At 40.9% G+C, this 72,089-nt stretch overlaps 1 long non-coding RNA gene across 3 annotated transcripts; it reads left to right on the top strand.

The window, feature by feature from the left end:
• Positions 1–5,000: 5,000 nt before the first annotated feature.
• Positions 5,001–49,175, top strand: LOC117352620. Of its 3 annotated transcripts, XR_004537738.1 has the most exons (4): positions 5,001–5,262; positions 17,760–17,802; positions 48,428–48,542; positions 48,632–49,175. It is a non-coding gene; the product is annotated as an uncharacterized LOC117352620 (long non-coding RNA). The 3 variants fall into 3 exon arrangements; XR_004537737.1 differs by lacking the exon at positions 17,760–17,802; XR_004537736.1 differs by lacking the exon at positions 17,760–17,802 and having other exon boundaries at positions 5,006–5,219.
• The last annotated feature ends 22,914 nt before the right edge of the window (positions 49,176–72,089 follow it).

A 72,089-nucleotide genomic window follows, 5' to 3' on the forward strand; every position in this document is an offset into this window, starting at 1 on the left:
TAAAAAAAACTCAAGTCAGTGCAATCGCAAAAGATCTCAAAGACACAAATGTTAGAAAAATAAACAAATAAATAAGTTGAGTGTGAATCAAAGTCACTGCCCATTATTATCAATCCGATCCTTCTTCCACTTTTAACAGGATTTTCTTTTAGCTCTAATAGCTTCCTTTACCTCATTTGTTAATCATACTGGCTGCCATTTGGCCTTCCTTCCTCCTTTTTTAATAAATGGAATATATCTGATCCAGGCTTCCAGGATAGTATTTTTGAATAATATCCATGCCAGATGTAAATTTTTGACCTTTGCAGGTTCTCCTCTAAGTTTCTTTTTTTTATCATTCTCCTCTTTTTAAAGTTAAATCCTACTATATTGGATTTCCTTTGTGTACTTACTCTAGAGACTATATCAAAGCTGATCATATTATGGCCATTGTTATCAAATGGTCCCAGCACCATTACCAATGGACTTTCCTGCCTCATTCACCATAAGCCCCAGCCACTCAAATTTGAGGACATGGGAGTGTGTGGTGCAGTGGTTAGAGCTACAGCCTCGGCACCCTGAGGTTGTGGGTTTGAATCCTGCACTGCTCTTTGTGAACCTTAGCAAGTCACTTAATCCCCATTGCCCCAGGTACATTAGATAGAGTGGGAGCCCACCAGGACAGTTAGGGAAAAATGCTTGAGTACCTGAATAATTTGTAATCCACATAGAATTGTAGGATACGCAGAATATAAATTATTTAATAAAAAGACAAACTGCAGACCTCACAGCATACCCTGAAGAAAGCCACAGTATGATGGCTGAAACGTTGGTTCTATCTGACCAGATTAGGCAAGACATGGAAAACTGCAACAAACATGATGCCAGCTGTGGAAGCTTAAGAGAGCGTATTTGACTGATAAACTCAGTCAAATACGTACATGTCCAACCAACCGTCAGGATAATTGATAAGACTCTGCTTTCTATCCAACTACTGTCTCACAACAAAATGTCTTCTGTTAATCAACACTTAATACTATTTCTCATGCTTTACTGGTCCTGCTACATATACAGGTCAGCCAATGCTCTTTACTCCACACCAATCCCGATCCTCACATGACCTCGTCTCACCCCCTTGGAACCCCAGAGACCTGCCCCCCGATTCATCCTCAACTGCTCTGAAAAAGGCCCTTTTCAAATCCCGGTCTTACCCCCCTCCCATAAACCTACCAGACCTCACCGTAATCACCAGCGCAAGCTGAGGAAAGTCTCCTTCTCAACAATAACTGACTCCCCCCACTTTCAAAAGGTCCAAGGCTTCTACCTTAACATCAGATCCATTAGGAATTAGTCCCAACTGGTCAAAGACTGGCTCGAGGAGACCAACCCTGACTTCGTCCTTCTAACGGAAACGTGGCTGATCTCTGACAACGACATCATCATACGTGAGTGCCTCCCACCCGGATTCAAAATCACTTCCCTACCCAGAAGCTGGGGAAGAGGGGGAGGACTAGCCATCATTCTAAAAGATATGTAGAAATCCACCATCATAGCTACGAATTCCTCAGTGGACATGGAAATCCTCTCCTGCAAACTCTTGTCAGACAAATTAGAAGAGGCCTTAATCATCACGCTATTTTACATTCCTCCCAAGAAATGGCCCACAGCCAAGGACACCCTCTTCGAATTCCTTTTCACAAACTCAACTGCTAGCCCCTACAACCTACTGGCTGGAGACCTGAACATCCACCTAGAGCAGGCAGGGCAGGCTGACACCAAAGAATTACTCTCTTTTATCACTTCTCTCGACTTCCTTGTGCCACCCCCTGAAAGAACTCACCAAAAAGGACACCAACTAGATCTAGTTACCTTTTCTCCTAAAACCCAAGCCCATCCCAAAATGCTCTGGCACCAAACCACTTGGACCGACTCCCTATGGTCGGATCACTGTCTGTGCAATTTCCAATTCAACTGGCAAACCAAATGCTCCCCAGCCAAACCTCTGGAGGAAAAAAGGATTAGGAAAATGGTTGCCACCAGAGGCCTGGTAAACCCAACTGAATTCTGGACACATTACGATATCTCACCAGACTCACACTCCCCCTCTATAGACACCTGGACCAACACAAGCACGCAGATTCTTACCAAGATGGCCCCCATCAAACTAAGAAGAACAAGAAACCAAAACCTAGATGGCTGGTTCGACGCCAAGCTAGGAGCAGTGAAACGAGAATTACGAAAACTGGAAAGACAATGGCTGAAATCTGGCGACAACATAGAAAGAACAAACTGGAGACTAAAACTGAAAGAATACAAAAATCTCATAACTACAAAACGCACAAACTTCTACGCAAAAAAAATAGACTACCCCATCACCAACACCAGGAACCTATTTAAACTAGTTAACAATCTATATGATATAAAGGCCTTTTCACGCCACACCACAGACTCCCCTCCCTCAGCAGACACTCTGGCTGAATTCTTTAACAACAAAATCAATGTCTTATGATCCAACCTACCACCCTCCACATCCAACCATCTGAACTACCCTGTCACCCAACACACAAGTGATCCCAGAGTAGACATGTACTGGAACAACTTCTCTATCCCTACCTGGAATCGCTTCAGCAAACTCTTCTCAAAATACGTCGATTCATCCTGCAGACTAGACAGCTGCCACCAAATGTCATGAAAGCTGCTCCAGTCCCCTTCAAAGCCTTGCTATACGATTGGCTCTCCTCCCTATTACTGTCGGGTACATTTCCCGAGGAGTTAGGTCACATACTGATCACACCTATTGTAAAAAAAAACCAAGGAATCCATCAAGCTGACATCCAACTACAGGCCCATCGCAAACATTTCCTTCTTTGTAAAGCTGATGGAAGGCCTGGTAAACCAGGACTTAGTATCTTACCTGGACAAATTCAACATTCTTCATGACAACCAATCAGGCTTTCAATCCGGGTTCAGCACGGAAACGGTTATTGCCTCATTACTGGACTCCCTCCTGAGCCTATTCAGCCAAGGCTCCAATGCACTAATCCTTCAACTAGACTTAAGCAGCGCCTTTGACCTAGTCGATCACACCATCCTAATTGACTGCTTGGAGACTATTGTCTCTCAGGCAAAGTACTAAAATGGTTCAGAGGCTTCTTGACTAAACGAACGTACCGAGTCTATAGCGACAATATCCAATCCTCCAGCTGGGTTAACCCATGCGGTGTCCCACAGGGTTCCCTCCTATCCCCCACTCTGTTCAACATTTACCTCGCCCCACTGGCAAATCTATTGCAAAAAGCAAAAATCAAATTCTACATCTACGCCGACGATATCATCATACTCCTGCCTCTAACAAGCCTGAACCCAGAGACGAAGGTTCATCTAGCACTAATTCTAAAACAAATCGAAACATGGATGACAGAGTTCAAACTGAAGCTCAACCCCCAAAAAACCAAATTCTTCCTGGCTAGCCCAAATGACAAAATCAAAGATACTACAATAATCCTCAATGGACAGAACTTCCCCATTGTCGATACTATAAAAATCCTAGGAGTGACACTGGACCGCTATCTCACCCTAGATACGCATTCAGAGCTTTTAATCAGAAAGGGCTTCTTGACACTATGGAAACTTAGAACCATCAGAAAATACTTCGACTCAACATCTTTCCGCTTACTGGTGCAATCCTCCATCCTAAACCTACTTGACTATTGCAATATTATTTATCTGGGGTCGCTCAAGAAAACCATTCAAAAATTCAGAATCATACAAAACTCAGCTGTGCGACTGATTTTCGGCCTAAAGAAATGGGACCACATAACCCTCTACTACCAAAACCTCCACTGATTGCCCCTGGAGGCAAGAGTATTGTTCAAATTTGCTTGTCTCTGTTTCAAATCCACTCTCGCCCCCTCTGTACTTGGTCTCCCACTTCAAACTAGACTGCTCCACCAGGCCTACACGCAGAATACGCATGTTCAGCCACCCTACAATAAAAACCTGCCAATACAAAAGATTCCTTGACAGAATGCTGGCCTTCCAAGCAAGCCTACAGAACGACTGGCTAAGCAGCACCATCATGCACTCCTCATCCTACCTCAACTTCAGAAAACTAATCAAAACCAACCTGTTCAACCGATTCTTGACCAGGAATGCCTAAAGTCTTCACTGCTTTCCCACACTATATGACCTACCCTTCTTTGTAAATCTCCTCGACCTACATCCTTTTGACCAAAATCTCCCAAAGCCTTCACTACTTACCCCATACTGTACGACCTGCTCCCTATTGACTCACTCTTATTGCAAACCGTCCCTACAATGTTAACTTACTCTATACAAACAGTCATGCACTCAAAGCCTTCTTGTTTCTGTTTTTTCGCTGTATGTTCCAGCTCTTCTATTTTGCACTGCACTGAATTGTACTAAAAGACTTCATTGTTTTTTTTCGCTGTATGTCCAGCTCTTCTTTATTGTAAACCGCCTCGAACTAACTTGGCTTTGGCGGTATATAAACAATAAATTATTATTATTATTATTATTATTATTATATAAGCCATCTTCATGAAAGAACATCTTTAAACTCACCAGAAAATGTCCATTCTATGGGAAAAAAAGACCAATGGATGTTCCTACCAAATTCAAATTGGTGACCAACAGGCTTTCCTGCCTCATTCAACTCAAGCCCCAATCAATCATGGTTTGAAGATTTACTATATATATATTGTGACCAGTCAGACTCTGTGCCTGATGTGTTCCCAGCTAGAAACCTCAGAAGAGGCAGAGACAGGGTGTTCTCAAGCCTCGCAAAGCCCACCAGCCTAGGTTCCAGGAGTACACTAGGGAGGAATCCGCTGAGGATGATGTTCTATCTGATTATTCAGAAGCTGAGGACATGGTAACTCAGCCCAGCTTTGTTAGGTTTGCTCCTAAGCCTGTGAATATTAGGTTTAGACAGGGATACTGCTGTAAGAAAACCTTGCAGTTACCACAACATCCACAGGGGGAACCAAAGAAAGCCTCAGAACAGCACAGGCACACTGAGAGCAGGGTGTGGCTTTCACTCTGAAAAGCCAGCTGCTTGCCCGTCAGAATCAGAAAGGCCAAGGAAGGGAAAAGGTCCTCTCTCCCAGGCTCAGCAGTCAGACAGACCAGAGCAACTGAATGGCTTGGAACCCATGGAAGTGGATAATTTAGCTACATGCCAAGAAGCTGAGGCCATACCTCAAGTGGAAGAAATGGAGGTTTGTGAACATGTATTTCCAGGACCTGAAGCAATGGAAATAGGTATTGCCTGCAAGGCTATTAACTGAAAAACTGTGCTTTCTTTTGTGGAGAAGTTTTCCAAGCCAGCCACTGCTTTAAAGTGAACTGTTGGGTTTTTAAAATTATGTTTTGTAGTTTTGCATGGGCAATTACCAGGGTTTGTGTTGCAGCACTAGTGAGGCCCAATGCAAAGCCCCAGGTGGGGGCAGGGCTCTTTAGCTGCAATGTTATAAAGGACTGTTGCTGGTGCTTTCACTGTTTGTTCTACTGGAGAAATGTTTTGGGGTTTTTTTTGGATTGCATTGCTTTTGGTTTGAGTGCAGTAATATACAGGGACTAAGAACTGTTCTGATGGAGGGAGACGTTTGTCAAGATATCGGGTAGGAATATTTGAATGTTTGAACATTTATGTGAAGACAAACTTGGCATTTTTTCTGCCCCAGCTCAGGAGCAGTGAGCTGAGGGCCTCCTGGACTTTTTCTTTTTTGTTGAATTTGTGTGTTTGGTAGAAATTATTACACCGTGCTTGGTGAGATTAACTCTCTCCATAGTACAGCCTAGGCCCAGGTGAGGCCTAGCTTTAGAAAGCTGTGCTGCACTTGTTATAGCAAAGGGACTGTGTATATCCTGATTTGCAGACCAGGATTGTTGCTTTGAGGTTTTTCCTTTTTTGTTTTGGTGGAATAAAGAACCCTGGATAAGATTTGACTAATTACCTGGTTTACTCTTGACTGTTTCATCTGATATTTTGCCTGTGGGGACTGTCTCCTTATTGAGCAGCATGCCAGCACAGTTTTCCTGTGGTCCACTTGGGGCACTATCAGCCTAGTCCAGGGCCCGGTGGAATATATATATATACATACACAGTATATAAAGACAAACAGCAGACCTCACAGCATACCCTGAAGAAATTCACAATATGATGGCTGAAACCTCGGTTCTACTTGACCAGACACAATGAGACCCAGAAAACTACAACAAGCGTGATGCCAACCATGGAAGCTTAAGAGAACGTTTCAAACAATGTTTGTTATTCCTATTTATAACTGCCTCAGCAGTTGACCTGGATAATTTGCAGTCTCTAAAATCTGTCTGCTCTGTATTTAAGGATACGTGGAGGGGCATAATCAAACTTCCATGGACATCAAAATAATATCATGCAGCCATAACTGATAGTATGTCTATAAGAAATGCAGCAATTGATTATGGCATAGCTATACATCTAAAAGATTGCTGCCAGTATTTAGGTCAATAAAACCCTGGTATAAATAGGATATGCCTAAGATTAGTGCACCTAAGTCAATTTTAGGCACCGCTAGAGACTACTCTATAAACAGTGCCTAACTTAAGATTGACATGTGCTATGTGCCACATTCCTCAGAGCCTGTTTTAGGCACCATTTATAGAACTGGAGCCTAAGTGCTCATGCACTAAGCACATGCTGAACAGTTAGTGCACAGCAGCGTGGCCATGCTAACTCTCCACTCCAAACCCCACCCCTATGAGCGTCAGGAGCAGCACGGGGCCATTCAAAGTGGCGCTCTGAGCTAACTGCTAGCGCAGTTTGATGGAAGAGGCCCTTTATTATTTAGTGCATGGGCAGCACTTGCACATGACAAAATTACTTCAGGTTGCCGAAGCGTGCCCTGCGGTGTGCCATTTTTTTTTTTTTTTTGCTACAGTAAGCACTTATTACACTGTGCTGCAGCTTTGAAAAAGAGCCCATAAATCTTTTTTAAAAAATCATGCTAACAAGCCAAGGGTCCCTTTTATCAACCTGTGCTAGAGATTTTTAGCACAAGCTGGCACAGTAATGCTCTGACGCTCATAGAATTCCTAAGAGCATCGAAGCACTTACCTCGCCAGCCTGTGCTAAATACCTCTAGCACAGCTTGACAAAAGGGGTGGGGGTGGGTATAAATTCTTGTTAGCTAATGTAAGGTCCCTTTTATCAAACAGTAGAGTATTTTAGTGCAGGCTGGTGAAGTAAATACTCTGAGGCTTATTCCAGGGGTGTCCAATGTCGGTCCTCGAGGGCCGCAGTCCAGTCGGGTTTTCAGGATTTCCCCAATGAATATGCATGAGATCTATTTGCATGCACTGCTTTCAATGCATATTCATTGGGGAAATCCTGAAAACCTGACTGGACTGCGGCCCTCGAGGACCGACATTGGACACCCCTGGCTTATTCAATTCCCATAAGCATCGACCTACATAAAAATGTTCTACCGTAGCTTGATAAAATAGGGATATCCTTACCATACAGTGCTATACAAATCTTGTGTTTTGATATACTATAAATCACTAGTGTTTAAGCCTGTTACATTAACGGGTGCTAGAATAGATTAGTTTGATCCAGTATGGTTATTTTTCTTAAGTCTCACCCCCCATATTCAGGCTCCCATTTCCCTTTTTACCTTCCCTATTGCCACGTTTTTTCACCAATTTAAAAATCTGTCCCCTTTCTTTGTTCTTCACCTCCTTAGAACTCCCTCTCCATTCCCCTTTCCCCATCAACCTTTGATTCTGCATCTTCACTTATTCTTTCAGTTTCTGTCTTCAGCCCCTTTCTCTCGCATGCCTCCATTTTAGCCCCCAAATTCAGTCCCAGCCCAAGCTCCAAACCACTTTTTTAACCCCCCCCAGCCCCCTTCTCCCATCTTTTCCCTTTCAGCCTCCAGCCCCAGCTCCCTTTTTTCACATGCCCCTTTTGCAGCCTTCTTCTCACACATATCCCCTTTTCTAGCCCTAGCCACCTTCTTTTACACATCCCCATTGTCGGCTCCCAGCTCCTTTCTCTAACTTGTTCCCTTTTTACAATACCGACCCCAGTTCCAGTCCCCCCCTTCTCCTACCTAACCCTTTTTTTCAGCCCCTAGTTCTCTTCTCCTATTTGAGCCTTTTTCTTATGTCTTACCCCATTACCTTCCCTATTTTCACCTCCATAGAACTCCCTCTCCATCCCCCCTGACAGCATATCGTGTGCTAAGACACTTCCCTGCTCGGCATTTTTATTGTACTGCACATGTGTTTGAGGCACGGTGGCACGGAGTTTCAATCACGCATGTGCTACTTAGGCAGTGGTTTTTAACCTGGGTTCGACCGAACCCCAGGGGTTCAGTGAGTCAGTCTCGTGGGTTCGGCGGAGGTCAAAACACACCTCCGACTCATATAGCGCTTCGGTCACGTTCAATCATCTATCAGTTATTCAGTGATTTTGATCAAGGCTGATCATGTACTCGGTTTCTTGATCTATCAATCTGTAACTAACGCCTTATATACATCAATCAATTCCTGATCATAATTTGCGATTTAACTGATAGATGATTGAACGTGACCGGAGTGCTTATGATTCGTGATGATACACCCCACTTGTCCATAATTGGCTGCAGGTGATCACGCAACATCACTTGGCTTATCTGTGCTGCAGGGGATTTGAAGCGCACAGTAGTCAAATTGTAACTGTTGTGATGGTACGTCGTGTGATACCTATCTTAATATTTTAATCCCTTACTAACTATGTCGAGCAAAATACGAAAGTGGTCGGACGAATATGTACAATATGGATTCACATGTATAACGGAACGTGATGGGAGTCAGCGTCCTAATTGCATGATTTGCAATGCCAAGTTGAGTAATTCTAGTCTAGCTCCGGCAAAACTAAGGGAATAAAGAAAGATTCGGTGAACACGCATATAAAACTGGTGGGGTTCAGTACCTCCAACAAGGTTAAGAACCACTGTACTAAGGGTTTTATTATTATTGATATGTATAGAACATGATAATAATAATGGTGGTTCCTGTTTTAACTACTTCCTAAATTTTCTTTACTGTACTAATAGAAATAAAGCAAAAACTGTGTCTGAGGTATAAGCAGAACTGATTTTCACAGTGAAAATGTAAAAAAAAAAAAAAAAAAAATGCAAGCAGAGCATACTAAATGCAAATATAATGAGATAGTTATAATACCCTACTCAGTATGACTCCTGTTGGGGGATGTACTTGGAATATTTAAATGAAAGTACTTCTCTTTTCTAATAACCTCCACTTTCAAGATTATAATTGCAGTCAGTGCTTCCCTGTGAATTATAGGGCAAGTTGCAGAACCTAGTAGAAAACATGTCACTTAAATGTTAAGAACAGATCCATGTAAGCATTCCTTAACAATATGCACTTTAGGTGAACAGAGAACTACATTCTGAATGTTTTCCTTTCTTTTTCTCTCTAATTTTATGTCACTTCTATTCATATATAACTTGTGAATATCCAAGTTTATTGGTAGTGATTGCATTTTGAGGTAGTTAGATCACTTGTAATATGAAAGCTAAGTAAATACAGTGCTGGGTCAGATTTTAATGAAAAATCAAAAATTCATTATGTTATCTCAAGCCGAGAACATGTAATGTGAGTTTTGAGAACTGTTTGTGAGGTACTTAAACATGTGTTCGCTGACCTAATGATGAATGAGATAGAGATCATTTAATACTTTTTACTGAAAGGTAAGGCGATATCTTTTTTTTATAGTATCTTAAGAGACCACACCTTCACCTTTACACCTCAATCTATGAACCATTGGGGTTCTATCCTAACGACCACACTTTCTGAAATAGACTGGGAACTCTTCTGGTCATCTACAAACCGTCCTCTATTATCTGCAAGAGTTTCACAATCAATGTTCTTTGTTATGTGGAATGCTATATGGACTCCATTTCGAATGTAGAAAGCGAAACTGAAACAAGATCCTACTTGCTGGAACTGTTTGAAAGAGCCTGGAACTCTTGATCACATGCTTCTTCACTGCACTATGGTTCATTCCTTTTGGATTCGTATATGGGACACTATAAAATCTATTACCAAATGTTCAGAAGATATTTCCATGGACATTATAATCCTTCGTTCTCAACACCCTTGTTTTGCACTATCAAACTGTCCTCCTAAACTCATTGACACCATGTTTGTGACAGCTCTTATGCACATTTTGAAAAATTGGAAGTCATCCACACTACTAGACTACACCTTTTGGTGGAACTCTTTGAGCATGTACCACAAATTCGAATCATATGCATATGAAAAGAATATGATATCCCGTTTCTCTACAAATTTGGTGCGAAATAAATCACCTTGGTCATTCTTAGATTCATATGTTCACTCTGCCTCGTAGACACTTCTGCCACTCTCTCACTCTCTCTCTCTCTCTCTCTTTCTCTATCTCTCTTTTTTTTTTTTTTTTTTTCTTTTCCTTTCTTTTATTTCATCATCTTTGCTTCATCTATCCTTTCTATTTCTTTTCTTAGCAGTTTCAAATACATTGAATTCTTCTTACTAGTCTGTTATATGCAAATGAATGCAATTATGGTTTCTCTTGTTTATACATCACTATTTTTTTTTATTCAATCTTTATGTACTTGAACTGCTTTTTGTATATTATTTATAAATATTCAATAAAATTATTGAAATAAAAAAAAAAAAATACTTTTTTCATTAGTAAATTAAAGGCTTTTTTTTTTTTTTTTTTTTGCAAAAGAAATTAAAAACAGACATAAACATGATATATTTATTATATTCCAGTAAAGTACCATTTTATTGCTCAAGAGTTTACCACTATGGTCTCCTTTTACTAAGGTGTGCTAGCGTTTTTAGCATATGCAGGAAATTACCGCACACTATGCTTCTAGAACTAACGCCAGTTCAATACTGGCATTAAGGTCTAGCGCACGCGGCAATGTAGCGCGCGCTATTCTGCGCGTTAAAGCCCTAGCGCACCTTGGTGAAAAGAGCCCTATGTTCACTAATTTGCAGTGAAACTTTCAGTGAATTTACTACTGCATCCAGGAATATCAGACATGGTTCCTGCAAGAGCCCTATGTAGGGTCCATCCTCTCATATATTTGGAATCAAACTGCAAATGTTAGAAGTTCACAGCAGGGTTCCTCTATCAATCACTGGGATGTACCCTACCAGTATGGTGTTTTGATCTAAATGAGCACAGCTGTGATAGATGAATTTGCATGCCCCCCCCAATAAACAATGAGGATAACACTTCCAAACAGAGGCAATGTGGGTATTCCAAAACCTGGAATGGTGAAGCACATGTAGTACCGAAGTCCCCACAGAAACACAAGTCTGACCTCTATGGGTGTTCTGCCCACATATTTATCTCGCAAGGGTATATAGAAGTCACCTCCACCAAAGCTCTACTTTATTACATACACATCAAATAATACATCAGATAATACCAAGCAATGCAGATAGACATCAGATAATATACAAGAAATAGACACTAAACAAAATACTTCACCATGTTTGGCACGCCCCCTTCCAACACTGATTGGGAATCTGTTCGATGAAGGGAAGAGACCCAACCCACAGTTCCTGAGGCTGCAGCAAGATTCAAAGTCCAGTCTGTGACTCTCAGTCTTTTATAGCACAGAAAGTGCTGAATTTCTTACACATACACAGACACTGCTGTTTCTGCAGTAACAACAAGTGTCTCCCTTATCTCCTAACTTTCACAGATGGAATGTTAAACCGCTGCTCAAACCCTCCCTTATCCCTGTAGCCTGACAGCCCTTCCTCGGCAAGACATGAAACAATATAAGATATATAACGCAAGTTGATAACGACTTATGGAAGTAACCGGCACAGATGTAAAGCAAGACTTGCTTCACAGCTGTAAAGCAAGAAGGGTCAGCTAAAAAGCAAGCAGACATGAAGATTCACATCTAATAGCCAAAGTGACTACTTGCCATGCCCTGGCCAGCCATGGGCATAACAATGGGTGGTAGATTGTGGAGGGAGAAAGGACAAAAAGGTCAAAGGCTAGGTCAGTAGTGTATGGAACATACCCTTTCCAAAAGATGAACCTGAGTTGTTTCCTCCACAGCTGATGCCTAAAGGATGACAGAAGATGAGACAGAGGAGGAGAAAGAACACACTGCAGATAACTGTAGCTCCTTGGATGAGGGGAAGGAAGAAGAAGATGACAAGAAGAGAGCCATGGATCAGGCAGCAGCCCCATCCCAACAACCAGCCCCAGAAGGGGGTTATAAGGGGTCGTATCTGGTGGTTATCAGACAGGACTTAACAAAAACTTTGGCTCCTTTACGCTCTACAAAGTAGAAATTTAAACTGATTTGCCATCTCTCTGCCTCCTACATACCCACCCTTCTCTGTGAAACTATTGCTGGAATGTGATGCAGTGGTTAAAGCTACAGCCTCAGCACCCTGAGGTTGTGGGGTCAAACCCACGCTGCTCCTTGTGACCCTGGGCAAGTCACTTAATCCCCCCCATTGTCCCAGGTACGTTAGATAGATTGTGAGCCCACCGGGACAGAGAGGGAAAAACTGCTTGAGTACCTGAATAAATTCAGGTAAACCGTTCTGAGCTCCCCTGGGAGGACAGTATAGAAAATTGAATAAATAAACAAATAAATAAATACTGATATTTGACAACATTTGCTTTTGTCTGATCTGAAGGAGGGGTTGCCTTTGAAAGCTAACCATAAAATGTGGTGTTTGTCAAATAAAAAAAGGTATTACCTTATTTCCTTGTTTTATTTCTGAATATTACCTTAAAAAGTGGACTAACATGGTCACCACACCACTTCTCAATTACATGAAGTCATAATTTTCTTAAAACCCTGAAATATTATATATATATTTATATTTTATTGATTTTAAGATTTGACAATTTTCAAATTCCAAATTAAAATAAAAAAATACAGTATAACCACAATCAAACATAGACTTAAGATTTAGGGATTTAAAAAAGATATTACAAAGTATAGTTAGTCCACCATTAAATGGAGGTGGAGCTGGTGATTAGCTGAAATTTTTAACAAATAAGCAAATAAAACAAAAGGAAAATGAAGATGTGGTCTAATTGCTCTTGAACTATTCTTTCTGAGCTAAGAGCCAGCCGTACCCATAATTACTCAAGAATTACTCTTAGGGGAAATAAATTTAGAAAGCTGCTGTGGCTCATAGAAGACATACCTGTCCTCCTTATAAACCAATACACATTTACAGGGGACACGTAGAACAAAAGTAGCCCCTAACTGAGTAACCTGTGGTTTCAAAATAAGAAACGTCTTTTCTGGGTAGAGCGAGATACATCAGGAAACATTCTGATAGTATCAGTCAAAAATGGAACATCTTTATATTAAAAAAAAAAACAATTTTAACATCCATTCTCTATCAGAATCAATGGCAAACTGTACCATCAATGTAGAGGCAACCTGAACCTCAGTCTACGACTTCTCAAGGAAATTAGTTAAATCCAAACTATCAGCAGATAAATTCTACTGGTTTGGATTTTGAGACTTAACTCTCTTTGGAAGGTAATAAATCTTTGAGAGAGGTGGATAAGAGGTTTCTGGCACCTTCAGAATCTCATTCATATATCTTTTAAACATAACTGAAGCAGTTATTGGAAAATCTTTGAGGAAGTTAATGATCCGCAGATTACATCTCCTGATGAAATTTTCCAGCATTCCTTGCTTGAAATGTAAATTTGCACTATCTTTAATGCAAGTTAAAGCTTGTGCTTCCAAAGTTTTCATCCAAATTTCCAAATCTTCAGATTTATTTTCCAAAGTTGTTACTTTATTTTTAAATTCCAGATTTTCTGAAAGTACCTTAGTACAATGAGTAGAAAGTTGCTGTAATTGGTTCCCCAGTGAGGCTTGCAAATTAACAATAGCATTCCAAATTGATTCTAAGTTGATTACCTCAGGTCTCTGTAGGGGAAACAGCTCTGTTCTAGGAGTCCCTGTTGCAAGCAAAGTACCTGTATCCACAGCAGCTACCGTAAAAACTTCATGGGTCAGCCGAACTCCCCCCACCGATCGCTGCGATGGCATCTCAAAAAGCTCCTCCTGCCTCAAACCAGAGCCGGATCACCCGCTCTCCACAACCAGCAGGATCATGTCCCGACCTGGGAGTATTAATCAATAGGACATTGAAGCCGTCAGCACAATGCGCGGCGGCAGCGAAGAACGCGAATAGAATGCTAGGCGTGATAAAGAAGGGACTCACGAGTAGATCGGAGAAAGTTATAATGCCGCTTTATAGAGTGATGGTCAGACCACACTTGGAATACTGCGTCCAGCATTGATCTCCATACCTAAAGAAGGATATAAAACTGCTAGAGAGGCTGCAGAGATGAGCAACAAAGATGGTGAAAAGTATGGAGAACCTGGATTACGAGGAAAGACTTAAGAGACTGGGGTTGTTCTCCCTAGAGAAAAGGAGACTGCGAGGGGATATGATCGAGACTTTCAAAATACTGAAAGGAATCAACAAAATAAAGCAGGAAAAAAACATTATTTATAATGTCCATTATGGCATGGACAAGAGGACATGGGCTGAAGCTAAGGGGGGACAAGTTCAGGACAAATATCAGGAAGTTCTGCTTCATGCAATGAGTGGTGGACACCTGGAATGCTCTCCCAGAAGAGGTAATTGCGGAATCCGCCATTCTAGGATTTAAGGGTAAGTTAGATGTACATCTCCTTATGAGTGGCATGAAGTGACATGGGTAAGGGTAAGCTAGATGCACTTCTCTTTACGAGAAGCTTAAAGCGATATGGGGACTAAAACTATGCCAGGGTACACCGCGTGTGTGGATCGTCAGACTTGATAGACCTAGGGTCTGTTCCGGAGATGGCGCTTCTTATGTTCTTATGATGGCTCTTCCACTGCCTCGGGACGGGTCGGTGGTGTGCGCTCATCCAGGGACAGAATAGCGCCCTCAAAGGAAAACTCCTGAACCTCAGCCTGCGCTCGTTCTCCAACCGAGGAAGTTCCCGGTTGTGGTGTTCATGAGCCATGCTCGACAAAAACGTCCATCGGGCCAGACTGCAGCACAGTTTCGTTCGGGAACACCCGGAGCTTCGACTTCCTCTTTACAATTAGGTAAGTGGGGAAAAATTCTAAAGTCCAACGGGACGGCATCTCCTCGAGAACCTCAGATCGCCATCTTGGTCAAGCTCCTCCTCCCTCCGAAAGATTTGTAGTATAATCAGAAGAATGTAAGGAAATATGGGTGCTAAACAAAACCATTTGCTGCTGCTAAACAATTAACAGAACTCTTGAAATAAGTGGACAAGAAATTAATATTATCAAAACTTTCTCTCTGAAATGAAAATCATAAATTATAGAGCATCTTGAGATATGTTTGCTAACAGATTGCTTAGGGAACTCTCATTACTATGCTGAACTGGAAGCAAAGCTTCATAGAGACAGAATCTTATCTCTGTGGAAAGGAAGATACATTTTTACATGCTTATAATAAAATGTTACAGAAAGATTACAAATTATGGAAAAAAATGTTTGACTATTAGAAAGAAGTAACAAGAAAAGGGACATCAGTAAAATCATTTGTTTTTGTTCTTAAACCAAAGTGGTTTATAAGCAACAGGGTTGGGTGTTTGTTTTTTTTAATCTTCTGAGTTGGAAATATATTGTGAAAAATAATTTTCTCAAATAAAAGAAAACCAACTTCCAATTAAAAGAAAGTACTGTCACATTTCTCTAAGGAGATGCTCTGATTGTCTCATCAATGCAATACAGATGTTCATTTCAGGTTAAAATGGTTAAGGAAAATGCAAATCCATTTTCTTAGTGTTGTTTCTTTTGGTGGTTGTGTCTGTTAAAGGCCAGTATTGCCCCTCAGAGAAGAAATATAAAAGATGTTAATTTCCTTTTACCTTACTGAATGAACTTGAAAATTGATAGTGTCCATATGGAACTACTGAATGACTATGCAGTAAATTCCACTATAATTAGTTAAGCAAGGTCTGTTATAAAATTCCTAGTGATACAAAATGCAATGCAACTTAATCACTTTGAGGCAGAATGAAACATTTTGCCTTAGATGTGGCCCCTGAGATGCTACAAGTTTATCAGTGAGACTTCTTTTCAATGACTTTCACCGTACAAAATGTTGAAGAATTATCCCCCTCTTCTACGAAACCGCGCTAGTGGTTTTTAGCACAGAGAGCTGCACTGAATGGCCCGCGCTGCTCCCGATACTCATTGAGTTCCTATGAGCGTCGGGAGCAGCGCAGGCCATTCAGCGCGGCTCCCCGCACTAGAAACTGCTAGCACAGTTTCGTAGAAGAGGGGGATATGTAAAAAAAAAAATAATTATATCTGTACATCTCTCTGAGGGCAAATTCACTAGAAAAGGAGGTGCTACTCAGAATGGTCAGTGGCAAAAGGAAGCAGGAGAGACCAAAGGCCCATTGGCTGAATACTATCAAGAATGACATGGGAATGAACATCAAGCAATTGAAAGAAGTCGTGGACAACAGGGAAACATGGCAAGAACTGGCCTACAGATTATCCAAGAGTCGGACACGAATGAATGGATAGTAGCAGTGCAGCAGATGAAACCAGGGCCCCACCCTGTTTAGCTTTTCTTTCTTCTTTTTGCTGGGGGAGGGGGGTCTCAGTGAGTGTCTCATACATTAGATTGATGTGATTCAGTTTATGTTATTTGATTCTTCATGTTTAGTGTGCATAAGGCGAGTTAAATAGAGGGAGTTTATGTTTCTTTGTGTCTTGGTAAGAGACATGTTGGTTTGACAGGAGACTTAGAACTTTATGGACCCAACACAGCCCTCAGGGGTTGGCCCAGTAGATGGCACTCATTGAGAGACTCTTCAAATCACAAGGCTTAATGGCTGGATTGAAGAGGGTGTATAAACCACCAAAGACGCTGTGGAAACTTGCAAATTATTGAGTAAGACATAATTTTCCCCTCTTTCATCCAAAATCTCTACCTTCATCCATCCATAACTCTACTACCCCACCTTTTATTTATTCAATTTTCTATACTGTTCTCCCCAAAGGAGCTCAGAATGGTTTACATGAATTTATTCAGGTACTTAAACATTTTTTCATGTCTGTCCCAGTGGGCTCACAATCTATCTAATGTACCTGGAGCAATTTGGGGATTAAGTGACTTGCCTAGGGTCACAAGAAATGGAATGGGTTTGAACCCATAACCCCAGGGTGCTGAGGCTGTAGCTTTAACCTCTGCACCACACACTCCCCATTTAGTTCCCCTCTACCATACAAGCTATGAATCACATAACTCCACACACACAAACTTGCATAAACACATCTGAGGTTTATCATTGATAAATGTCTCTATCTAAATGTTTTGTGAGTTGTATCTCTACAGCCCATTTTGTCTTGCCAGTGATCTAAGTTTAAATTAATATCATAATGTTGTGTCTTAACTGAAAAATTGGGATACTACTTTGGATTTACTCAGTTAAGATGATTGAGGGAGCATTCCAAACTAATTTTCCCCAACTTACCCTAATTCACCTTTGAAAAATACATAGAAGCATCACATTCTCATAAAAAAAGTAATTTCAATAATGTATGACTGAAGTTCTCAGTAAAGGTTACATGGATTAAAGATATTACTAGGTGTTTAATCATAATTTCATAGATTAAAAGCAAAGTGGCTTCAAATAATAAAAATCTATGCTTTACTTTCTTAGGAAGTAAAGTAGAAGAAAGGAAAAAGTATAGAACTACAAGCTGGTAAGTTTGACTTCTGTGGTAAGCAAATTAATGGAAATGTTTTTAAAACAGAGAATAGTGACTTTTCTGGAATCCAGTGGATTACAGAACTTGAGGCAAAATGGATTTAGCGGGTCTTGTCAGACAAATCTGATCAATTTCTTTGACTGGGTGACCAGAGAATTGGATAGAGGGAGTGTGCTAAATGTGGTGAATTTAGATTTAGAAAAGCCTTCAACAATGTTTCACACAGGTGTCTAATAAATAAGCTGAATGCCCTCGGTATAGACCCCAAACTGACGGACTTGATCAGAAACTGGTTGATTTGAAGGTGATAGAGTATAGTGGTCAATGGAGATCACTCTGAGGAAAGGGATGTTACCCATGGTGTGCCTTGAGGTTCGGTTCTTGGGCCTGTTCTTTTTAACATTTTTGTAAGCGATATTGCTGAAGGGCTTTTGGGTAAGATTTGCCTCTTTGCAGATAATATCAAAATCCGCAATATAGTAGATACCCATGATGGTGTAAATAACATGAGGAAGGGCCTAGCAAAGCTTGAAAAATGGTCTGAAATTTGGCAGCATAGATTTAATGCTAAGAAATGCAAGGTCAATCATTTGGGTTGCAAAAACCTGAAGGAATGGTACATTTTAGGGGCGAAGAAATGTTGTGCATGAAAGAGGAGTGGGACTTTAATGTGATAGTATGTGATGATCTTAAGATGGCCAAAGAGGTTGAAAAGTTGATGGCAAAAGCTAGAAGGATGCTAGGGTGCAAAGGTAGAGGTATGGCCATTAGGAAAAAGGAGGGTCACTCGGAGAAATTGAAAGGGGACAGGTTTAGAACAAATGCTAGGAAGTTCTTTTTTACCCAAAGGGTGGTGGACACATGGAACACGCTTCCGGAGGAGGTGATAGGCCAGAGCACTTTACAGGGGTTCAAGGAAGGTTTGGATAGGTTCCTAGAGGATAGGGGGATTGAGGGGTACAGATAGAACTAGAGGTAAGTTATAAAAGTGGAGGAAAACCACTTCACAGGTCATGGACCTGGTGGGCCACCGCGGGAGCGGACCGCTGGGCGAGATGGACCTCTGGTCTGACTTAGTGGAGGCAACTTCTTATGTTCTTATGATGCCTCTGTATAAGAATCTGGTGAGACCTAATTTAGAATATTGTCTAAATTCTAGAGGCCGCTCCTTCAAAAAGATATAAAAAGGATGGAGCTGGTCCAAAGGAAGGCTACTAAAATGGTGGTCTTCGTGATAAGGCGTATGGGGACAGACTTAAAGATCTTAATCTGTATACTTTGGAGGAAAGGCGAGAGAGGGTAGATATGATCGAGTCGTTTAAATACCTACATAATATAAATGTGCATGAGTCAAGTCCCCATCCCCGCAGCGAGTACTATTTTTCTTTCCCCGTTTCGGCGGGCTACCCGCGGCTACTCGCAGGTAACAACCACCATGTCATTCTCTACTGTGTATGTTCCAGTTTAGCAGGAACTTGTCCAACTTTGTCTTGAATCCCTGGAGGGTGTTTCCCCCTATAACAGACTCCAGAAGAGCATTCCAGTTGTCTACCACTCTCTGGGAGAAAATGAGCTTCATTTTATGTTTGTACAGAATCTATCCCCTTTCAACTTTAGAGAGTGCCCTCTCATTCTCCCTACCTTGGAGAGGGTAAACAATCTGTCTTTATCTGCTAAGTTTGTTCCCTACAGTATTTTGAATGTTTTGATCATGTCCCCTCTCAGTCTCCTCTTTTCAAGGGAGAAAAGGCTCAGTTTCTCCAATCTCTCACTCCTCCAGCCCCTTAACCATTTTAGTTGTTCTTCTTTGGACACTTTCGAGTAGTACCATGTTTTTCTTCATGTACGGCGACCAGTGCTGAATGCAGTTCTCCAGGTGAGGGTACACCATGGCCCAGTACAGATCTGTTTGTGTTCCCCTTCTTTATCATTCCTAGCATTCTGTTTGCCCTTTTTGCTGCCGCCGCACATTGTGCAGACGGCTTTATCGACTTGTCGATCAGAACTCCCAAGTCTCTTTCCTGGGAGGTCTCTCCAAGTATCGCCCTGGACATCCTGTATTCGTGCATGAGATTTTTGTTACCGACATGCATCACTTTACACTTATCCACGTTGAACCTCATTTGCCATGTCGATGGCCATTTCTCGAGCTTGATTATGTCTCGTTGCAGATCTTCGCAATCCCCCTGTGTCTTCACTACTCTGAATAACTTTGTATCATCTGCAAATTTAATCACCTCATTCATCATACCAATGTCCAGATCATTTATGAAGAGCACAGATCCAAGCACCGAGCCCTGCGGCACCCCACTGGTGATGCTCTTCCAGTCCGAGTATTGTCCATTTACCCCCACTCTCTGTTTCCTATGCTCCAGCCAGTTTTTAATCCACGTGAGTATTTCACCCTCAATTCCATGGCTCGCAATTTTCCGAAGTAGTCATTCATGTGGAACTTTGTCGAACGCCTTCTGAAAATCCAGATATACAATGTCGCCCGGGTCGCCCTTGTCTATCTACCTGTTTACTCCCTCGAAGAAGTGCAGTAAGTTCGTCAAACAAGATCTGCCTTTGCTGAAACAGTGATGGCTTGTGCTCATCAGACCTTGTCCATCAAGATGATCAATGATGCGATCCTTTATCAGCATCTCTACCATCTTTCCCAGTACTGAGGTCAGACTCACTGATCTGTAGTTTCCCAGATCTCCCCCTCGATCCTTTTTTTGAAGATCAGCGTAACATTCGCCACCTTCCAGTCTTCTGGAATCTTTCCCAATTTGATCGACAAATTGGCTATTAGTTGAAGCAGTTCAGCTATAGGCCCTTTTAGTTCCTTGATGACCCTTGGATGGATGCCATCCAGTCCCGCAGATTTATCACTCTTAAGCCTATCTGCCTGCATACCTCTTCTAGACTGACCGTCAACCCTGTCAGTTTCCCATCTTCATTTCCAGCATATAGCTTGATGGGTTCCAGTATGCTGTGTATATCCTCTTCAGTAAATACAGATGCAAAAATGTGTTCAGTTTGTTGGCGATTGCTTTGTCTTTCTTTAGCACTCCTTTTATTCCATGGTCATCCAACGGTCCCACTGCTTCCTTCGTGGGTCGTTTCCCCTTAATATATTGAAAGAACGGCTTGAGGTTTTTTGCCTCCTTGGCTATTTTTTCCTCGTAGTCTGTTTTGGCCCCTTTTACCACCTTGTGGCACCTGCATTGATGTTGTTTGTGCTTATTCCAGTTTTCATCCATTCTTGACCTTTTCCATTCCTTAAACAAAGTTTTCTTGTCTCTGATCGCTTCCTTCACTCCACAGTGAGCCACACTGGTTCCTTGTTCTTTTTCCTCTTGGATCCCTTTGTTATTATAGATTTTGTCCTTAAAAAGGGACCAAGCTTACTCTAGCATTTTTACAGTGCTTATCCTCTTCTTAATCTTCTTCCCTACCATGTGTCTCATCCCTTTGTAATTCCCTTTTCGGAAGTTCAATGCCTTGGCCATCGTTCTGGTTCGATGCTTCGCCCCTGCGTCCAGGTCAAAGCGGATCATGTTGTGATCGCTGTTTCCCAGTGTCCCTTCTACTTCTACAACTTGTGCCGGTCCTCACAGTCCATTTAGAAGGACATCATATTTGTGAAGATCAAAGGAACCATGTAATCAGAGGGCTGAACATGTTGAAAATAACCATGGGGTTGACTCTCTGGAGGACCTTTCCAGACTAGTACAAAACCATTTTCTTTTTATATGCACAATTCATCAAGTCACTAGGCCTCGAGTATGAGTCGATGGCACCTAATAATAACAACAACAACAAAGGAGAAAGCAAAGAATCCTGCAGTAACCCGCAAGCAAGATTATAACTTTTTGATACTTTTCGGTGGAAAGAGACTGGAAAAAGAGAATTTGGATAAGAAAGATGAGAATCAGCCCCAAACTATACTTGAAATTCTAATTTCAGTCAGATGAGTTAGGAGCAGTTTGTGATCCACCAGATCAAAGGCAACTGACAGGTCCAACAAAACCAGCAGAGTGATTTTATTAGAAATGAGAGTGGCATGTAAGTTGCTTACTAGAGTTATAATGATGGTCTCTATACTATGCGATGTACAAAATTCAGCCTGCTTCAGATGCAGAATTAGTGATTGTTCAGTGTAGGAAGTAAGTTATTGGAGAACAAATTTTTCCAGAATTTTTGAAAGAAAATTGAGGTATGAGACTGGGCAATAGTTATTGGGGATATTGACATCTGAGGATTTTTTTTTTTAAAGAGTGGTGTGACAATAGCCCTTTTTCCAGTCAGAGAGAACAATTCTGAGTGATAAGCTATCCTGGATTTTTGAAAGAATGAAAGGCAAAAGGCCTTATGTGGTAGATTGCAGAACACTCCAAAGCCCAGGACAGGACATTTGTAACAGCAGCAAAAAAAGCCTAAACAAGAACAAAAGCAATGCCATAAACCATTAAATAGGTGCAAAAATACTAAACTCTTGACTCGAAATGTTAGAATACTCAGTAAAAGGAATACTTCTCACAATCTGATCATTTCATGTGCACAGTAAAGTGATTTCCTCAAGTCATAGCAATAATGGCCTATGGAATTGTGTTTGGTACTTCACTTATGCTTAACCCTTTCAGGACCAAGGGACATATTTGTCCCATAACTTTAAAATCCTATAAATTTTGATTGGGATAGTCTACAGTTCTAAATTTGATATGTACGGATTCCATATGATACTGCCTTTATGTAAACAAACTGGTTCCGACATTCATTCATTAGCGTCGTTGCCAGTTTGACGAGAAGATTCACTTGCCACACTGTCCATAAGCCAGAAGTGTGATTTAAAAAAAAAAAAATAATGATATTTCACAAAAAAAATCAATATTTTGGCATCTGCAAGCCCTTTTTACCATAAAAATGTCGTCAAAACCACAAAAATTGGCCTACGATCCTTATGGTCCTGAAAGGGTTAAGAGTCTGCTTAAAGATCATCCTTCTTATTATGACTGGAGTTGCTCTGCAAATGATTACAAGGAATTGGAAGAAATGGGACTGTTTAAATCTTCCATTTTGGCAGGAGACACTTTCCATGTACTATCGGTTTAAGAAAATGTTAGCAGAAAAATCAGGTGAATATCGAAACTTCAAAGAGATTTGGGGTCCATTAGAGTCTTATGTCAAACACCTTTAAAGTTCAAATTTTATTGTCTCTAGTGGAACTCACCAGATTTGAGAATATTTTAATCACTCTTCATACACATCCAAGATGAACGGGAGGGAAGGGCTGGAAGGGAGGGTTGTTTCATGTTTTCATGCATTATACGTAAGTGCTTTTATAGGATATTTCTGTTATTTAAGTTGTTGCACTTTGTACAAGCTGTTTTTACAAAATCAATAAACAGTTATAAAATGAAAATTGAATTTTCTTCTAAGAAATTATCCAAGCCTTTTTAAAATCCCGTCAAGCTAACTGATTTCAGCACATTCTCCGGCAATGAATTCCAGAGTTTAATTATACATGGTTTGAAAAAATATTTTCTCTGGTTTGTTTTAAATCTACTACACAATAATTTCATTACATGCCCCCTAGTCCTAGTATTTTTGGAAAGATTGAACAAGCATTCACATCTACCCTTTCCACTCCACTCAGTATTTTATAGACATAAGAACATAAGAAATGCCTCCGCTGGGTCAGACCTAAGGTCCATCGCGCCCAGCAGTCCGCTCACGCGGCGGCCCATCAGGTCCAGGACCTGTGCAGTAATCTTTTATCTATACCCCTCTATCTCCTTTTTCAGCAGGAAATTGTCCAATCCTTTCTTAAACCCCAGTACCGTTCGCTGCCCTATAACGTCCTCTGGAAGCGCATTCCAGGTGTCCACCACACGTTGGGTAAAGAAGAACTTCCTAGCATTTGTTTTGAATCTGTCCCCTTTCAACTTTTCCGAATGCCCTCTTGTTTTTTTATGTTCTGAAAGTTTGAAGAATCTGTCCCTCTCTACTCTCTCTATGCCCTTCATGATCTTGTAAGTCTCTATCATATCCCCTCTAAGTCTTCTCTTTTCCAGGGAAAAGAGACCCAGTTTCTCCAATCTCTCAGCGTATGAAAGGTTTTCCATCCCCTTAATCAGTCGTGTCGCTCTCCTCTGAACTCTCTCGAGTAACACCATATCCTTCTTAAGGTATGGTGACCAATACTGGACACAGTACTCAAGATGCGGACGCACCATCGCCCGGTACAGCGGCAGGATAACTTCTTTCGTTCTTGTTGTAATACCCTTCTTGATTATCCCCAGCATTTTATTCGCTCTCTTGGCGGCCGCTGCGCACTGTGCCGTCGGCTTCATTGTCATGTCCACCATTACCATTACCCCCAAGACCTCTATCATATCACCTCTGAGCCATCTCTTCTCCAAGCTGAAGAGCCCTAGCTGCTTTACCCTTTCCTCATACGGAAGGTGTCCCAAACCTTTTATCATTTTTGTCGCCCTTCTCTGTACCTTTTCTAATTCTGCTATATCTTTTTTGAGATACGGCTAATAGAACTGAATACAGTATTAAAGTTGTGGCGGTACCATAGAGCGATACAAGAGCATTATAACATTTTCATCTTTGTTTTCCATTCCTTTTCTGATAATTCCTAACATTCTATTTGTTTCTTAGCCGCTGCTATACATTGAGCTGAGGGTTTTAACATATTCTTAACAATGACACCTAGATCCATTTCCTAGGAAGTGACTCTTTCCAGCATCACATAGCTATAGTTTAGGTTCCTCTTTCCCACATGCATCACTTTTCACTTGCTCATATTAAATGTCATCTGCCATTTTGATGTCCAGTCTTCCAGTATCACAAGGTCCTCTTGCAATTTTTCACAATCTTCTTGTGATTGAACAACTTTGTGTTATCAGCAAATTTAATTATCTCACTAGTTATTCCTATCTCTAGATCATTGTTAAATATGTTACAAAGCAGCAGTTCCAGCACAGACCACTATTTACCCTTCTCCACTGAGAATATTGACCATTTAAACCAACTCTCTGTTGATGCCCCTGCACAGGTCATTGATGAGACCCCACTTGGGAGTACTGTGTACAATTTTGGAGACCGTATCTGGCAAAGGACATAAGAAGACTTCAAGTGGTCCAGAGGAGGGTGACAAAAATGATAGGAGGTTTGCGTCAAAAGACATATGAGGAGAGACTGGAAGCCCTGAATATGTATACCCTAGAGCGGGGCTGCCCAAGTTAGGTCCTCAAGATCTACTGGCAGGCCAGGTTTTCAGGATATCCACAATGAATAAGCATGAGAGAGAGATTTGCATACCAAGAAGGCAGTGCAGGCAAATCTCTCTCATGCGTATTCGTTGTGGATATCTTGAAAACCTGGCCTGCCAGTAGATCTTGAGGACCGGACTTAGGCAGCCCTGCCCTAGAGGAAAGGAGGGACAGGGGAGATATAATTCAGATGTTTAAATACCTGAAAGGTATGAACATAGAACAAAATATTTTCTAGAGAAAATAAAATGGTAAAACCAAAGACATAATTTGAGGTTGAGGGATGGTAGACTCAAGAGCAATATAAGAAAATTCTACTTTACGAGAGGGTGTTGAATGCCTGGAATGCGCTCCCCAGAGAGCTGGTGGAGAGGAAAATGGTGACAGAGTTCAAAAAAGCGTGATGAACACAAAGGATCTAGAATCAGAAAATAATAGTAAATATTGAACAACTAAGGCCAGTGCTGGGCAAACTTGCACGGTCTGTGTCTGTATATGGCCATTTGGTTGAGGATGGGCTGGGGAGGGCTTCAATTGCTGGGATGGTGTAGATGGGCTGGAGTGAGCTTTGACGGAGACTTCAGTAGTTGGAACCTAAGCAGAGCTTAAACCGGACAGAGCTTTGGATTCTTGCCCAGAAATATCTAAGAAGAAAAAAAAACTTTAAATTGAATCAGGTTGGGCAGACTGGACGAACCATTCGGGTTTTTGTCTACCGTCATCTACTATGTTAAAACATATAAGGACATTACCTCCTAGTCTTTCATGAGGTACTTTGTCAAATGCCTTTTGAAAATCTAAATGCATCATATCAACCGGTTAACCTTTATCCACAGGTTCATTCACCTCTTCAAAAAAAATGCAGTAGATTGGTGAGGCAAGATTTTTCTTGACTAAAACCATTTTGGCTTTCTCTCATTAATCCATGCTTACATATACTGTACGTTCTGTCATTTTGTTCTATATAATAGTCTCTATCATTTTGCCCAGCACTAATGGTAGACTGACTGGTCTATATTTTCCCGGATCATCTCTGGAACCCTTAAAAAAAAAAAAAAAATCGGCATTACGTTGACTACCCTCCAGTCTTTTAGTACTATCTATGCTAGTTTTAAAAAAAAATTACAAATGACTAACAATTGCTCTGAAAGTTACATTTTTCAATTCTATCAGCACTCTGGGATGTATACCATCCAGTTTAGGTGATTCGCTACTGTTCAGTTTGTCAAATTGACCCATTACATCATCCAGAGTTACAGAAATTTGTATGCCTGCTCCTGGTAGAATTCGGTGCTTTTGAAATTGTGGTTCATATAAACAGTCAGATCTAAGCTGGCACAGAAGGAAGAAGTGACCCGCTGTGCATCCGTATTCAAATAGATCTCATGCGAATTCATTGGGGAGGTCCTGAAGACCTGACTGGGTCGAGGACCGATGTTGCCCATCCCTGTAATCTATATACTGTATATAAAATCGGAGGTATGTATGTGTGTATGTGCTGCGATCGCAAAAACGGCTTGACTGATTTGAACGAAACTTGGTATGCAGATCCCTCACTACCTGGGATGATATGTTCTGGGGGTCTCGCGGCCCACCTGCACACATGGGCAGAGCTACAAACAGATAATCAGATTTCACCCATTCATGTCAATGGAAAAAATGTAAAAAGTTGCCATTCTCACAGTTATTCCAACTACCTGGGGTGATATGTTCTGGGGGTCTCGCGGCCCACCTGCACACGTGGGCGGAGCTACAAACAGAACATCTGATTTCACCCATTCATGTCAATGGAAAAAATGTAAAAAGCTGCCATTCTCACAGTAATTCCAACTATAAAACACTTCATATGACACTATAACCACTAGGGACATCTTTTCTATTCTACCACGGACACCATACATATAGAGTTTGTATGTTCTAACTGTGTTTGTAACTGTTTCCTTCATGCACCCCAGTTCATAATGTTATTACATTACATGAGTACTCACATATGCTGAACTAGGAACACAGGTTCCATTCTGAACCGGGAAAAAACTGCATGGAGTTTCTTTTCAACCTGAGTTTCCACATATTGAGTTGTTTAAATCAATACTGAAACTTTTGGATGCCACTTATTCCAACAGATCTTCCTTTTCAGTTTAAGAGATTGCTAATTCCAGTGAGACTTGCATTCATTCACCACTATAAAGTATCTTTATTTGAATCCATTTACAGTGTTATTGCTATAATTAAATACCCGTGCAACGCTGGGGCATCAGCTAGTACAATATATTAACCATGGACACACAAGTTTCTCTGTCAGAGGCTAATGTGGAAAGCTGGCTTAGGGGGTAGAATGTGGTTAGAGGGATGTCAACATGATGTTTTATGGCCACACAATGTAGAGCAGTGTTTCACACAGAGAATCCACACATTGACACACAGCAATTTTTTAGCTGGCTCTCTGTAAGGGGAAGAGCTTCCAGAGGGCGTAATAGGGCAGCGTACGGTACTGGGGATCAAGATAGGATTGGACAATTTCCTGCTGGAAAAGGGGATAGAGGGGTATAGATAGAGGATTACTGCAAAGGTCCTGGACCTGTTGGGCCACCGCGTGTGCGGACTGCTGGGCTCGATGGACCTCAGGTCTGACCCAGCGGAGACATTGCTTATGTTCTTATTTCCAACTGTACTGCCCATGTCTGCACTGAATTCTGCTCAGCATACACAGAATTCTATGCATCCTAAGGGAGTGAGGAATTCCATACAAAAGTAGCCCAGACATAGCCTGGCATTGAATATTCAGGAATAACACTTTCAAAATGTAACATAGTAACATAGTAACATAGTAGATGACGGCAGATAAAGACCCGAATGGTCCATCCAGTCTGCCCAACCTGATTCAATTTAAAAATTTTTTTTTTTTTTTTTTTCTTCTTAGCTATTTCTGGGCGAGAATCCAAAGCTTTACCCGGTACTGTGCTTGGGTTCCTGATATTAGAACATAAGAACTTAAGAATAGCCTTAATGGGTCAGATCAACTGACCATCAAGCCCAGTAGCCCATTCTCACGGTGGCCAATCCAAGTCACTAGTAGCTGGCCAAATCCTAAGAGTAGCAATATTCCATGCTACCGATCCAGGACAAGAAATGACTTTCCCAATGTCTTTCTCAAACATAGACTATGGACTTTTCCTCCAAGAACTTGTCCAAACCTTTTTTTTTTTTTAAAACTAGCTATGCTATCCACTCTTACTACAACCTCTGGCAATTCGTTTCAGAGTTTAACTATTCTCTGAGTGAAAAAATATTCTCAACAATTTCCTCCTATTACTTTTAAAAGTATTTCCCTGTAACTTCATCGATTGTCCCCTAGTCTAGGTATTGTTCTGCCATCTTATTCTAGTATTTTCTAACAGATATTAGGTGCATAATTTCAATTACAAAATAGGCATACAGCCTAGATTAAGTGAACACTTAAATGATGTCACAAAGCTAGAGGCGGTAGAGGGAGGAATTCTATGAGCATCAGAGCATTTACCTCTCCGTATTACAGTAGAAACATCTACTACTGTTTACTAAAACCAAGCATATGTAATGACCCCCATAAAGAGCAATTCTATCACTTAGGCTGGTGCTCATATCTCCCTGATGCTGTGTCCCCAGTTTGCTACACAGCAGAAAAAAATACCCACTTTGAGTGTGCTCAAACTGACAGGGGTTACAATTTTAAATGTATATGTGCAGAATTCTTCCAGGAGTAATATTTTACTGCCATAAAGAATGGCAACGTCTTTGGACTACAAAATGTTCTGACTGCAATTGAAGAATAGGAATGAATTGGTTATGACAGCAATGGAATAGGAAGCTGTGCAATTGAATTTTGGATACAGAGGGGATGGGTAATTCAGAGGGAGATCTTGGAGAAGCAGTTGCAGCAGGGGAGAGGTGTAAATATATGATGTTAAATGAATATTTTTTTTTTCTGATGAGATTGTCTAGTGCCTATTTCCAGACTGCTTTTGCTGTCAACTGCACTGGGTGATTCCACCCCCCCTAAAAAAAAAAAAAAAGGCGGTAAATGAGTCCTGAATAATAAATACATAATAATATATATAGGCAGAGATGACTGAGAAGGGTGGAGGGAGGGAGGGTCCTTTGTTATGGTGCAGTTCTCACTCCATTTTATCTGGGGCTATTTGTTAATGATAGCATGAGAAGTCTAAAAATTCATTAGGCCTGTGCCCCTTCACGGCCAGAACATTTCTTGTGCCTCACAACAGATGCAACCAGTTGAGCATCTCTGTCAAAAAAAGCAGGATACTAACCATCTCCCCTCCCTCCTTTTACAAAACTGTAGCATGGTTTTGAGCTCCAGCCGTGGTGATAACAGTTTCGACGCTCATAGAATTCATATGAGCATCGGAGCTGTTACCACTGTGGTCAGCGCTTTGGTTTTATAAAAGAGAGAGTGTGTGTGTGTGTGTGTAGGAGGGTGAGGTAAATGCTGACAGACTAGGCAATGGCTGTCATTTGCTTGAGAAGCATTTCATCCTGAGGGAGAGAAAGAAAAATAAGATTTGTTTTTCTTTTAATTTGTATTGTACTGCAAAGCAGTCAAATTAAAAAAAAAAAAAAATGAATTAAGTTTATACATCCTTTGATTTGGTTACATTGTACTCCAGAGAAGACAGATTAAGAAGCTTGTTGCAGCTTCAGTTGATTAAGTTGTGTTTGTGTGTACACAAGTGTAAGGAGTTCACAATGCCAAGAACTGAATTTAGGATGCAAAATTAAACCTTGTCTTAAAACATTAGTGTCATTTCTATAAAGACATAAACACTGATGTAATGCTTGTCTCCTTTTCTAAATAGTGGAATCACTAGTGGAAGAGGTGTTGGTGGTTCTGGGTAGACAGAACTCTGAGGACTTTCTTATGAGATCAGACGCCACAGGTGACCCTTGAGGGGAGGAATGCTGGCCTAGTGCCTAACCCTCAGTAAACCTGGTTCTAAGAGAGAAGTTGTAGAGGCGCAGCATTAAAGATAGTTTTTCCACAGTATTCAGACAGTTAATCCTGCGACACTAAGGCACAGATTCACTAAAGATAGTGACTCAATCGCCGTTGGCCGTTTCTCTGGCGGATTTTGAAGCAGCGATTGATTTGCTATCATGTTTGCATGCATATGATTTGCTCCTTAGGAAGGAGCTTATGGAAGTCCCTGATTGGCCAATAAACAGCCACACACACGCACTATTGTGCAGTATGTTAAAACAGCAAGAGGCTAGACTGTGGCTACACTGAGGACATGGCTACTGCTGGCCATTGTGCATACCCATAAAGAAGTGCTGCAGACAGCAACAAACATATATCCTTCAGTAGTTTAGCAATAGGTTTGCAGTTAAGATGCCACAAGTTTGATGACATAAACCATGTGAAAAGTCCATGAGGCATCTTAGGGACAACCTATTTCCCCCCCCCCCCCACGGACCCCAAAAATGACTACATATGATTACAGCAGCGATGCACACACACAGAGTTAGTTTCAATGGAAATAAAGGTTTATTGACATATTCCCAGAAATACAAGTTCATTCAATCCTTACATTCCAGAGTAAATGCTGGCACACCCTGACACAGATCCAGAATCATAGACCATGTAGACTCCCCCCCTGTCCAAACACAGTTTCCATTGTCAACTGACAGGCACCACTACTCTCTCCCCCCCAGACAGGCTCAATTTTAGATCCCCATCCCATCCTATCCCATTCCAAAACAAGTAAACAGCTGATACCAACCCAAGCCCCACCCATACCCTGCTAATTTCCCTCCACATTTTCCAACCCAGGCCACCTAGAGTGCCCTGTCCCACCCTTGCCTCCCCTAGTTTCACCTCTATACCACCCAAACACCCTGTCCCAGCATCTCTTTATCTAGGGTTACCATATATTGAGGGGTAAATTCCTGGACAAATGGCCCTGCCCTGTTATTCCTCCAGTTGCCACCCCATTCTACCCCCACAAAGCCTTCTCTCATCTTCCCCAATGAGCTGCAGCTGTGTCTGCAGGAGCTGGAGCATGCGCAGATGCGTGTGACGTTATCTACACATGCTCAGAGGCCCTGAAGATGCAACCAGAGCTTGTTGGGTTTTTCCAAAACCTGGATAAACTGCTGCGTTTTGGAAAGTCTGTCCAAGAACCCAAACAGTCCTCTAAAATGAGGACATGTCCAGGTTTCCTGGATGTCTGGTTGCCCTATCTCTATCTTCAGCCCCCTACCTTGGCCATCTAGGGGTGGGGGATGATTCTTGTGCATCTCCCTGTCCCCATGTACCTCCTCCGGAACAGCAATTTCCAAACTTTGGGCAGACGGCAGCGTTAACAAGTGATTCTGCTACCATTGTCCTGCCCCAGAAGCCCTCACTCTGTAATACTTCCTGTTCTCACATGGGCAGCCACTGCAGTGTCTGAATGTTTTCCTGAACTGGAGGGAGTGAGTCCTCTAAAAAGAGGACATATCTAGTAACCCTACTCTTTGCCCAATCCAGGTCCCAAGTACCTTCCTCTCCCACTTCTAATTCCTGGTTTTCTCCCCCTCCCCCCTCCTCTTCCCATTCATCCATTCCCCTTTTCCTGTATTGGAGATAGCTTCTTATGTGGCCTGGGACCACAAAATAGTGGTGCTCTCTCTCTGTAAAAAGGCTGACCAGGAGTGTAAAGTCAGCCAGATAAAAGTTAGGCTGTCTTTTGCCCAATATCATGCTGCAGCTTCTGTGTTCATGCTGATGATGTCATGCATGCTGACATCACAAGATACACTTTAGAACACCTATTTAGGTGATTCACTAAAGCGCGCTCATAATCAGATCCCCTTAAAAATAGCCGCTTGAGCACACTTATTTGACATAAACACTTTGCGATTAGCTCAGCGCCACTCAGCACAATTCACTAAAAAGAGTACCCACTTTTCTCTGAATCAGACTGAGCAGCACCTATATCGGCACCTATCTTTTGGGCGCTTCTTATAGAATTTGTTCCTGAATGTTTTTCTCAGCTTGTGCCACATACCTGAGTGATGGACTAAATAAAACCAAGATTTTTGCAGTAGATCTGAATTTTGAATTGTTTATTCTTAAACCGGTTTGCAGCAACACATACTACCAACTCCCTCATCTATGCTTGGTCAGGGTTGTGACCTGAGACCTGGTCCCTGGACTCTTCTAGTTTGGCCACACCCGGTAACAGTATGAACAGTGAGCTTCTCCAATCAGTTGGCCATGTTTTTTTCCTTTCAAATATGTTGACACAGACAAGTGAGGGCCATGATAGCACCTTCTGAGACTTTGATTAATTCAGTTGGAATACCATCTATACCAGGTGACTTGTTTTTGTAGATAAAGCTTTAATTGCTGCTATCACTAATTCTTTTAAAATATCTGGTTCTTCTTTGGTGTCAGTTTCCGCAATGTTATCCTCATTGCCTTTTTTGTATAAATTTTCCATACTGTATATTCTTTCCTTGTCTTTGTAATGCTTTCTGGATTATTCAATATTACTACATTGGCATCTTTAAGTATTCTCAATCAAAGTTGGAATTTCTTCTGCAATATCCATATATGCTAATCAGTTTTATTCCCCATTTACATGTTTCAATCCATTTTTCTGACAAATCCTTGAGATATCCTTGAGATATTGTTATTAACGTTTGTCCTTTTCTTAACATTTGACAATTATTGAAATATTGTTCTTTGTCTTGCCAAACTTGAAATATTCAGTTCATTTGTGATATTTTTCTCTATCACTGGAAAATTTTGCTTGTCTTTTTTGTTCTGCTACTTTTCTGGTTTCTTCTGAGATTCAAGACAATTTCTTGGCTTTCTATCTCCTGAGTCAAGAAAGTCAAATCTGTTGTCCAGTTTTATCCAATAGTCTGATGGAATATTTTCAATGTCATATTTTGGGATGTCTCTCTTTCCTTCTTGTGAAGCATTACCATGATCTTGCATGTCAAAAGCTAATGGTCACTTCCACAATCAGCTCCTGCTTTAGTCCTTGCAGTCAAAACTGCAGATATCCATCTCTGTCCTATGCAGATGTAGTCAACATGATTTTGATGCATGCCATTTGGAGAGGTCTATGTGTACTGGCAGCGTTTGTAGTGTTAGAAAGGCGTATTCATGATTGACAGTTTATTTTGCAAAACTGTAGTATTATCACCAGCTTCATTTTTTCTATTATGCCTTTCTTTCTAACCACTGCATCATCAGGTGTACTTCCTAACTTTTGCAATGAAGTCCCCCATAATGATCGGCACCGCTCAGCATGATTCACTAAAGAACACCCATTTTTTCCCTGAATCGGGCTGAGTGTTTCTATATTGGCACCTATCTTTTGGACACTTCTTATAGAATTTGTCCCTGAATGCTTTTCTGAGCTTGTGCCACATACCTGAGTGATGGACTAAATAAAAGTAAGATTTTTGCAGTAGATCTGAATTCTGAATTGTTTATTCTTAAACTGGTTTGCAGCAGCCCATACTACCAACTTCCTCGATCTTTCAGCATTTGGTCTATTACACTTTGAAGCTGTTACAATTCTTCATCCTCTTCTTCTGCATATGTTGTTGGAGCATATACTTCAATCAAGGTGACATTGATCAGTTTTCCCTGTGGATGGACTGACATGACTCTATCACTGATTAACATTGTACTTTAGTACTGTCTTTGAAAGCTTATTTTTGAGGATGAATGCCATGCTATTTTTCCTGTGTGATTCATGACCAGACTAGCAAATGCAATGTTTGTTTGATTGAAAATGGCCCTGTCTTGCCCATTTGAGTTCACTGTTCCCTATCAAATAGATTTTGTTTTTTTTCCATTTGATCTTTAACAATTTCTAATTTTCCTTGATTCATGCTTTGTACATTCCATGTTCCTAGATTGCAAATATCTTTACAGCTTCTGACCTCCCTTTTCTATCCAGCAGCATCAGGACATCCTAGTGGCTTTGATCCATTAGCTTCACAAACACTGGGCATACTCTGGGTGACAATCAACTCTTCCCTAGTAGCATGGTGAATGCCTGCCAACCTAGAGGACCATCTTCTAGCACTATATATCAATTCTTTATGACTAATCATTGTTATCCAGTTTTCTTGGCAGAATACAGAAGCAGATTGCCAGATCTTTCTTCCGCACAGTACAAATTTGATGTTGTCACTGTTTTTGCATCAAATGCAATCTTCCATCTCCAACACTGCCTATCTGCTGCTGCCAAAGCCTGCCAACCTTGGGAGGCCATGCTAGTAGTGAAACTACCGATGGCATAGCTTTCAGTTTCTCAAATGTGTGCAAAACCCAGTGCCACAACAAGCCCATGTACAATGACTAGAAATGCACTTGTTACTGATGTGGATTTATTGTTCCTGTTAAAGGAGATAAACTTGGCCAGTGTGCTGTATTTTTACATTTTAGATATTGATACATTATGGCATAAAATATCTGTAAATATTTTATTTCTTTCTGTTTGGCTATCAATTTTAAGGAAAGAACCAAACAGAGACATTTCATTTTACATAGATTTAAGATACCTATTGTTCTGCTTCATGTTTGGGTTGCTATAGCAACATTGACACATGTTAAGTTTCAAAGATAGCAGCTTAGATACTCTTTTCCCCCAGTAAAATTCTATCTGGCACTTATAGCCTATCAGAGGCAGAGGGTTAAGGATGAAATTCAAACTAGCAAATGGATTTTTTCCTGGAATAAAAGGTGAATAATGTGATGTTTATCTCATTTAAATGATATATCACCTTGTTATCTCTGTTAACTAATAAGATGAATGAAAATTATCTTTATTTCAAAGATTTATTACTTATATTATTTAGGATTCTTGGTAGAAATACAGTGAACATATACCATAGATAGATAAAACATACCTAAAGGCTCGGATTCTGTATAGGATGCCTGGTCTCAGAAGCCGATGGGCGTCCTATACAGAATTGCGCCTAATCCCGCCCAAAAAGAACCCGATTCACTAACCGATTTCCATGCTACAGATGCAGGTTAGAGAATCGGGTTGCTGCTGAGATTATCATGGTAAGAGATATCCCTGCCGCCATAAGTTTAGCAGCAAACCGTCTTCCCCCCCCCCCCCCCACGAAGACTACCATCAGGAGGGATTCCCAATCCCTCCTGCCAGAATCCCCCCATGTCCCATAGATCGCTGTCAGAAAGGCTGCTCAATCCCTCCTGCCAGAACCCCCTCCCATAGATTGACCATTCCACCCCCCGGGCCCCCTCTCCACCTACACCCAAACCCCTGCACCCCTACTAGAACCCCCATGAACCACCGCAGATCCATCCCCTAACCATTTTTGTTGGACAGCCGACTGGGTACTCCCTCTGTCCTTCTGGCAGGCCTACTTCCATCTGAATGGCCTTAGGCACCTAAGCCAACTGGAATGTTTGGTTGGCCCCTGTGCCTAAGGATCCACCCATAGGCACATGGACTAACCTAAGATTCTGGTTGACCCAGGTGCCTAAGGCTTCTCCTATAGGTGGGGCCTTGGGTACCAGGGCCAATCAGGCCTTAGGACCCTTCCCAATTCATCCCACAATGCACGGGAAGAGGCAGGCCCACCATTCAGACAGAGGAAGGCCTGTCGCATGGACTGAGGAAGGACAGATCTGTCTGGCCAACAAAAAAGGTTAGAGGAGGTCTGGGGGGTTCAGGGGGTTGGAGAGGTTCTAGTGGGGGTGTAGAGGTTTAGGTGGAGGTGAAGGGAGGTCTAGGGGTGGGATGGGCTGGGTGATCTATGGGGGTGGGGGTTCAGGCAGGAGGGATTGTGCATCCCACCTGCCCCGATCGCTCAGGGGGATGGGCATCCCCCATTGCAGCTGCTAAACTTATTGTGGCAGGGAAATCCTTTGCCGCGATAAGGTCAGTGGCCACATCTACTTACAATGTAGGCCAGCATTTTGCTGGCCTATATTGTACGCGTCTACCGCTGGCTGAGGGAGATGTGTACGGCTGCCTAGGTCTGCCTAAGGCTACTTCTGGGCCAAACCACGCCCATGCCTTTCCTTAGGCGAGCATGCACGCCTCCCTAGGCTCTCAGAGGTGCCTATAATATAGGCGGCCTGCCTCAGGAGTTTAAAAACAAACATGAGTCCCAATTAGCTGGTTAGACAGTGGTAGGATGCCTACTGCCACCTACAATTGGGACACCATTTACAGAATCCAGGCCCTAGTGCCTTAGATTGATCCAACTCTGGTCAAGCAGTCAAAGAAAGTAATCAGATTTGGCTGAGAAGACCTACCTTTAGTGAAAGCATGCTACCTCTGGTCCTGCAATCCATTGGATTCCAAGAACCTCAATATTCTCTGTTTAAAAGTGTTTCTGTTAATTTATTTACCACATAAGTCAGACTTACTGGCCTGAAGTTCCCAACCTCCTCCTTACTTTTGCTTTTGTGGAAAGAGACCTCATCTACCTTTCTCCAGTCTTCCACAATCAATTGGCTCCAGAGAAACATTGAAAATTTCACACAGAGGAGACAACAGAACTTCCCTAAGAATGTTATAGTGCCTCTGTATCACTCCATGGTACTATCTTGCTTTGAGTATTACATTCAATTCTGGTCGCCTTATCTCAAAAAAGATATAGCAGAACTAGAAAAGGTTAAAAAAAGCTACCAAGATAATAAAGGGAATGGAACTCCTCTCATATGAGAAAAGACTAAAGAAGAGATTAGGATTTTTCAGCTTGGAAAAGAGAAAGCTGAGGGAAGATATGATTGAAGTCTACAAAATCTTGAGTGATGTTGAATGGGTACAAGTGGATCAATTTTTTACTCCATCAAAAATTGCAAAGACTAGAGGACACTCGAAGTTACAAGGAAATACTTTTAAAACCAATAGGAGGAAATGTTAAGATCTGGAACTCATTTACAGAGGATGTGGAAGGAATGGTTAATGTACATGTATCTGTTCTTAAAAAAAGGTTTGGATAAGTTCTTGGAGGAAAAATCTAATCTAATCTAATCTTTGGTTTATATACCAGATCATCTCCTCGTAGAGCTTGACTTGGTTTATATATAATTAAGACTAGAGTACATAGCAGAAAACATAGGAGAAGGAAGAACTAATTAAAAACTAAAGTACATAAGAAAATCATAAGAAAAATAACTATAATATTATCATTTCATTGAGGCTGTAATTAAACCATTTAAAAATTGCGAGAACAACAAAGTTTTCAGGAATTTACAAAATAATTGCAGCTGGCCTAAAAGCCTAATGGATTCAGAAAGTTCATTCCAGATCTCTACAAACTTGGAAACAAAAGATCGACTGCACTTCCCAGCAGATTTAATTCCTTTAAAGGAAGGGAAAGACTAACTTATATCCATAATCTGCTATTAAGATAGACATGGAAGAAGCCATTGCTTGCCCTGGATTAGTAGCATGGAATATTGCAACTATTTGGATTTTGGCCAGGTATTTGTGACCTTGATTGGCCACGGTGAAGATGGGATATTGGGCTAGATGGACAATTCGTCTAACCTAGTAAAGTTATTCTTATGTTTTTATATTCTCTAATGTATTCCTTCATCATTAGACCTGACTCGATGTTTAAGGGTTGTTAAAAAGAAATCTTTGCTTCAGTAGATGCTAAATGCTCTTCCTATCAGGCTCCAATCTACATAGATGTAGTGGGAATTTCTTGCACAAATATCCTACAGATAAAACAGCAGTACTTTTGTATATCTAGTCTGCATACCAAATGAGAGATCAACAGCCTTCAAACCACTACAAAGCTTCCATTGATGCTAACTTTGCCATAATTTCCTTTATATGAAGTGCATAACCAACTGGAATTGATGGAAAACATTGCCATTATGCAGCAAAACAGCTTTAAGATTTATCTTCACTGAATCAATGAACAGTCTCTACTGAGCTGGATCATGAATGATGTTGAGGGTTACCATTAGACCATCAGTACTTCTGCAGGCTACCAAAATCGCCTTCTTTAAAGAAGAATGGGACAAGATCATTTTGATGGTCACAAAACATAGAAGCCCTATTATCAGCTGCCAGGAGATTCCACTTCTGTAGTCTGGAGTCCAACTGCTCTTCCTAATTCTTAGGTAGTTGTGAATTCCTAAAAAGTTAATTCAATCCACCTTGTGTTATGAGGTGTGATTCAAATTAAGAAGATGTAAGGTGATCAGAATTATGTGACACTGGTGATTCAGGATCAGAAATTTCATCCTTTTCCTCATCAAACTCAAGTGAGAATGATTTTGGTACATTAGGAACCAAGAGTCCTTCTTTGTGGCGTAATGAAACCCATATTCTCTAAAGAGTGTCAAAACTTAGGCACTGGAAGGCACCCTACTGGTGCCTAAGTTAAGTCTAAAGCACCATTTAAAAACGGACTTAAAATAAAATTCAAGACGCCTACTGGTGCCTATAAAACAGCACCAAAATTGTACCTCTGGAGGTGCTTTATGGCGTTGAATATAAGAATAAGAATTGCCATACTGGGACAGACCGAAGGTCCATCAAGCCCAGTATCCCATTGGAAATGGTGTCCAACCCAGGTCCCACTGTAGATGTGACTGACACTGGAAGTGGCGTTAGGTGCCATCAAGTGCCTACGTAATTAGGAGAATCCAGATAAGACTTGCATGAAAATTTAGGCAAAGAAACCCCTGAGACCTGGGAGAGAATCTGGACTAAGACCTGCATATATTGTAGGCAGAAGACACCCCCATGAGACCCTAAAAAGTTATACTTCTAAGAGAGACATTGTACTTATGAATTCATGCTTCTGGACATTCATATTTCTGCTTGTCAGCAAGAGACAGTCCCAGTAACTGGAGAGGTCTGCTGACTGTGACATCACTGATGGACTCAAGCACGAGTACATGATAGAATGTACTAACAAAGAACCATCAGACCTGTGATTTGGCTCAGGAAAAGAGGTGTGTTCTGCTCTCAGAAATTATTGTTTAGTATTAGGAATGCAGTGTCAGGGAATTACAAAAGGTCAGTTTTGGCTAAGCGCGCATGCGCACTCGCGTCGTGTGTTCCCTGATCTGTCACGGCAGCACGAGTGCACATGCGCGCGTATTACGTCACCACAGCCTCCCTGCTCTCCACCTCGCGCCGCTGCTTTCAAAATTCCCTGCTGGGAGGGCACGGATGTGGGAGTGTGAGCTACTGGAGGGCCTGGTAGAGGTTGGAGTCGCTCCGGGGAGGGGGGCGGTTGCCAAAAAAACAAGATGAAGCGGGCGCGCTTTCCTTGAATGCGCGGCTCGCGCCTCTTTCCCTCCCTCGATGGTGCCGAAGCCCCGGGTCGATGAGAGTCCCGTGCGCGTGGCGGTGCGCGTCCGAACCTTGCTGCCCAAGGAGGTGTCTACATGGCTACCATTCGTGCCTGCGGGCGGACCACCAGGGCCGGTGGGTTGACCCTATCATCCAACCCTCCCACCGCGAGATGAACACAAACCTCCGGCCTGCAGCAGCTCCACAGCACTCTAAACATTCTGCTTCCAGCCTTCTACTGTCTTGATTTTCACTGCTGAGGAAATCAGGACAGTAGAGTGCTGTGGAGCTGCTGCAAGCCGGAGGTTTGTGTTCGTCTCACGATGGGAGGGTCAATGGGATCGGCTGCATGGCAGCGGTAGTGGCATGGGGGGGGGGGTAGATAGAAATGCTGCAAATGCTGTAAGGGAGAATGGGGGGGGGGTAGAAATTAAAGGTTCTAATGCACTGGGGGATGGGAGGCAGGCAGGCTGGCTTCGGGGGGAGGGTGTGGGTGAAACAGTCTAAAAGGCATTGAGGGGGGGCATTGGAAGGAGGCACTGGGGGCACTAAGGACATAGGAAAGGGCACTAAGGACATGGGAAGGAGGCACTGGGGGCACTGAGGGCACTAAGGATATAGGAAGGAGGCACTGAGGGCACTAAGGACATTGAATGGGACATTAAGGACATGGAAGGCGGCACTGGGGGCACTAAGGGAAGACAGAAGGGGCCATGGAGACACAGGGAGAGGGAAAGGGTGCTGCTTTGGGGGGAAGTATGCTGGGAATACACAGCTTTGCTGTGGGGGGAAGACAGAAGGGGCCATGGAGAGACAGTTAGGGAAAGGGGGCTGCTTTGGGGGGAGGTCTGTGCTGGGGGCAAACAACTTTGCTCTGGGGTGAATACAGAAGGGGGCCATGGATAGACAGTCAGGGAGAGGGAAAGGGGGCTGCTTTGGGTGGAGGGGTGTGCTGGGGGCAGACAGTTTTGCTTGGGGAGGGGGGGAAGATAGAAGGACACAGACAGTGGCCAAGGAGAGAGAGAGAAAGAAACACAGACAGACAGACAGACACATCTATTCTAGCACCCGTTAATGTAACGGGCTTAAAGACTAGTATAAACAATAAAAATGATAAATGTGATATAATCTGTAACTAGGTGGTACCCTAGGCTACTATAAATATTATGCCGATGGGTATAACGAGAAGAGAGGAGAGTGAGGAGTCAGAACCAAAAGAACATAAGCTTGCTATTTCATATGTATGCTATCCTTTGTAATCCAATATGCTGTACAATGTTATTTTTATGTGAGATGCCTTTTGCTTATTACTAAAAAAACTATCTTATAACAGCTATTTAGTTTATTGCGAGAATTTGTCTGTTTATGGTAAGATTTCGCAGCATCTTATCAGTAAGCGTGATTCACTTCAAAGGTAGGCGCCGGAAATGTAAGCCTTGAAAACACTGGCCAGCATTTATGGCACACCTACCTTTTGTCAGAAGTGTGATTTTCTAAATGGCACCATCACGTGATTGATACATGCTCAGTGGCTGCTTTTAAGATGGCTGCTGACAATAGTGCTGTTTAGAGAATCCGGTCCTGAGTGTATAGTTGATGTAATGTTTGAATACTGAACAGTAAACTTTTTCTTCTTTCACAAACCTTTAGTAACTGGAGGCATCATGCAGAAGTAACAATTGTTGATATGATCTATCAACTCTCTCAAAATCATAGGCACTGCAAAAGGCATAAATTACCTTTACCTAATCAACTACTTGCAATGATTTGTTGGAAAATATGTGCAGAGGCCATCTCTTGTCCTGATCTCCAATTTTGCATTGATAATAAAGGTGCTAGGTTTTCTTAACCACAGTGATTATACTCTGCCTTTGTGTTGCAAAAAGTCATTTTACCACAAATATAGCAGATGCTATCTGCTTTATTCAAACAAGTATGCAGCATCTCTTTGGCTAAACAAAAATGTGTCATTTTGCAAAATCAAACACTAACAAGTAAGAGAACACAACACTACATGATCTCTTGAGCTGATATAAGGCAATTTCTTCAGCATAGTGATATAAGCTGTTACTGTATGATTATATCATGCATGACTTCTATGAATAACACATGGAATTCATATCACATATCACTCAATCACATTTAGATTGCATCATTTATTGTCTTCCTTAAAAAGCAAGTACTGTCTAAACCTAGTCATAGATTTATTAATTGATGCAGTCAATGATGCATTTATTCATTGATGCAGTTATTTTCAGGTTAAACTGATATTCCTTCCCTTTATAATTTGTTTATCCTCTGCCACTCACAAGTCAGGGATCATATTCCTACCCAGTAGCATAGCATGAAAACTAGAGCCATAATTAGTGACTCATAATTTAGTAAAGTTTCATTATATTTATTTTAGATACATTTTGACTATAGCTCATTGATACCTGCAGACCTTTGCCCTTTTATTTATTGTGAGGATTGTTTTGATAAAAAAATAATGAAACTTCAATCTGGGTATGTTATGCCCTAAACACACCCAAACCACACCATGAAAAAAGTCATTTTTTTCAATATAGTTTAAATTTTTCATGCTTGGAACCCTGTCTATCATTTTAGCAAGACTAAGGGAAGTTCCTTCTGGACATCATGTTTGGGAATGTAACCAGTGGGTTACAAAATAAATATATGCTATAGCTGACCCATGGCAGGAGAGACCTGATAGAGGTTTTTTCTCTAATATTTTAAAGTTAAAAGTTTTTGTTGTTGTCCAAAAAAGATAATGCTGTAGATGTGCAGGGTGCAGGCCTTCCCATAGAATGTCAGTGCATGATGGTGATTGGCTGGAACAAACCAGGAAACTGGCTGAGTATGGCAGTTAGGAAAAGAAAAAAACAACAACTGAAGATCTTGAAGAGAGGAGAGTTTGTGAATGAGTGCTCTGTGAGAGAAAGACATTTAGTTAGAGAAAGAGTAGTGAAAATCTATATATATAAAATCGGAGGTATGTATGTGTGTATGTATGTATGTGCCGCGATCACGCAAAAACGGCTTGACCGATTTGAACGAAACTTGGTATGCAGATCCCTTACTACCTGGGATGATATGTTCTGGGGGTCTCGCGGCCCACCTGCACACGTGGGCGGAGCTACAAACAGTAAATCAGATTTCACCCATTCATGTCAATGGAAAAAATGTAAAAAGCTGCCATTCTCACTGTAATTCAAAAACGGCTTGACCGGTTTGAACGAAACTTGGTATGCAAATCCCTCACTACCTGGGGTGATATGTTCTGGGGGTCTCGCGTCCCACCTGCACACGTGGGCGGAGCTACAAACAGTAAATCAGATTTCACCCATTCATGTCAATGGAAAAAATGTAAAAAGCTGCCATTCTCACAGTAATTCAAAAACGGCTTGACCGATTTGAACGAAACTTGGTATGCAGATCCCTAACTACCTGGGGTGATATGTTCTGGGGGTCTCGCGGCCTACAACTCTATGTTGCTTGCTCGAGGGTGGGTTCACCCAAGAATTTATATGTTCTTGCTCCAGGAGGTGAAACTAAAAATGTTGTTTATAATCACGTTTTGCGTTAGTTGTATTGTATTCATTTTGTCAAATATTTCACATTATAATTTGAATATTGTACTTTTTATTAAGCTGTAAAAAAATAATTTCATTCACCACTATAAAGTATCTTTATTTGAATCCATTTACAGTGTTATTGCTATAATTAAATACCCGTGCAACGCCGGGGCATCAGCTAGTAAAGTTATATAAGAGAGTGAGGTTTAGGTTCATTAGACAGAGAAATTTTTATTTTATTTTATGTAGCTAGGCATACAGTATTAGGTTCCTGTGCTTAGGCAGGCATATTCCTTAGTTGCACACACTGATAGGGAGATAGTTTCTCTCCTTTTTATTTATTTTAGCATAAGTTTAGGAATAAGAACAAGTGAAAATATACAAGCAAGAAGGAGGAACGGAAATTAAAGCTGGAAGAAAAACTAAGTGCACGAAGATTAAGGAGAGACTTCTTACACAGACAGTACCTGTAAAACCCCCATACTAATTATTTGTGCATATACTTATAATACTGGATCCAGTTAGTTGGGTAAATAGGAGACAAATATACACAGATTTAACTTGTTGAAATTCTTTAATTGGTTTTAAAGGGTTTTAAAATATTTTATTTGAGCAAACTGCAATTAAAGAATCTTTTGCAATTTAAAAAGGAAAAAAAACCCACATTTGTGCTATTTGTAACTGAGTCTGATTCTCAATTAATTTCAAATTTCACCCCAATCAGGTTCTTCTTGACCAATAACTCAGTCAAGATTTGATTGGTGCATTTCTCTGTTCAGACCTCATTTGTACACTGTACATCTAGCTTGAGGTAACTTGGTTATACGACTACATTAAAGATTAAGTAAGGCTGGTGTTACAGAATTACAGACTGAGGCTGGTTACAGGAAGATCGAAGGAACCAGGCAAAGAGGGCAAACCACAATCAGATGGTTAGACATGTTGAAAACAACCATGAGGATGATCATGGAGGACCTTTCCAGACTAGCACAAAACCAATTTCTTTTTAGATCCGCAATTCAAGTTGCTAGGATTCAAGCACGAGTCAATGGCACCTAACAACAACAATTTTTAAATAGCAATTTTACCTCATTTATGGACCCTTTTACTAAGTGGCATAAAGCACTAATACATATTCACTGCCACTTAAAAATGGTACTATAAGGCCATGCTCAGGAGTCATGTGCTAACTGCAGGCTCGGCACATGCCATCCACATGCTAAAATATACATTTTTTAGCTGGTCATACGTTAATTTTAAAATTAGTGCATGGCCATTAATAGGAAAGGCAAATTGCAGCCATTTTTGAACTGCACTAAAAAATGGCCTCAGTGCGTGAGTCACTCACATGCTAAAAATAGTGCAGGCCATATTTTAGCACAGTTTAGTAAAAGGGCCTCTTACCGATCACTTTGTATTTTTGCAAATAAAACTTATCAAGTGAATATTTTAATGGTAAACCCATCTGAGAAAGAGGAGGATGATGTCCAGTGGTGATCAAACCAATCATTGCTCCACCCTCTAATCCACAGGTGCCAAGGTCGGTCCTCGAGAGCTACAATCCAGTCGTGTTTTCAGGATTTCCCCAATGAATATGCATGAGATCCATTTGCATACAATGGGAGGCAGTGCATGCAAATAGATCTCATGCATATTCATTGGGGAAATCCTGAAAACCCAACTGAATTCCTGCTCTCATTGCCCACCCCTGGGCTAGGGGGCGCTGAAGGCCGGTATCAACACCTCTGACACAATCTATAGGCATCTGATGAAAGTGATGTCTGAACATAACATCAACCAATGAAAGGGTGAAAACGTAACAAATTCCATAATGGATGAGCTATACTTGAAACCATTTTAAATCTAAGTACTAGAGAAAGAGAAACCTAAATATTAGAGGAAGAGATTATTATTTAAAGATCACTCACCTTCAGTATTTTAAATTATTCTTGTTCAAGAAGCTATCATATGGTTGACACTGAAATGGGACCTGAATGGGTTGCAAAATGGCAGAAAACTATTCATTCAGAAATCTGTATAGTATAAAACTGATTGCTTTCTAATATGGAAACAATTTTCATCATAAGGGCAAGACTCAAACTGATTCTTTATAGAGATTCATGTATCCCTCAGGGTTTAAACTTTACACAGTGTTTTAGGAATAGAGAATTTATAGTTACACAAGTAATAAAGGAGCTTGAGTTCAATACCGTGTCTAAAATCCAACAGTCTGTTCCAAGACAGTTAATTTCAAAGAAATAGAAGGTAAGCAAAAAGAAAAATGTACATTTGAAACTCTCTATATATTACATTTTTACCCAGTCTTTATCAAACCCAGGCCATTGCCTAAAATGTTTAACAGTAGATTATGAAAGAAAGAAAAGAACAAACAGTGATAGATGTATTTCTATATTTTATATTTGTATATAGATGTATTTCCATAGTACATGTGATATATACACGTTTACATTCATATGCTTTTCATATAAATGTCATATGTCCATTTTTAATCATTTTATTTATGCATAAACTACTTATACATCATCCATTATTTAGGTGCGCTAGTGTTTTTAACGCATGCCCTGGATTAGCGCAAGGCTAGCTGAAAATCTACCGCCTGCTCAAAAGGAGGCGGTAACGGCTGGCGCACATGGCAATTTAGTGCGCACTATTCTGCGCTTTAAAGCCCTAGCACGTCTTTGCAAAAGGAGCCCTTAGTTTTTATGCAAAAAGGATCTTGTACTGTTATTTATTATTTATTTATAATTTTTCAACAGTTCAATACAAAGAACAGTAAAGAATGAAAACTTTTAAATAAAGGAAAAAAATAAGGAAAACAAATCATTATCGTTATCGTTCATCTAGCCCACATCAAGAGAGGACAAAACCTAATAATACAAATAAATACAATAAAGAAAGGAGGAAAATGGCCTAAATACAACCATCTTTAAGAAACGAGCATAACGGAGAAAAACAAGATGGCGCTCGAGCAGGACGCGAGTTGAGGGAGCTCCCGCCGCTTTGGAAGTTTCTTCCTTTATTTTTTTGCTGTATTATTTCTAAATACCTGCGAAATGCCCAAAAGACGGGGGAAGCCGAGGGGCAATCCTCCAGTGGCTCCGGGAACCTCAACGCCGCGGCAGACTGCGATTACAGCGTTTGCAGTCCATCAGACTTCGGCGGGTGTTCCTGCTGCTGTGCAAGGGGAAGTGCACAGCTTAGGCAGCGATATTTCGTTGAGCCCGCGTGGACCACATACTCCCCCCTATGCCCGGAGATACTGAGGCGGGACAGACGAGTCTGGAGGACTCACCGATTGGTGAGGAGCGTCTCAAACGCCCAGCTAACCCGGATGTCAGCACATCGTCATCGACTCAAGTTTTGGAGCCGATGCAGGTGGGGGAACTTTCACCGCTGAGAACGAGTGGTGGTGAGGGTGAGGGAACTCGCGTGTTAACCCGCGTAGAAGGAGCCACTTTCCAACAGGCCGATCTTTCCCCCCTCAAGCCACTTGCGAAACCGGCAGCGGTGACTCTGGATTCAATCTGGACCGCGATAGAAAACCTACATGCGGTATGTACTAACTTTGTTATAAATACTTCAAATCTATCTGCTAAGATAATCCATTTGGAGACCTCTGCCCAACTTCAGAAGGAAGAAATATCTAAATTGGAGAAAACAACCAATGAAACGAAGACTTTGCTTGTTAAACAATCATCTGATAAAATGTTAATAATGAGAAAGATTGAAAATTTGGAAAATCAACAAAGGAATTTAAACCTGAGACTTTTAAATTTTCCAATTGCTAAATATTTTTCTCCTTTAGAATTGTTTAAAAAATTTTTGGTAACGGTGCTGAAAGTTCCAGACTCTAACTTACCCCCTGTACAAAAAATTTATTATTTAAAAAAGATTGCAGAGGATACTCAAGGGGAAAAGACTGAGTTAGATGTCTCTGCAGTATTGGAATCATCTGAGATAGAGGTGCAAGGTCGTGCTACATTGGTAGTTACGCTTGTGTTTCTACAAGATAAGGAAATGTTACTGAAATTATACTTTAAAATGAAACAGGTCTCCTATTTAGGTGAAAAGGTGAATATATTTCCAGATGTATCTAAATGGACTCAATCTCGCAGGAAAGAATTTCTTACATACCGTACAAGAGTGGTTTCTTTAGGGGCAAGTTTTCAGTTAAGGTTTCCTTGTAAGTGTTTTATTTCCTATCAAGGGAATAAGTATATCTTTTTTGAACCGGCCCAATTGGGTTTTTTCCTGGAAGGTAAAGGGCTTCCTACCGTGGCCCAGACTGAAACTGAAGTTGTATAATGAGGTCATAAAATGGTAAGAATGATGTATGTTCGAGCTTAATTTCCTTTTATTATATATTAGTTTTTGATCCTTGACTCCCACAAGGAGGTTTCTTAAATTTTTCTCTCCTTCATAGGTGGACTATATTTAAGAGATTTTCCTCTTTTTCTTTTTGTGTTATATTCATTTGTTTAATAATGAATTGAAAAGATGTATTCAATATTTCTTGTACAATTGTGTATGTAATTATTTGAAAATATAAATAAAAAAAAAAAAAAAAAAAAAAAAAAAAAAACGAGCATAACTAATATTATTCAATTAGTTCAAACATTTTTAACCCTTATACTGTTCATGTTGGTTCAGGAAACTCTAATTAAATTAAATGCCAGATGATATATTCTTTACCTTGAAACTGAATTAAACATTTACAGGGGAACTTAAGGAAGAATGTGGCATCTAGAGCCAGAACCCTAGCTTTCAATGAAAGCTTTTCAGCTGAGTGGCCCTAGCCATATCTGGGAAAATTAACTCAGTATCACCACAAAATTTTACTTGCTTATTTTGAAAATAAGTTTTCATAATTAATCCTTTGTCCACCTCATTTACACATGTCAACAGGAGAGTGGACCTAGTCTGTATGGTGTCTTGGGAATCTTCTAAAAATTCAGTTAAATTCAAATCAACTAACTGGTCCACTCACTTTTTGACAGTAATTTTTTTTTTCTTTATGGAATATAATAACAATTAGCTATTATGAAAGTTTCTGAGTTTGAAAATCCCAGTATCTCTTTAAAAAATTTACGAAGCAAAATTTCAGCTGAAATTAAATGAGTCAATGGGAAATTTGCCAATCTCATATTTCTAGAACGTTGCAAATTTTCCATCAATTCAAAATATAGATTGTGATCCTGCTAGGGACAGAAAAAGTATCTGTATATACAGTATATGTAATATGTAAACTGCTTTAATGGTACCAAAGAAAGGAAGTATATGAAATGCATTTCCCTTACCCTCATCTCCTGCAGGATCTTGGGTTACAGATTAAGCTGACATTCCATATGCCACAGTTGCATCAGGGCCAGAATATGGGGGCTGCTGGAGGACCTGGATTTCCTGTCTGAATACCTCCTTTTGATCATTGTCATCTTCTTTCTAGGGTGATAGAGCATGATTATCAAGGAATGGATAGATTTCATGAAGGTGTGGAGGGAGCCATGAGATGGTTGGCATAGAAAGATGGAGGGAACTATGAGGGACATTTTGGTGAGAAGGTGTGTAGGAAGCTGTGAAGGATGGTTGATAAGAAGAGAGTGGAGGGGTAGAGGGCCCTCAGCTAAAGCTGTCTCTTCTTCTTTTTCAGCTTTTCCCCCCTTCCTTCAACTCCATAGCTTCTGGGGCCAGGTCTCTGCTCGTACTTCCTGGGAGACCAACAGCTTGCTATTGGAATGCCATCCTTGTCTATCCAGGTGGCATCCAGGCAGCATGAGGATTTATGGATTTCAGGGACTGGATAATAAGTGCTGCTGTTTATACTAATGTATGCTACATGTATGGTACATAAGCTTGTCATGCCACTGGGGCTTGTGTGCATCTATGAAGCCAAAAGCTATGCTGTCAGTAGTTTCACTACGAGCAGAACCTCCTAAAACATACAGGTTTCAGCAGAGATGTCAGACTAATGATGTACCACCCATTCAGGCAGCAACAGATGGTCAGTGTTGGAGGTGGAGGATCACATTTGATGCAACAACAGCAACAACATTGATTTTATACTGTGCAGAAGAAAGACCTGGCAATCTGTATTTGGCCACAAAATCTTGACAATATCATCAAGTCACTAGGACTCGAACACGAGTTGATGGCACCTAACATGCTTAATGCAGTAAAAAAAAAAAAAAAAAAAAGCCTAATATAGGATGTGCTTAAGTGTTCCACATTAGTTTTGTCATGTGTGTTAATTATTTTTTAGTTTAGTTTAGTTTTTTTGTAATGTGGTGTGTCAGAGGTGGACATTGGGCATTCCTGCACGCTAATAGGTTACCATAAAGACATTATGGAAACTCTTATCACCTCCTATACAGGTAGAGGTAAATGCTCATGTGATAAAAATGGTTGTGTGCTAAAAGTAAGTGTATGGCCACAAATGAATTTAATAGGAAATATGTTTTGTTTTGTTTTTTAAATAAGTTAGCACTGGAGGGATGGGCGGGATGGGTGGAAGTGGGGAGGGGGATGTTGTTCTTTGTTGTGTCATGTTCTTTGCTTGAAGTTTTGTTCATTGACAATTTAATAAAATGTTTCAATACTAAAATATGTTACCACTTCAACCAAAACATTCAAAATGTAATTGACCACGCCAAGGACTAAATATCAGACATGATAAATTAAATCCTCCTAATTTTATTTATTCAATTATTTAGATCATCCTCCCAAAGGAGCCTAGAATGGGTTACAAAAGTACATTCACAATATAATCGAGACAGGACAGAGATTACATAATTTACAATATAGACATGACAATAAAACATATACATTAAGCAGCCTCTGGTGAGAGTAGGTGGCGTAGGTGCATTGACTCTGCTAGCATTTCTGGATGCATGTCCTTAAGGCATTGGGTCTGTGAAGAGGAAGGTTTTCACGGCCTTCCTGAAGCTCCAAAGTCCATCTAGTGTTCTAACATATGGGGGGATGGTGTGCCATAGTCTGGGTATGAAATGTGAGTAGGAGCATTTGCGGGCTGTTTCAGTTTTGAGGGAGTGGCCAGGAGGTATGGTCAGTCGTTTTTCTCCTTGGGACCTCAGTGGTCACTTTGGGAAATAGATTTGTAGTTTAGTTTTCAAGTAGTGCGGAATCGTTTCATGGAAGGTTTTGAAAGCGAGGACCAGGGCCTTGAAAGCGCAGCGCTTTTGAATGGGCAGCCAGTGCATGGAGGCTAATGCAGGGGTAATATGGTCACGGATGCCTAGGTTTTTTAGGAGGCGGATTGTAGCATTTTGCACCCTTTGGATGTGGGAAAGAGTTTTGGTAGGCAGGCCCACTAGTAGTGTATTGCAATAGTCTAAGCAAGATAGTACGAAGGCATACAGTAGTTGGACGAATTTGGGTTCTAAGAAAAATAGAAACATAGAAACACTTATGGATTTTAGCTGGCGGAGGTAATAGAAGGAGGATGATACTAGTTTGGATACGTAATCTGTCATTGATATGTTTGAGTCAAGAGTTACTCGTAGGCTATGGACGTTATCTTTGGGTGTAAGGGTATTTGTGCCCCAGAAAAAGGATGGACAGGGGTATACGCTCCTTCGTGCGCAGCCTGAGGGCGAATTAAAATCGCAAATCCCTAAATTTCTTTTTATAATTAATAATCTACTTTTACTTATCTTCATAAATTCTTTACTACTAAGCTTTTTCTTCACATTCAATCAGACTTCTGATCTTAACAAGCAAACAGTTCACAATATGTTAACAAACTCAACTGGAAACAGTATTCCACCTTTCTGGGGACATAGACCTATATTTAATAAAACACACAAATTAACTCATTCTTCTCTCATACAAATCCCTATTTCTACTCCCTCCAGTAATAGCACAGAAACATGCAGTACTAGTGATTTTAGATTGGGCTTAATACTAGATCCATTAAAAACAAATATCACTTAATAAAAGATGAAATTGAAAATAAGAAACTACATGCTTTATTCGTCACAGAAACTTGGCTAGCAGAGGGTGAAGAAGCTTACTTATCATACTGTTGTCCTTCCAATTACAATTTCCTTTACAATCATCGTCATAACCGTAGGGGTGGAGGACTTGCTGTTATCTATAAACATAATTTTCTAAACTTAATCGATCAATCCCCGAAAGCATCTACAATCGAATCTCTACAATTAAAATGTAATATAAATAATAAGATCCATTTTTTACTATTATATGTACCACCACCCATAGATTTAAATAAATTGACACAACTACAGGATATTATTTTCGACTTTTCGTCTTCAACCACCATTCCGTTCATATTAGGTGATCTTAACGTACATTTTGATGATTTTGACAATGTTAACACGAAGGACCTACTTAATATCTTAATGCCCCTTCAGATGCATCCACAAATAACAATTCCTACTCACATAGCTAATCACATACTAGACATGATATTGTTACCACAATCTCAACAATCAAATCTTTTAGATCTTTCAGTTGTACCTGTCCCCTGGTCTGATCATCATTTCATAACATTTATTTTTAATTCCGTTAACATTACTAACCTTTCCATACCTTCTAAAACTAAAACTATAACCTATAGAGAATTTGACAATCTAGAAAATATAGACATAACTTCTTTACTTGATCCAGAAATTTTAACAACACATTCAGACTCCATTGAAACTCAAATGTCGGAATGGAATTCATCTTTGCTAACTCTCCTTGATAAATTATCTCCATTAATACTCAAACCTCTCTCCCTTCGTCGAATCACTAATCCTTGGTACAATTCAGAATTAAAATTAATTAAACAACAAGTGCGTTCCCTTGAAAGAAAATGGAGAAAGAACAAAACAATTGAGAATCTTCAATTATACAGAGATAAGGTTTCACTGTATAAAACCAAAATTAACTCGGTTAAAAAATTATATTACTCCAAAAAAATTGAAAAAGCAAAAAACACGTCGATACTATATAAAATCTTAAAATCTATGGATCCAAAAAACAATCAAAATAACTCCTTTCAAAATTCTTCTCTAAAAGCTCAAGAATTAGCAGATGCATTCGTTCAAAAAATAAACAAAATCCGAAACTCATTCACTCAATCTATACCTTCTATCCCAAATAGCTTTGATTCTTCTTCTAAATTAATTCCGACATCAAAATGTTCAAATTTTAAAATTCCTACTCTTCGAGATATTGAATCCTTATTTCTACAAATGAATTAAAAAAGTTCTCAATTTGATTTGATACCCCCATTCTACTTAAAAAAATATTTTTCTCATTTTGGCCCATTCATATTATCTCTTATCCAGAATAGTCTGCATACATCTACTGTTCCATCCCACTGGAAAAAGGCTTCCATTACTCCTATTGTCAAAGATCACAAAATTAGTTTAAATGAGGTATCAAATTATCGGCCAATCACTAACATACCATTTATTGCAAAATTAACAGAAAAGCTGATTTTTAATCAGCTTTCTGATTTCATCGAGAAAACAAATGCACTACATCCTAATCAAACCGGATTCAGAAAATTTCATAATACTGAATACTCCTTAATAGGACTGACCTCTAACATCCAGTACTATTTAGATCACCATAGATCCGTTATTCTTTTCTCCCTTGACATTTCGGCTGCCTTTGACACCATAGATCGGGGGTCGGCAACCCGCGGCTCCAGAGCCACATGCGGCTCTTTTCCACCTTTGCCGCGGCTCCGGTAGTGTGTCACGCAGGCATGCAGCTTACAAGTCCGGCGTCGCGGCGGGAAATAGCCATGCTAAGCAGTGAGCTCAGCACGTACACAGATGAAAGCCTTGCTTGCTGATTGGTCCGGCGGCCCCGCCCCGCCATGCCGCCGGACCAATCAGCAAGCAAGGCTTTCATCTGTGTACGTGCTGAACTCACTGCTCAGCATGGCTATTTCCCGCCGCGACGCCGGACTTGTAAGCTGCATGCCTGCATCGCCAGAATTTAGGTAGGCTGTTTTCATCCCCGTGGGAGTCCCGTGGGCCAGGGGGCATCCCGTGGGAGTCCTGTGGGTCAGGGGGGCATCCCCGTGGGAGTCCCGTGGGCCAGGGGGAACAGGGAGACAGAAAGAAAAGTTGGGGAGAGAATGAGGTCTGGAGGAGAGGAAACATACAGGAGGCTGAAAGAAAGGAAGATATAGTGAGATGGACACAAAGAAGGGTGATGCTGGAAAATAGGTGGAATGGTAATTCTGACAAACACAGAAGGGAAATGCTGGATCAAGGAGAGATGGGGCTCAGGCTGGATGGAATTAGGAGAAATGCCTTGTTGGCCCGGAACTTCCTCTTCTACGTCAGAATTGACGTCAGGGAGCGGAATGCTGGTCAGCGCGACGCTTCTGCAGGGAAAGCTTGGGACGGCGGTGGCTTGGGGGCTATTCCCCGATGGCGGTGGCAGCAAACCGAGTGGCTTGGGGGAGGGCACGGAGAAAGAAAGAAAGGGGGCAGACAGAGACAGAAAGAAGGGGGAACAGGGAGACAGAAAGAAAAAGTTGGGGGAGAGAATGAGGTCTGGAGGAGAGGAAACATACAGGAGGCTGAAAGAAAGGAAGAAAGATTGGATGCACAGTCAGAAGAAGAAAGTGCAACCAGAGACTCATGAAATCACCAAACAGCAAAGGTAGGAAAAATGATTTCATTTTCAATTTAGTGATCAAAATGTGTCTGTTTTGAGAATTTATATCTGCTGTCTATATTTTGCACTATGGCTCCCTTTTACTAAACCGCAATATCGTTTTTTAGCGCAGGGAGCCTATGAGCATTGAGAGCAGCTAACTGCATGATCCTGTATATAGCATTAAGATAAGAAACAATATATGCAGTGTTAGATTTGTTTTATAATGGTTTTGCGGCTCCAAGTTTTTTTTTTCTTTTCGAAAACGGGTCCAAGTGGCTCTTTATGTCTTAAAGGTTGCAGACCCCTGCCATAGATCATGATCTACTCCTATATAGACTTGAGGAAAAAGGAATAAATGAAAGTGTATTACAATGGTTTAAATCTTACCTTACAAATCGAACTTCCTCAGTCAGATTTAACAATGAAAATTCTAATTCGTTTACTTCAACATTTGGAATTCCCCAGGGTTCCATCTTATCCCCTTTACTATTTAACATTTTCTTATCTCCTTTATTAGAAATCAGTCAGGCCTTAGGTTTTATACCATTCTCTTATGCGGATGATATCCAATTTATACATCCCTTGGATCCCGAAAATCACTCAGAAATCTTAGCTATAAACCAAAAATTGGAACAAATTCAAAATTGGCTGGATATAAATAAACTGGCTTTAAATATTAGCAAAACTAAATCCGTTCTGTTTACTTGGAAGAAAGAATTATCACTTATAAAACCTTTTTATCTTAATAACATTCCAATTAACTTGGTTCCCTCGGTTAAAATTCTTGGTATATTGATAGATGAGAAACTTTCATACCATGATCATATCTCCCTCATTGTTAAAAATTGTTTTTATAAACTTCGTCAGATTAGGTCAATTTCCAAATTCCTTTCCACATGTTCTTTGAAAATATTAATGCATTCTTTTATAATATCAAAAATTGATTATTGTAACGCCTTATTTCTAAATATTACTAATAAGGAAAAACGGAGACTACAGATAATTCAGAACACAGCCGTAAAATTAATTTATAAAGCAAAAAAGTTTGACCATGTTTCCCCTCTCTTAAAAGATGCGCATTGGTTACCTATTGGCCACAGGATCATGTTTAAAATATTGTTTCTTATTTTTAAGACATTAGCATCTAACGAACCACAGTTCATTTCCAAATCACTGATTCCTTACAAACCTAAACGTTCCCTGCGATCATCTGAACAAAATCTCCTCTCGGTACCGTCATTAAAGATTATTGGGACCAGAAGATCAGACATATTTACAGTTATGGGCCCTCAATGGTGGAATACTCTGCCTCAGTATATTCGATCTGAACAAGATATTGTAAAATTTAAAATACTGTTAAAGACCCATTTATTTAAAGATGCTTATGATTTTTAACATTAGTTTTTTTTTTTTTTTCAACTAATTTAAAATTTGTTTATTTCATTACATTGTGCTTTGGTTTTATAAATCCCCTCCTTTTGTTTTTTCCTTTTTTAACTAATCCCAAATATTGTAACTTTTAACCCTATTCCTCAAACTCATGTCTGTATTGTTTTAAATTTGAAATTTGAATTTATTTTGTAAGTTTCTTCTATCTAAATTATAATATGTACATCGCCTAGAAATTGTAATAGGCGATTCATCAAAAATTAAATAAACTTGAAACTTGAAACTTTAACTGTATCTTGTTCCTGGTCACCAGGCCTTTATTTCAGTTAAGCAAGACTGGAGATTATTGATTTGTGTGTCTCAGTGTCGGCCTAGGGGGAGGTAGAGTTGTAAGACGTCTATGAATGAATGGATTTTGATTTGGTATTTTTCTGCTATGAGCATATGAAATGGAGAAAAGACCTCAGTGTCCATGAGGGTCTCAAAAAAATAAAGAGTACCCCCTAGACAAGCTTGTCTCAATAGGATTCAATTTAATATTAAGACAAGACGACACATCCTCGGTCAGAAAAACTTCATATAGATAATATCCTGTACTCTTTCAATATAGATATACTATCCTTCTCAAAATATTCAAAGTGCTCAAAATAACGTTACTCCACAAATAAAAAATGGAAAAAACCCTTATCTTGTTTAAAGCCCCATCTACCATTGCATCCAGCAGAGAAGAGCAGAATACTTCTTAGCTCAAAGCTTATACTTCAAACTAGTTAGTTGTGTGGAGACAGAAATCCCACCATCCCCGTGAGAAATCCCCTCCATCCCCGTCCGTCCCTATAAACTTCAGAAATAGTTATTTCATTTAATTATGCTACTGAATTAAAGGCTCTGGTAGAGACCCATTTACAAATAAGCAAAGACACTTTATTAATTTGGAAATATTAATTGGGAAGAATACATACTTTGTAAATGGGTTTCTACCAGAGCCTCTAATGGAAATATCTATATATATAAAATCGGAGGTATGTATGTGTGTATGTGTGTGTGTGTGTGTGTATGTGCCGCGATCACACAAAAACGGCTTGACCGATTTGAACGAAACTTGGTATGCAGATCCCTCACTACCTGGGGTGATATGTTCTGGGGGTCTCGTGGCCCACCTGCACACGTGGGCGGAGCTACAAACAGAAAATCAGATTTCACCCATTCATGTCAATGGAATAAAAGTAAAAAGCTGCCATTCTCACAGTAATTCAAAAACGGCTTGACCGATTTGAATGAAACTTGGTATGCAGATCCCTCACTACCTGGGGTGATATGTTCTGGGGGTCTTGCGGCCCATCTGCACATGTGGGCGGAGCTACAAACAGAACATCAGATTTCACCCATTCATGTCAATGGAAAAAATGTAAAAAGCTGCCATTCTCACAGTAATTCAAAAACGGCTTGACCGATTTGAACGAACCTTGGTATGCAGATCCCTCACTACCTGGGGTGATATGTTCTGGGGGTCTCGCGGCCCACCTGCATATGTGGGCGGAGCTACAAACATAAAATCAGATTTCACCCATTCATGTCAATGGAAAAAATGTAAAAAGCTGCCATTCTCACAGTAATTCCAACTACCTGGGGTGATATGTTCTGGGGGGTCTCGCGGCCCACCTGCACATGTGGGCGGAGCTACAAACAGAACATCAGATTTCACCCATTCATGTCAATGGAAAAAAAGTAAAAAGCTGCCATTCTCGCAGTAATTCAAAAAAGGCTTGACCGATTTGAACGAAACTTGGTATGCAGATCCCTCACTACCTGCGGTGATATGTTCTGGGGGTCTCTTCACCCAAGAATTTATATGTTCTTGCTCCTGGAGGTGAAACTAAAAATGTTGTTTATAATCAAGTTTTGTGTTAGTTGTATTGTATTCATTTTGTCAAATATTTCACATTATAATTTGAATATTGTACTTTTTATAAAGCTGTAAAAGAAATAATTTCATTCACCACTATAAAGTTTCTTTATTTTAATCCATTTACAGTGTTATTGCTATAATTAAATACCCGTGCAACGCCGGGGCATCAGCTAGTAAAATATAAATACTGAGCTGATGAGAACCCCCAAGCTGTCAGCTAAGGACTTCTTTTGCAGTTAGCTGGGGGTCCCTTGTGCCAGGTTTGGCAGGCAGCAGTAGCGTCCTTGAGTTACAGATGCTGGCACTTTAGTGGCTCATGGATGCTGCCAGCGACTGCGCGATTGGGGGGGAGGAGAGCTCTGGCTGTATCTAGAGGAGGTCCTCTGCTGGCGGTGCTTGGGGATCCTCAATAGTCACAGCAAGGGTCAACAAGTACTTCAACACTGTAGAAATAAAACCAGAAATGCATTTCCTTTTCTTTTGAACACAATAAAAAGACATCTGCTATATACATTTCCCAAAGGTAACATATTTTAGTCAATAAATTCTTTTTTTTACCTTTGTTGTCTGGAGACTTATTTTTTCATAAAGTTGGTCCCAGTTTCTTTTTTCCGCTTTCCCATCTTCTGTAAATTTTTTTGTTGCTGTCCACTGGTTCTTCCTACCATGGTCCAACATTTGTCCCTTTCTCATTTTTCGCCCCTGCCCACCAGCCCCATGCCCAACATTTCTCCTTCTATCACCCCTTTCCAACACCATGCCACATCTCTCCCTCCATTCTCTTCACCACTATGTCCAACATTGCTCCCTCTTGCATCCATTTCAATCTGTCCCACTGTTCCCTTTCCATCACAATATTTCTCCCTCTCATCTTTCTCTTCCCTCTCATCTGTACCTCACTTCATCCCTATGACCAAAAATTCTCCTTTCTTCTATTCCCCATGTACACAACCATCTTTCCCTTCCTTCCTCTCTCCCAAGTTCATGCCTTCTGTATCCAAAAATACATTCCCTCCCCCACCTCAGCATCTCTTTCCCTCCCTTCCTCCATCCTCTCTCCCAAGTTCATGCCTTGTGTCCAAAAATGCACTCCATCCTCCACCTCAGCATCTCTTTCCCTCCCTTCCTCTCTCCCAAGTTCATGCCTTGTGTCTAAAAACTCCCTCCCTCCCCCATTTTGTGTCCCGTGTTTGCCTCCCATGTTTGACCCTCTTCTGTCCTGCGTTTGCCTCCCACATTCGTGTCCAGCCATCATCTTTCAGCAAATTTCCTTTCAGCAACTTTCTCTGAGGTAGTTCGAGCCGTGATGCTGGTCTTCTTTTCCTACCTGCCCTAATGTCTTCTATTTCCTGCCTGCCCTGCAGCACGTAGCCGACTGGAAGTCTTACCCGTTGGTCAGCGCTGATGTCGGATGGAAGGCTTTGCGTCAGTCACGTGCAGCGTGCAGGGCTCATTGCCCTACATGCTGGCACGTAACTGACCCAAAGCCCTCCATCCGACATCAGCGCTGACATCGGGGAAGACTTCCGGTCGGCTACGTGCTGCAGGCAGGCAGGAAAAGAAGATGAGCATCGCAGCTTGAGTTGCATTGAACTCCGCGGGATCCCCAAGACCACGAGGGGGGTCCCCACGGGATCCCCGTGACCCAAGGGGGCGTCCTCATAGGATCCCCGTGATCCGAAGGGGGAACCCGTGGGATCCCACAACCACTATAATCCAATTAGTCCACTCCCATCGTAAGATTTCCAACAGGGACCCTATTTTACCATGGCTGCATCAGGCAAATCTAGTGCTAATAATCCCGCTTCTCCAACTCTTTAATATGGCCATGGTAAAAATGGGCTTAGTGCATGGGAAAGGTCTATTTAAAGGTGCACTAAGGTCAATTCTTACGACAGTTTTATATCAGAACCCCTAATTTATTAAGACGGGAAAATGTTTTTGCAAAGATATAGGGTGAATCACTCCATATGAATGAGACCCCCCCCCCTTTGATCTATAATTCATCAATCACTTGATTGACTTCATGCATGAAAGGTCACTTCATACACATTTCTTTTGGCCTCTGAAAGGAAAAAAGAACCCCCCAAAAATCTGTATACCAACAGTTTTAGAAATTGATATCTAAGAGGTACTTCACATAAAAAAAATGAAATATTCATCATAGATTGAAAACCAGAGAGCTATTTGAAATTCAGACAAGGAGAAGCAATTACAGAAGTTCTACTAATGCCCTGCATTTTGGTGACAGAGACTGATTTCATACAAATGCACACATATCTCTTTCTGTTTTCTCTGGATGACCTTGGCTCTAAATATTATTCTTGAATGAGCCCAAAGAGAGCTATTTGAAGCTCATTGATGTAGCAGAAGCAGCAATAGCTGCTCTAGTAATGCCCTGCATTTTGCCCACAGACATGGCGCCAGAAACGGATTCATACAAATAGACACATTTTTTATTTTCACTGAATGACTTTAGCTCTCTTGTATGAGATTGAAGTAAGTGCAGCACACAGCTAAAGTGCTAACATGGCTCACATTATTTCTTATGGAAACAATTTATAATCACTTGCAAGTTTTTCTGTGATACAATATAGGAAAACTACATTTTAGAAAATATATTCATTACTGCTAAGAAAAATTTACTGCCTCTTTTACAAAGCCGCGCGGAAACAGCCCCGAAGCCCTTTAAATCTCTATGGGCTTCGGGGCCGTAAGCGCAGGGCAGCTGTTAGTGTGGCTTTGTAAAAGAGACCCTTAATGATTTTCATCTATTTTTATAGTATTTTGGATATAAAAAACTGCACTTAGCTCCCCTCCCCTTTCATTACGCTGTGTAAGTTTTTTTTTTTTTTTTAATCATAGACAGTGGTATAAGTTCTGACACTCATAGAATGTCTATGAGCATTGGAGCTTTTACCACAGTAGTCTGCAATAAAAAAACAAACCCTTATGCAGCTTGAGAAAAGGGGGCCTTAAACAGCTAATACTAATTTTTCTGCTCAGATTATAGTATTTTCTTTTTTTTTCCATTATATTTATTGATGATTTTGCATTTTAGAATAGAAGACAAACAATACCACATTATCAATAAAAGATACAGCCCCCTTTTATGAAGCTGCGTTAGGCTTTCTTATCATTGGCTGTGGCAGTAAAAGCTCCAATGCACATAGAAGTCCTATGAGCATCGGAGCTAATACCATCATGGCTGGCAATAAAAAAAACCTAACACGGATTGATAAAAAGGGGCCATAAAGAGACCAAAAGGTATATTTCTCTTATAAACCATTCCAGGCAATAGCAAAATCTAATCTTTTCATTGGAGTGCCATGGACTACCAGAAGAACTAACAAATCGATTCTGGAAGAGATCAAACTGACTGTCACTCAAAGTCCAAATGATGAAGTTACGATTGTCTTATTTTGGTCACACCATCAGAAGAGAGAAATCACTGGAGAAGGACATCATGTTTGGGAAGACTGAAGGAACCAGGACCTACAATCAGATGGCTGAACACGTTGAAAACTACCATGGTGATGACACTGGAGGACCTTTCCAGACTAGCACAAAACTGATTTCTTTTTAGATCTGCAATTCATCAAGTTGCTAGGACTCAAGCATGAGTCAATGACACCTAACAGCAACAACAGTCTCTTCATTACAGTAACTATGGAAATTGAGAATAAGGAGGAAAATGAGAAATAAAAATTTAAAGAAAATCAAACAGTATATTCTGTTATACCAGGAGCCCTACTATTATTCTGTAACCCATTCTTCTATTGCACTAACACCCCTTTTTACCATGCCAGAAAAGTGGACACCATACAGAGAATACTAGAATATCGGTCTACTGTACATTAATGGATCCACTAAAAGACAGAATAAGTTTCCATACCACTATACACCATTTTTAAGAACATAAGAATTGCTTCTGCTGGGTCAGACCATGGGTCCATCATGCCCAGCAGACCTGTAAGTGATCTTTTACTTAAAACATGTTATTCCCTAACTGTTAAATATCCTGCATACTAACCCTCTAACTATACCCTTCAATCCCCTTTTCCTTCAGGAAATCATCCAATCCCATTTTGAAACCCACAACCCTACCACCTCCTCTGGAAGCACATTCCAGGTGTCCACCATCCTCTGAGTGAAAAACTTCCTAGCATTTGTTCTGAATCTGTCTCCTTTCAATTTTTCTGAATGCCCTCTTGTTTTTGTTGCCCCCGCTAGTCTGAAGAATCTGTCCCTCTCTACTTTCTCTATACCCTTCATGTTCTTATAAGTTTCTATCATGTCCCCTCTAAGTCTCCGCTTTTCCAGGGAAAAGAGCCCCAGTTTTTCTAGCCTTTCAGCATATGAAAGGTTTTCCATGCCTATTATCATCCTTGTTGCTCTTTTCTGGACCTTCTCGAGTATTTCCATATCCTTCTTAAGGTACGGCGACCAGTATTGAACACACTATTCCAGATGCGGGCGCACCATCGCTCGATACAGTGGCAGGATAACCTCCTTCATTTTGGTAGTGATACCTTTTTTGATAATGCCCAACATTCTGTTCGCCTTCTTTGAGGCCGCTGCGCATTGTGTCGCCGGCTTCATTGTTTTATCCACCAGAATCCCCAAGTCCTTTTCTAGTTTGCCTTCCCCCAGTACCATCCTCCCCCCCCCCATTGTGTAGTTATACATCGGGTTTCCTTTCCCTATATGCAAGACTTTACATTTCTCTACATTGAAGCTCATCTGCCATTTATTTGCCCAGTCACTCAGTTTGTTCAGGTCCCTTTGTAATTCTTTGCATTCCTTCACAGTTCTAACCCTACTGGAGAGTTTTGTGTTGTCTGCAAATATTATAACTTCACACTTCATCCCTGATTCCAGGTCATTAATGAATATATTGAACAGCAGCAGTTCCAGCACTGACCCCTGCGGGACACCATTCGTGACCCCTTTCCAGTCAGAGTAGTGTTCCTTAACTCCTACCCTTTGTTTCCTGTCTGCCAGCCAATTTCTGATCCATCTGTGCACGTCTCCCTCCACCCCGTGGTTCCACAGTTTCCTTAGTAGGCGCTCATGGCAGGGCCACCATCAGAAATTTCTGGGCTCCTTACAGAGCAATCCTATTGGGCCCCCCACGCACCCCTTCCCCCCGACCCCCCCTTCTTCCATGGGCCGAATACACACATACTTTTCTCTGTCGCCGCACTCTGACCAAAAGATTTGTAAGCCTGCAACCACGTCAAGGTAGACTCTTTCAGCAGGGCCCTAACCTAACCTAAACTAATCTATACCTATCTATTCTAAACTAACATATGTCTAATACTGAACTAATAACAAACTAACAAACATCTGCATAATAAATAACTAATAAATAATAGTGCTAGTAGCTATAATTCACTTTTGAATGTAAAATCTCAGTTAAGGATTTCTTTTGACCTTTGTAGGCCAGAAGTAGATCACAATTGCACAATATTTTTTTGTAACAAGTATTAAATGTGTTTTTATAAATACTGTAAGCTTAATAAATATATCATAAAAAACTACACATCTGAGCGCATATCTGAACATACACATCTGTATGATCCCATCCTCCTCTGCTTACCTATAGCTGCATCATGCATGTTAAAAATGACGATATGTTGATATGTGCACCTTCCTTCCTTCCCATCCATCCTCCTCAGCCTGTCCTTACACATCTACAGCTGCATGTTAATGATGATGTATATGTTATGATGATAAATAAGTGCATATGAGCACATCATCAACATGCAGCTATGGATGAATATAAAAAAGAAACAATATTCTGTACAATTGTCAATTTATAAATCAGCGTCTTCTCCCCATTCTCTCTTCCCCATTTCCCTTCAGCGTCCTCAGCCCACTCTCTCTCCACTTTCCTTCAGTACACGCACATAAAAACAAGCAAGTAATTTATATCATTTTCATTCTATTCATTCATAGAAATTAAAGTCTAAATAATGCCAGTCACATAACAAAACATGATTTTACAAAAATAATTCCCTGCACAGTCAAGACTTCAAGGATTACTAGATGTCTTTCAGCAGTTCCCCTCCCTCCCTCCCCCTTACCTTTGTGGCCAAGTCAAAATGATCTACCAACAATAAAATTTTAAAAACACAAAGCACGCTGTACGCAGAGAAAATGTTAATTATCATTTATATTCCGCGGGTTTTCAAAGAAGTCAAGGCAGATGACTTTATGCAATGTCACCTCAGTAACAACTATACAAAAATAGACAAATATTCCCCCTCCCTTTTTACTAAAACGCGATAGCGGTTTTTAGCGCAGGGAGCTGCGCTGAATGCCCCACGCTGCTCTCAACGCTCATAGGCTCCCTGCGCTAAAAAACGTTATTGCGGTTTAGTAAAAGGGGGTCATAGTGCAAAATATAGACAGCATATATAAATTCTCAAAGCAGACACATTTTGATCACTAAATTGAAAATAAAACCATTTTTCCTACCTTTGGTAATTTCATCAGTCTCTGGTTGCACTTTATTCTTCTGACTGTGCATCCAATATTTCTTATATTTCTTCCCTTCTTTCAGCCTCCTGTATGCTTCCTCTCCTCCAGACCTCATTCCCTCCCCAAACTTTTTCTTTGTTTCACCCTGCCCCTTCTTTCTTTTTCTCTCTCTCCATACCCCCTTTCTTTCTGTATGTCTGTTTTTCTCTCTCTCACCCTGCCCCCTTCTTTCTCTCTCCACACCCTCTTTCGTTCTGTATGTCTGTCTTTCTCTCTCTTTCCGTGCCCCATTTTTCTTTGTTTCACCCTGCCCCCTTTCTTTCTTTCTGGCTTCCTGTCCCCCCTTTCTTTCTTTCTCCCTGCCCTCCCCTATTCCACCACCATTGGGAAAATGCTGCCACCGCCACTGGGGAATAGGCTGCCACTGCCGCCATCGGGAACAGGCCAGTGCCGAGTTCGCCCTGCTTCTCTTCCCCGCGGGGCCGACCAACTCTCGCCACCCAACGTCAATTCTAACGTCGGAGAGGACGTTCTAGGCCAGCCAGGCAGCGATTGGCTGGCCAGAACGTCCTCTCCGACGTCAGAATTGATGCGAGTGGCGAGAGTTGGCCGGCCCCACAGGGAAAAGCAGGGAGAACTTGGCGCCGGCCTGTTCCTGATGGCGGCGGTGGCACTCAAGTGGCTATAGAGCCGCAGTTTGCTGGCCTAGGGAGAACACTGGAGGGTGGCCAGCTGTGCACCCCCTTGGGACATAAACCCACGGCGGGGCGGACTGCCCCCCCCCCACCCTGGTATGCCACTATCTGTACCTCACTCCCTCTCTATGACCAAAAATTCTCCTTTCTTCTATTCCCCGTGTACACAACCATCTTTTTCCCTCCCTTCCTCTCTCCCAAGTCCATGCCTTCTGTGTCCAAAAACCCATTCTCTCCCCCACCTCAGCATCTCTTTCCCTCCCTTCCTCTCTCCCAAGTCCATGCCTTCTGTGTCCAAAAACCCATTCTCTCCCCCACCTCTGCATCTCTTTCCCTCCCTTCCTCTCTCCCAAGTCCATGCCTTCTGTGTCCAAAAACTCATTCTCTCCCCCACCTCAGCATCTCTTTCCCTCCCTTCCTCTCTCCCAAGTTCATGCCTTGTGTCCAAAACACACTCCCTCCCCCCTTTTGTGTTCTGCGTTTGCCTCCCAGCCCATCTTTGCAACTTTCTCAGCAAAACGAAGCTCAAGCCGCGAGGCTTGTCTTCTGTTTCCTGCCTGCCCTGCCGCGCACAAATAGCCGACTGGAAGTATTCTCCGACGTCAGAGCTGACGTTGGAGGGCAGGCTTTGCTTAAGCCCTCCCTCCAATGTCAGCGCTGATATCGGGGAACACTTGCGATCTGCTATATGTGAGCGGCAGTGCAGGCAGGAACAGAAGACGAGCCTCGTGGCTTGAGATGTATTGAACTCCGTGGGTCCCCCCATCCAGCTCTCTCCTGTCCACGTGGGGCGGACCGCCCCTCGCCCTAGACTGTGGCCTAGGACCCTGGGGGAGCCCGGGCCCCCTGTCAGCTCCGGGCCCCTGAATGCAGGACTGGTGGTACTGCCCTGATGGCGGCCCTGGCTCATGGGGTACCTTGTCGAAGCTTTTTGGAAGTCCAGATATACGATGTCTATAGGGTCACCTTTGTCCAATTGTTTGCTTATTCCCTCAAAGAAGTGCAGTAGGTTCATTTGGCATGATCTTCCTTTACAGAAACCATGCTGGCTTGTTCTCATCAGATTATTTCTTTCTATATGCTCATTGATACTGTCCTTGATCAATGATTCAGCCATCTTCCCCAGAACTGAGGTTAAGCTCACCGGTCTGTAGTTCCCTGGGTTGCCTCTTGATCCTTTTTTAAAGATAGGTGTGACATTTGCTATCCTCCAGTCCTCCGGGATTACCCCTGTTTTCAAGGATAGGTTGCAGATCTGCTGCAGTAACTCCGCTGTTTCATCTCTGAGCTCTTTCAGTATTCTCAGGTGGATTCCATCTGGGTCCGGATATTTGTCAGTTTTTAATCTATTTATCTGTTTGAGTACGTCTTCGAGGCTTACCTGCATGAATGATAATTTTCCCTCTTATTCCCCCTTGAAGATTTTTTCCGGTTTCAGCACTTTGGATGTGTCCTCTTTTGTGAAGACCGACGAGAAGAACGTGTTTAGTTTTTCTGCCACCTCTTTTTCCTCCTTCACCACTCCCTTCCTGTCTCCCTCATCCAGAGGTCCCACCTCCTCCCACGCTGGCTGTTTTCCTTTCACATATCGGAAGAATGGTTTAAAAATCCGTGTCTCCCTGGCAAGTCTCTCTTCATACTCTTTTTTTTGCTTTCCTGACCACGCGGTGACATTCTTTTTGATGCTTCCTGTGCTTTTTCCAATTTTCCTCAGTTTTATCCTTTTTCCACTTCCAGAATGATTTCTTCTTGTCTCCTAACACATTCTTAACTTCATTGGTTATCCATGCTGGGTCTTTTGTTTGATTCTTTTTGCACCCTTTTCTAAATCTGGGTATATACAGGTTTTGCGCTTCATTTACCGTGTCTTTGAATAAGGACCAGACTTGCTCCACCGTCTGTGCGGATTTGGTTATTCACAATTTTTTATTTTTTTAAAAAAAGCTAATTATGGACCTTCCCTGCCTCCCTTCTGGCATCCCAGACCTTACCTGGTGGTCTAGTGGGCTTTTGGGGCAGGAGCGATCTTCCTATGCTCCTGCCCCATGTAGATCACTCATAGAAAATAGCTGCCGTGAATTCCTATTGTAGTCTCGAGAGACTACAGGAACTCATGGCAGCCATTTTGCTATGAGTGATCTGCACGGGACAGGAGCGTAGGAAGATCGCCCCTGCCCCAAAAGCCTGCTAGACCACCAGGTAAGGTCTGAGATGCCGGGAGGGAAGTGGGAAGGTCCAGAATGAGGCAGGGGTGGGTCAGAGCCAGCCAAAAGGTTATTTGTGTTTTTTTACCCTTCGTGGTCCGGCTCTGGACCTAACCCCCGTGGATATGGAGGGAGAAGTGTATACCACTTAGAAACTTTGTATAGGCGGTTTAACAAATTTTTTAAATAAACTTGGAAACTATACCATAAACAGGCTCAATTTCCTACAATGATCGAAACATTTAAGTACCTCACGGGATGTGTCGAAGTGGAAGATGATATTTTCTTTCTCAAGGGACCCTCGGCCACAAGAGGGCACCTGCTCAAACTCAGGGGCGGAAAATTTCATGGCGACACCAGAAAGTATTTCTTCACAGAGAGAGTGGTTGATCATTGGAACAAGCTTCCAGTGCAGGTGATCGAGGCAGACAGCGTGCCAGACTTTAAGAATAAATGGGATACCCATGTGGGATCCCTATGAGGGTCAAGATAAGGAAATTGGGTCTTTAGGGCAGACGGGGTGGGTAAGCAGAGTGGGCAGACTTGATGGGCTGTAGCCCTTTTCTGCCGTCATCTTCTAAGTTTCTATATTCCAAAACCTATCTTGTTGATTTGTTTCCCATGCCAATTTTGGTTCTGATTAGCCTTTCTCCTCATACCTTAGGGTCTGCATATTAATGTTTTTGTGCAGCTCTAACCCTTTCTTAATGCCCTGGAGCCTCCAAGCTTATTATTGTGTTACTATAGCTCTCTTCCAAAGCTGGTTCTGCCTTGCCATTCTCTCCTTGCCTGGGGTCCTCATTATATTCTTTGTGTTGCTTTCTCCCTCAGATGGTGGCTTGGAGACTTTGCCAATATTTTGGTACTGTGGGGTTTTCATGGAATGCCGTTGCTTGTTTGGCAGATGCCCACCATTAAGTTTTAAGTTTGTTTAAAAGTGAATAGGAATACTTGTTTGAGTACAAACATTGTTTGCCACATTGATTTTAATAGATCCCAACAATCTAAATAATCTGAATAATTCAGATGCTGAAAATGAATTGAATAGGTAGTTGAACTGTAAATGAATTGAACTGATAATTTTGCTGTCCACTTTCCTAGCTTTCAATATTTAAACTCTGTGTTCCTGATATTCTGACATTCACAATATAATTACTTTTTTATGAGTCATAAACAAAATATGTATTTCTCCAAAACTGTACATAGAAATTCTTTATTATAAAATGTTTCAGAACATATCTGAATTGTGAAAGGCACTAATTAGCATATTCTTGTTTTCTTCAAATGCCTTAAAAATAAGTGTATGTACAATCTCTTCAACACACATTATCTGAAACATTAATGCTTGCAGAGTTAATTTGAGCATGTTACAGTTTTAATGTGTGTTTTAAAAAATGTTATCAATGAAAAAGTTTGAAAGTAATAAAATTATGTGACAAGCAAGACTATTGAAGATAATCCAAAAGCGAACCAACATTTTTTTCCATGCAGATTATTACTCTGAGCATTTTGGATCTAAGATATCATTCCTTCCTGAGCCTTTGTTGAAGTTTTAACACTCTTTCTTCACTAAACACAGCTTTCACAGGTTCTACATGCTAGCCAATTACTCTATCATTTTACTTTTCCAGAAGTCTTATCTTCTGCAGAACACAGCTCTCAGCATGCAAATACACATCTTTACCTTACACATAATTGTTTCTGCAGCTCTTAGCTCACAGACAGCACTTAGCACTTCTTAGCATTTCTTATAAGATGTAATTTGGTTACAGGAAACCTATGAACGTGCTCTACAAAGGTCTATTTTGTTTCTTTTTTTTAATGGCAACATATAGGGTTCCCAGATTTCCAGATTTACCCGGACATGTTCACTTTTTAGAGGACTGTCCAAGCATCCGGATGGCTTTTCAAAATGCGACACTTTGTCCGGGTTTTAAAAAGCTGTTGAGATCGGGGTCGAGTCTGGAGTGCATCTGCAGATGTGTAGATGCGACGCAGCGATGTCACACACATGCATGCTCTTCAGCTTGGAAAAAAAAGATGGCTGAGGGGAGATATGATTGAAGTCTGCAACATTATGAGTGGAGTAGAACGGGTACAAGTGGATACATTTTTTTACTCCATCAAAATTGACAAAGACTAGGAGACACTCAATGAAGTTACAGGGAAATACTTTTAAAACCAATAGGAGGAAATATTTTTTCACTCAGATAATGTTTAAGCTCTGGAACGCAATGCCAGAGGTTGTAGTAAGAGCAGAAAGCGTAGCTGGTTTTAAGAAGGGTTTGGACAATTTCCTGGAGGAAAAGTCCATAGTCTGTTATTGAGAAAGACATGGGGAAGTCACTGTTTATTCATCATACAGGTTAATAAAAGGACTCCTTAAAGGGGGGGGAGGGGGGTCATCAATGTGTACAACTACTACTATTTATCATTTCTATAGCATTTGAAAGGTGTACACAGAGCTATACATTTAACATTCAATATACGATCCCTGCTCAGAAAAGTTTACAATCTAATTTGGACAGACAGACAGGACATCTCAGGGTTGGGGAGTTTCTGGTAGAAGGAATGATACAATGGGTAAAGGTATCCACTGGTTTATTTTACCACAAGTTGTACTATGTTAGCATAGGGTCCCATTTTATGGAATGAGACCTTGTGCTAAAATAGCAGAACTCGTAGTAAAATAATCCATCTTAACAGTCGCACGCATTGATGAATTTCCCCCTTAATGTGCCAGATTGAATTGACCTATGCATTAATGTGCGCAAATCTGATATTTGCAAATGCAACAACAATTTTTATTGACATGATTATGAAGACCTTTTACTAAAAATGAACACATATTAGGGCTCATTTCCAAAAAAGAAAGACATCCAAAAAGTGGCATAAAGGAGCAGATGGATGTTTTTCCTCACCAAATCCTTTCAATTTGCTAGTTTCAAAACCCTTTTTTTAGACAGAAATCTATGCTGTTTGTCTGCAGTTCATCTAAATCTCAAGGGGGCATGGTAGAAGTATGGTGTGTGCAGGACTAGGGCAGGCTTATGACTGGATGCTTTTCTGTATAATCAAACATTTTAGAATATGTCTAGGGCACAGTTTAGACATTAAGTGTCAAAAAGGTGCCCAAACTGACTAGATGACCACTGGAGGGATGTAGGCATGACCCCCCCATACTCCCCCAGTGGTCACTGACCCCACTCCCATCCCCTAAAGATGTAAGTGAAACAGTACATACCTGCCTGTATGTTAGCTGCAGATGTTATGTCCAGTCCTAATAGAGCAACAAGTATTTCTCTCGAGTAGCCTGGTGGTCAGTGCAATGGACTGCAGAGAAGGAAACCTAGGCCTATATCCCACTCTAACTACTACACTTGTGGTAGATGTTGTGAGCTCACCAAAACCCACCAAAAACCTACTGTACCATCATATAGGTGACACCTGCAGGCATAAGGGCTATTGGTGTGGTGTATGGTTGGATTTTGGATAAGGAGGTTATGGTGAGGTGTTTACCTGGGACTTTTTATGTGAAGTTCACTGCAGTGCTCCCTAAGGTGCCCTACTGCTCTGCCGGGATGTCTATGCTGGCCCCTCCTACATCTCGATGGCTTGATTTCTGCATTTTTCTTTTGGACTTTTTTTTTTTTTTAATGGTTGAAAATGATGCACATCTGAAAAATGGCTATTATGAAGAAAAAAAACAAACCACCCCAAAATCAGAATAAGCATTTTGCAGTTTTGAAAAGGGCACATTTGGTACTGGATTTTTGTGCATCTTCCACAAAATGTCCAAACTAAGGGATCCTTTTACTAAGGCGCGCTAACCGATTTAGTGCACACTAACTGATTTAGCATGCGCTAAATGCTAAGATATCCATTATATTCTATGGGTGCCTTAGCATTTAGCTTGCGCTAAATCGATTAGCATGCGCTAAATCAGTTAGTGTGCGCTAAATTGGTTAGCACGCTTTAGTAGAAGGACCCCTCATATTTGGATGTCATATTGATATTGAAAATGGCCCTCGATATCTGCAGCAGGGCTCGAATGATTAAATTATCACTACTACTACTATTTTTTTTTCTATAGTGCTACCAGATGTACTCAGCGTTGTACAGAGTCACAAAGGAGACAGTCGCTGCTTGAATGAGCTCACAAGCTAATCAATAATGACTAATGCCGGGTTTTACTAAGCAGCGTAAGAGCATTTTACTGCAGACCTGTGAGGTAAATTCTCAAACGCTTATAAGAATTCAATGAGTGTCAGAGCATTTACCTTACCAGCCCGCAATAATATGCTCATAACCTATTTAGTAAAAGGAGTCCTAAAAGATTAAATGGGTCCTGTTACAGATAACATGTACTAATCTATAGTTAAAGATCCACTATGTGAAACCTTTTTAAAAAGGTCAAAATCCAAAAGCAAACCAAAATGTTTAATTGTACACGTTCCATCTATGACACAAATGTGGATCTTTGAAAATGCACTATGAATAGACAGGCAGAAATGTTGATTTTTAAAGTCCAATTTCCCTATATAAAAAAGCAATAATAATTAGAATTAGTATTAGTATTATTAGTATTCTTATTATTCCCCCCCATTTTACAAAAGCACAGAAGAGTTTTTTAGCGCTGGCTGGAATGCTGAATGCTTTAAGCTGTTTCGACGCTCATAAGAACTCTATGATCATCGGAGCAGCGTAGAGCATTCAGCGCACTGGCCAGCGCTAAAAACCTCTTCCACACTTTTGTAAAAGGGGGGAAGGGGATTATCATGAAAAAAGTTGTTTCTTTAATCTTAGCCTTCCATAGGCAGTGAAAACATTATTGTCAAAAATATATTTTAGTAGAAGTTTGCAAAAGCCTTCGTTTCAAAATGTGAGAGCCCCTTTTATGATTTAGCATTCTTTTAATAGAATCAATTTGCATCTACTGGAAGATATATTACAGTCATTTTTTTAGTTAGGCTGAAAAATAATTTTAAAAGCAAAACCCAAGTTAATTTACCAGTTTATGTTTGAATATAATACTGTTTTGCTTTGATTACAGATATTCTTAAGAAATCCATCTATTCACTCTTTTTTCAAAAATGAAATATAACAAAAAGTATTTAATGGAAGATGCTTCATTCTTTCCTTGACTTTTAAGATGTGCTGAATTGATTAACAAGAAGATTCTATGCACCATATGTTAATAAATTCAAGGCAGCATGCATTATTCAACAAGTTGACCTATATGCAAATTAATCTGGTATGAGGTTTTTCTCCTTACCACTACATTCTATTTATATATTCGCATGTATCACACTGGAACTCATAAACACTGATTCATTGACTTTGGAATACAGAAAAATTCTGTTATTTTGATTCAAGCTACAGCTAAGATTCATAGCTAGTCATGTTTTTCTAATTCAGAATGTTAAAGAGCTTGATTTTATACTAAGACACCTATGTGGAACATAAAAAATAAAATGCTTATGCCATCCCTGTTTTTTTAAAGGCAACATGGGTGACTATGGGCTCCTTTTACGAAGCTGCGTTAGGGCATTAACGCTCTGAATAGCACACACTACGCTGCACACTACGCTGCGCGCGCTAGATGCTAATGCCAGGATTGAGTTGGCATTAGTTCTAGCCGCATAGTGTGCGGTGTCGTGCACGGTAATATCCTGCGTGCACTAAAAACGCTAGTACACCTTAGTACAAGGAGCCCTATGAGGCTTAGGTGCGTTAGGACCTTAACATGCGGAATAGCGCACGTTAAAATGCTGCGCGTGC

Source organism: Geotrypetes seraphini, chromosome 1 (genome assembly GCF_902459505.1).
Source record: "Geotrypetes seraphini chromosome 1, aGeoSer1.1, whole genome shotgun sequence".
Lineage (NCBI taxonomy): Eukaryota > Metazoa > Chordata > Amphibia > Gymnophiona > Dermophiidae > Geotrypetes > Geotrypetes seraphini.